At 32.3% G+C, this 72,089-nt stretch overlaps 3 protein-coding genes, 1 long non-coding RNA gene, 1 other non-coding gene and 3 pseudogenes across 7 annotated transcripts; 5 read left to right on the top strand and 3 right to left on the bottom strand.

The window, feature by feature from the left end:
* The first annotated feature begins 4,659 nt into the window (after nucleotides 1-4,659).
* Nucleotides 4,660-8,415, top strand: LOC146900902 (uncharacterized). The gene is made up of 6 exons (XR_015023833.1): nucleotides 4,660-4,897; nucleotides 5,130-5,172; nucleotides 5,837-5,865; nucleotides 5,978-6,039; nucleotides 7,735-7,789; nucleotides 7,960-8,415. It is a non-coding gene; the product is annotated as an uncharacterized LOC146900902 (long non-coding RNA).
* Nucleotides 8,416-14,656: 6,241 nt separating this feature from the next.
* Nucleotides 14,657-14,728, bottom strand: TRNAR-UCU (transfer RNA arginine (anticodon UCU)). Its single transcript has one exon. It is a non-coding gene; the product is annotated as a tRNA-Arg (tRNA).
* Nucleotides 14,729-25,409: 10,681 nt separating this feature from the next.
* On the top strand, nucleotides 25,410-29,704 carry LOC146900900 (protein DA1-related 1-like). 2 transcript variants are annotated; one of them, XM_085738423.1, is made up of 12 exons: nucleotides 25,410-25,602; nucleotides 26,098-26,270; nucleotides 26,367-26,478; nucleotides 26,730-26,994; nucleotides 27,259-27,379; nucleotides 27,536-27,619; nucleotides 27,765-27,884; nucleotides 28,009-28,221; nucleotides 28,348-28,413; nucleotides 28,505-28,623; nucleotides 28,896-28,954; nucleotides 29,044-29,704. In XM_085738423.1, the coding sequence occupies exons 2-12, from the start codon at nucleotides 26,160-26,162 to the stop codon at nucleotides 29,379-29,381; spliced, it is 1,608 nt and encodes a 535-aa protein (XP_085594549.1). In that variant the 5' UTR covers nucleotides 25,410-25,602; nucleotides 26,098-26,159; the 3' UTR covers nucleotides 29,382-29,704. The 2 variants fall into 2 exon arrangements, with proteins under 2 accessions (XP_085594549.1, XP_085594550.1); XM_085738424.1 differs by having other exon boundaries at nucleotides 25,507-25,977.
* A 4,685-nt stretch (nucleotides 29,705-34,389) lies between these two features.
* Nucleotides 34,390-36,962, bottom strand: LOC146900899 (putative pectate lyase 4; annotated as a pseudogene).
* A 3,069-nt stretch (nucleotides 36,963-40,031) lies between these two features.
* On the bottom strand, nucleotides 40,032-42,587 carry LOC146900898 (uncharacterized; annotated as a pseudogene).
* A 2,243-nt stretch (nucleotides 42,588-44,830) lies between these two features.
* Nucleotides 44,831-50,733, top strand: LOC146900897 (vacuolar ATP synthase subunit H family protein). Its single transcript, XM_085735536.1, has 11 exons — nucleotides 44,831-44,980; nucleotides 45,137-45,262; nucleotides 45,392-45,494; nucleotides 45,591-45,663; nucleotides 46,656-46,721; nucleotides 46,838-46,955; nucleotides 47,935-48,096; nucleotides 48,336-48,461; nucleotides 48,641-48,766; nucleotides 49,526-49,705; nucleotides 50,131-50,733. Exons 1-11 carry the CDS (start codon nucleotides 44,951-44,953, stop codon nucleotides 50,377-50,379), a joined length of 1,359 nt encoding a protein of 452 aa, XP_085591662.1. The 5' UTR covers nucleotides 44,831-44,950; the 3' UTR covers nucleotides 50,380-50,733.
* Nucleotides 50,734-56,483: 5,750 nt separating this feature from the next.
* LOC146900896 (serine/threonine receptor-like kinase NFP) lies at nucleotides 56,484-57,169 on the top strand (annotated as a pseudogene).
* A 4,312-nt stretch (nucleotides 57,170-61,481) lies between these two features.
* Nucleotides 61,482-65,639, top strand: LOC146900895 (uncharacterized). 2 transcript variants are annotated; one of them, XM_085734820.1, is made up of 8 exons: nucleotides 61,482-61,683; nucleotides 62,889-63,071; nucleotides 63,699-64,002; nucleotides 64,093-64,268; nucleotides 64,350-64,454; nucleotides 64,964-65,027; nucleotides 65,130-65,225; nucleotides 65,326-65,639. In XM_085734820.1, exons 5-8 carry the CDS (start codon nucleotides 64,411-64,413, stop codon nucleotides 65,383-65,385), a joined length of 264 nt encoding a protein of 87 aa, XP_085590946.1. In that variant the 5' UTR covers nucleotides 61,482-61,683; nucleotides 62,889-63,071; nucleotides 63,699-64,002; nucleotides 64,093-64,268; nucleotides 64,350-64,410; the 3' UTR covers nucleotides 65,386-65,639. The 2 variants fall into 2 exon arrangements, with proteins under 2 accessions (XP_085590946.1, XP_085590947.1); XM_085734821.1 differs by lacking the exons at nucleotides 63,699-64,002; nucleotides 64,093-64,268.
* The last annotated feature ends 6,450 nt before the right edge of the window (nucleotides 65,640-72,089 follow it).

The following is a 72,089-nucleotide window of genomic DNA, read 5'->3' as shown; positions in this document are numbered from 1 at the left end:
GATCTTGAAAGTAAAATTCTATTTAAAGAATTAAAAATAACTAGACATATTTTAAAAGTTGAATCAAAATACCTTTTTATATTGGGACCCTTCGGATCCAAAAGCGTACATTGACCGGAACCTTGAATAGATTGTGTTTTTTCAACGTTGTAGTAAACTGCGGCTAACTTGGTGTTCATATATACTGTATAAGTGTAATGGTTCTTTTGAGTTTGTCTACATCTAACTAATAATAATCTACACAATATAAGAAATGAAAAAACAATTAATGAAAAATTCATTCAAATATTTCATCAAACATAAACGATCTTGTTTTGGATCCCCTTCTATTGGCTAGTTTTCAGAGTTTCAAGATGTGGGTTTCTAGGTGGATTTGTTTAGAATATTGGGCATGTTTCTCTGTTTACTACGGAGTTATAAGTGCAGCTATGTATGCGATTGAGAAAGCCTCAATATTAAAGGTCCATAATTTGGATTGAGAGTGACATATATGGTGAGGGTCTTCAACTCAAATTTCGTTGTTCATTTGTCTCTTCGTAATTGATCGAAATAGTGTAAATTTGTTGGCTAAAGTGTACACATATACACCGAGAGAAATTTGGTTGCTAATTCAATAGCAAAAAATGGTCAGAACGTTCGTAGTTTTGCCTTCGGTGGTGGAACGGTTGTTATTTCTTGTATTCTTTACTATACAGAGAGATAACACAACACAACACAAGTATGCTTGTTTTTTAGTGTTTCTAATGTGTGTGTAACTTGAAAACGGGTGCAAACCCTTTCCTATCTTTTAATAATAAAAAACTTTAACGTAGTCTAAAAAACATTTATAATGCAAACATGAAAATATTTAGTCATTTACTATAAAAATAAATCAAAATTGACATAAAACCTAAACACTAAAAGATTACTAATTTAATAAAAAATGTATATAAAATATAAAATGTGAATACTAAAGGGATTATGAAAATTTACTTGTTATTAGAGTGATGAGTGATTTGAATTTGAATAAATTTGTTCTTTTTTTATTTGAGAGAGTTTTGACTTTGTTTGTTTATGTTTTGAAAGTAATGCGAGTAATGAGTGTTGTTGTGTTTATAAAACAAGAACGCGACGACATTAACTGTTTGTTGGGGACATTAAGATAATTTTGGGGTTTTAAAGAGCAAAATTGTAAGTGAGAAGAGCAAAATCCCAAACACAAAATTAGATTGGGCTTGGCTACATGAAGTCATTGTAGAACTTGGATCACGAATTCAATACAAACGAATATCATTGGCTACTGTTACTAACACCTCATGTTTGAATAATCCCCACCCCCACATCCCAAAAAAATATTCAAAACATTCCTTATTTCTATTTTATAAAAACAAACTTTTGATAAAGCACATTAGCTAAGTGGGTCAAACTCCATAATTTTTCTATCAAACTTGAATCAACCCAACTTAGTGATGAGTGAGTTAGTTTTGAATGGATTTATTATTTTGTTACGTTTTGAATGGATTTATAAGTGCAAAAAAAATAAAATAATTTAAAACTTCAAAAAATTAAAATATAAATAAGTGTTATTATATTTTAAAACTTAAATTTGAAATTCCATAATTTAAAATTTCAGCACTTGATTTATTTATTTTTCTGGTTACAGTACTTGATTTATTTTAAAACACTTAAACATATGAGAGTTTTTTTTTTTTTTTTTGTTATTAAAAACATATGAAAGTTTACAACCATAAATATGTTTTCAGTTTTTGTTATTAAAAACATATGAAAGTTTACAACCATAAATATGTTTTCAGATCCAGATCACTTAGAGTGCATTTGTACATGAGAATGTTATGAGCTAATGCAATTTTTTGAGGGAAATCATATTCTTTTAGATAAATTTCATTGTTTGGATGATAATTTGGAGATATTTTAAAACGGTGAAAATTTATGAAGTATTTTGTCCAAGTTAAAATTAGAGAATTTTCAAATGATACCTAAAAGATAAGAATTTCAATATTCTTCCTTATGATTTTTTCAAATTTTTTATTTTGATCCTCAAAATTTTCAAATTGACCCCAAAAATTGCAAATTAAACCCTCAATTTATTCAAAAATTACAAATTGATCCCTCAAAATTTCTGAAATTTTCAAATTGACCCCTATTTGCCAATTTTCAAAGTTGTCCCAAAAATTTCAAAATTTATAAAAGTAGGCCAAACAAAAATATTTGAATAATTTGAATTGCTTCGAGTTTCAATTTTTCTAAAATTTACAATTACATCGTCCAAACACACTCTTAATGCTTAACAAATTGATTTGGGTTCGACCCAAACTAAAAAAGAAAACAAAAAACTCAAACTAAATGCTTCATATTAGTTTGGGTCATCAAACTGAGTATGTCAACCCAAACCCATGGATATCCCTAGATACAATAAATAAAATGCATATTGGGTACTAGACAGGAAATAATGGCCAATCTCCTATTGGTTAGTTGTTTCAAAGAAGAAACAGCATGTGATAATCCTTGCTCCATTTATTTTGATTCATTTGATTACCTTTTATGGAAGAGATAGACACAATTGATAGATTAGTGGATCCCATTAATATGGTCCACTTATTATAATGGGCCAAAATAATCTATCGCTTTTGTTTACCTCTCTCATAAATGGAAAGTGAATGTTACAAAGTAAATTGTGAAAACTCAGACTATATATATAACATATCAGAGTCATTTATAACATAATAGAGCCAATTACAATTGTTGATAAAGCAAGAGTTTAGCCAAGGTTTGCCTAATTGTTCTAAACTGTGATTACTGATTCCCCTTGCTTCAAGTGATTGATGATAAGGAATGAACTGTATCCCTCGGCTATGGGTTATTCCTTAAATTCTCTAGTGGGTGGTTAGGTACGATTGTGTTTTGTTTTTTTAGTTACTCTAAGAAATTCATAAAGTAAAGATAAAGGAAGAAAGGTATATGGATAAAAATATGAAATAAACTTGTTTGTTTGACTCAATGTGTAAATTGCAGTGCCTGAACTCGGTATTTATAAAAAAAATATACTTATTAACCAAATGATGTTGCCTACAGTGATGATCCTTTTCTTGGCTAATTTCGTGGGTAGTGCATGATTTTCCCTTGCTCTTGGGATCAAGGTGCCCCATGTTTGATATTGGTTTACTTTTTTACATCATGATCAGTTGACAGCATCCTTGGTGCACAACTCCACGATGAGCGTGCCTCTTCCCTCATCCATCTTTGCGGTTAGTGGTGCTACAAACATGGAATTTGTGTTTTGTGCATTATTATCCAATCCCACTACATTTTAACTCAGTTTGAGGTCTTCACAACCTACATAATGTGTTAGTGGCCTTCAAAAAGAATCAACTTTCCTAACTCTATTGTCTAAGCATCACCTAACTTCCATTGGCTGGGAGATCTCATCGCCTAAAAATTCATCCCCCTATACGTCGAGATTGGCTAGCAGGATAATTATTTTTAGGTGTAAACAAATGTCCATTAACGTTGTATTATCGATTGGTCCTCGAGTAATGAGATGATATGACACAAATGTCATAGTTGCGTGTGAACAGTGTAACCATAATATCATAGTCAAAAACAAAATGTTTACGAAATCCTGCCTCGGCCAGCCAATTGTAATCATTAACCTTCTTTCAATCCGGATTTGGATCCTCTCCATTGAAAATTTTCTCAAGTTTTCTCCATTTTTAATCTTCACCATTAAAACCCACTAACCACTTTTCTTTATAATTTAACACTCATTTTCTCTCTCATATTTGATGGTTGAGATTTCAATGGAGAAAACTTCAGAAAAATTTCAATGGAGAGAATCCAAATCCTTTCAATCCTGTCAATTTTTCTTCCAAATAAACTTCATCACGTTTCTCTTATCTACCTTGGAAGACTTGACGCCTAATATTCAAACACCTTCGCCTTTAAATCAGCCGATTCAACAGCGTGTACTCAATAATATTCTTTAGATTAAACTTGAGTCTTGCCACCCCTTCTTACTATGTAATTTATAGCTGATATAACTAACCTCCCATGGCTGAAAACTAATTTCCAATAGCCACTAATGACATGAAATTATATAGAATTTCTAGTCATCTTTTATAGTCAATTTAAAGTAGAAGTAGTTATTTTATAGCAATTTAGTCAAGAATTCAAAAGAAATTTATGAAAATACAAGAACAAAGAAACGCAAAAGGAAGAAAGGACCAAGGTTAGCCTCACACTAGCTTGTATTCTGAGCTGTCTAGCTGCGTCGCAAGCACCTGAACAAATGACCAGGTTTGGTCTCACACAGGATCGCATCTTAATCTTAATAATATACAAGCATGGAACAACAAATAGCAAAAAATTTTGCATCAATCCAATGTGTCACATCCTCAAGCCACTACATGTCACATCATCATTAAAAAATAATTTTACTTTTGCCATTTTAAGCATTTACACAATACAAACAATAAAATATCATTATCACACATTTTCCCTCTTCAATTCAAAATTCAAATTTCAAAATTTTTCAAATCATTCATTCCCTCCTACTTTTTCTCTTATCCCAACAAACCTCACTTTCTATATATATCCTTTATCTCTCATCCACTCTAAACTTCTTTCCTTTTTTTCCTCACTTTCTATCTCACACACAAACTCAACATAACTTTCTCTTTCTTCCTCACACTCACTCACGTTTCTCTCACCCTCCCTCCATGAAACCCTTTTCTCTCAACCTTCTTTCTTCATTTCCAATCAACTTCGGCCGCATCACATAAAAATAAAACCACCATCATCTTTCTCTCCTCATCCTCTACAAAACCCACTCATTTATTCCTTGATCAGAGCAACAAATCCACCGTACCGGAATGGCTACGTAACATGACAGGCGGCGAAAGTAAGAATTCCAAATCCATTTTTTCGTTTTTTTGATTCCTGATCTAATGTTATGTTAAGATTATATAACTACTCTGTCTCTCTGGTTTATCTTTGTTACAGTTCGAAAATATCAATTTTTTATTTTTGATCTGGAATTTTCATCATTGGTAGTGAGTTTTGAGTTGATTTTAAATTTCAATATCAATGTTTGCGTACCAAATTTTAATATCATTGTTTGCGTTTTGTGACAGGAAGGCAATAACATTGATTTCTCAACATTTGTAGTAGTTTGAGGTACATTTTTTTTTTCAGACAAATGCTCTCTGTTCTAACATTTTTAATTTTGTGAATACAAACTGTTTGTATAATTGTCTGACACAAGGTGAATGATTATTAAACGTTAATTTTATGATTTTAAATTATGATTTTGTTTCAAGTCAGGTTAAGTCAATTAGCTTTCATGCTTAATACACACAAGACTTTGAGAAGTAATTTGCTAATTTTTGGTCAATTATTTATTAGACTAGATTTGTCAATTTCTTTTTTGATCAATGAAGTCAATTATATTTGAGACTAGATAATTCTTTCTTTGGTAAAGGATTAGTTTTCTCACCCTATTAGCTTCTTTTGTGAAGTGTGCTAAGGACATAATCAACTTCTTATAAGCACTATGAGTTTTTGCTGCATGATTTGTTTTTTGAAAATTTGTGAGTTGTTAGTTTCATTTTGTTTTCTTTTATTTATGAGAATTTTTTATGAAGTTTTTCCTTTCATTCATTTTGTTTCAATTTTTATGTTTTACCATTATATTTTGTATCAATTTTTCAATTGAAGTATCAATTATCCAAAAGTTTATTTTCTCTTAAATTGTTTAATGTAGGTTTCACTTTAAGTTATTTAGAATTCTAATTTTCTTATCAATGAACTAACACTTCATTTATATATATTTTTGTTACAGGTTCAATTCTTTTCAGTTGTGATGGAAAGGTAATATATTTTGTATTCTTTTCAGTCTTGATGCAGCTTATTTGAAGTTTAATTAAATGGTTTTATGATGTGGAGGTTTTTTCACTCATAACAAGTGCTGCCTTTGTTGCAGGATCAATTTATTAGAAAACTACTAGCTTATGCATATGAGGTTCAGTAATATACAAATTTCAGGTTAGGTTCCTTTGTCTTTTGGTTCATTTCTTTGCATTTTTTTTCATTGTAGTTGATCAAAGGTGTGCATTTTTTTGGCATTAGCTTTTTGTGATTTGCCTTGCTGGTTTTATGCTTAATCCATGATGCTATATCAAAGATTTTGTAGAAGGCCATTTTCTAAATTTTCTTCGCTCTGGTAACCGTTTTGTCTATTTTTTTTACTTGAAATAAGAATTTATTTACTTTCTTATATGATTGATTCATCTCTATTAATAATGGCAACTATCGTTTATGTAGTTGATGCTGAAATTTAGTGCATCAATTTATCAATAAAATTTAAGGTTGTTTAAGGCACACAGAATTTTCAAGTTGAATCATTGATGATTGCTAACATGACGATGACATAATTGTATCTACTTTTTGTTTCTTTAATTAAATGAAGTATATAAGAAATGTTCAGTTAACCATAAATTAGAAATGAAAAGAATTTTATCTTGAGAGGAATATAATTAAAATCTACATTAGATAGAAGTACTGCTTGATGTTTGGTGATGTGAATTAGCTACCAGATGGTCACACTGGCTTTAACTTTTTAGTAATTGTCTTATTTTAATTTTGGATTTTCTTTGATGTGCTTTAAAACGAGTATGTCTGTGATGCCCTTGGTTATTAATTAATAGTGATGAACAAGACATGTCAATTGATAATCATGAGTGATTGAGTATATCCACATGTTGAATAATTTTATTTGTCTCTCTTTACTATAGGGTCTAATATGATATTGTGCGGGAAACTTAAGATAAAATGAGACTTTACTATTTTTCATTTGGGCTTTTCTTTTTTGCAAGAGAGGACTTCATTTGATAAGCTTCTTTTTCAGTTTAACAATAATCCTATTTTCTAACCATATTTGTGGATCTGATCTATTTTCATTTAGTATAGTCAGCTAAATGATATAATTTTTGCCGGACTATGATAATATTCATTTGCAACTATTAGATTATCTGCATTAACACTAATCACAGTTTAATAGTGTTCATACTATTAGTCAGTAGTGTGTCAACATATGGAGATACATGTTTTTTTTACTTTTGATTGGAAGTATTGACACATTACGATACTATTTATTAGATAGTTTAAAAAGTATTGACATTTTACACATTACGATACTATTTATTAGATAGTTTAAAAAGTATTGACATTCTGGAAGTATGACTGAATTTGTTTCTTACTTTTGACACATTACGATACTATTTATTAGATAGTTTAAAAAGTATTGACATTTTACATTTCTAAGAACGGCCCTTATTATCATTAATAGTTAGTTAGTTTTTTGACCCACTCATTACATATTCTGGAGTATGGTGTAATGTCAAAGTAGTTTTCTTTGTTGATAGTCACTATTTATTTTCTTAATCTGACATGATCTGCTGTTTTTAGTTTAAGTTGTTGGTGTCAGTCCCTATTTGTTAGAGTTATGGTATCCAATTCAGTAAATGAGGTCCTCTTCTCTCTTAATATGATTCTTCGAAGGACATTTGTTTTGTATTGTTGATTGTTGAAGATCATCTTTTGTATCTCTTTTATTAGACACTAGCAGATATACCACTAAAGAAATTGTCCATGAAGAATTTTAGTGTTGCCTTCAAGTTACCTTATGGCCGAAATTGACATTGCCTTTTATTGTCTGATTCTTCTTTTCCATTTTTGCAGATTTTGAAGCTTTGTCTAAGAGATAAATATTTTTATTCAAGATATAGACCATAAGGTAACTTTGTTTTATACTCGAGATAAATACCATGACATAATAACATTGGAGATAATTAGTGGGAATAAGATTAAGGGGTTTTACAACCCATAACACTCTCTCAACCTTTTTGGACATTTAAGTATAATTGTTATATAGTTTTACCTATTTGAATTGTGTCACGGCTTTAGGATTGGAGACTCTGGACTGAAAACATGCCATTGCAACTACTAGATACACATTTATTCGAGGCGTGCCTTTCTTCTCAAGTCATACGATGCATACATGTGGGGTTATTTGTGTGGAGGCTCCACGATTTATACTGGAAAAGGGTTCAACTGAAGCTACCTCTTTATCCTCAAATCAAATGTCACTTGCAAATTTTGAGGCAGAATAACTGAAGAATCAAACCAATAAAATGTGTACACTGATATAGCTCTCAAATTTAATACTTATAAGTAATTTAAAAGAAAGTAAACCTGTGAATATCGTTTTAGCTTCCATATCAACATCTATATATAAAGACCAAATGTTCGTTTCTCATGTATACGCCTTAACTAGAGCCTTTCCTTTGGATATTAATAGTTCATATCTCTTGCAAGTATCATTATTATAATAGAATTTTGCAGGACTCATTTTTGAATGCATCTCATATTTCCTTTCTTACTTTGTCGGTTTATATTTTGAGGCAATGTCAACTACCTTTCCTCTGTAATTTTTGTATTTTTCTTCTATTTCTGCTTTGTAATGATTATTTGAATATGAACTTTCCTAATGCTCGGTTTCTTTTCAATTTCATGAGTGAAAGATGCAAATCAACACGGTATCTAAATAGCCGGATTTTGTGTTATAAAACTCGCCATCGTTTTAATAAGTTGTAAAATCAAACAGTTTGTGCAATATCACTTGCAATGTTATCATCTATCATTCATTAGGAACCACACCCATTTAAGTCCACTTGCAATATCTCAGAGTTTAATTTATAAGGATTATGTTTTTTGGATTAATTGTTCTTCAAAGTATTGACTACTTTTTTGTGTCTTTATAACATAAGTAGTCATTAATTATTATTGGTCAGGGATATTTAATTACTTTAAATTAAATTGAACTATATGTCAAACGAAGACGTCTTTAATTTTATGATGACAACATACTCCGATTTGTCTAATAACTAAATTATATGTTTGTATTTTAGTGGTACGTTCATAGTAATAAGTTGTTAACTCCACAAAAAATCAGTTTGCCCGTGCGTTGCACGGGTAGAAATACTAGTCATTGGAAATACAAGTAACATGACAAGAACTGATGGGAAGAACAATAGAACCAACCTTGTCAAGGCTTGCCTTGCGAGATATTTTCTCCCGTCGCAGGTCGACTTTTCCTAATATGTTGGGAAACAGGGCTCCTATATAAACCTGACCCATATGTTAACGAGAGGATACCTTTTGACAATCATAAAATGACAAAAATGAAAATTATGGCTATTCAGAGCAATCTGAAACACTTCTGGAGTGATTATTTTCTTATGTTTGTTTATTCATATGTATTAATATGTGCTTCGACATCATGCGTAGCTAAACCTCTCTAGATCATAGGATGAGCTTTCTGTAATTTTTTGATCCATGTAACTTTAAATCATTTTGTGGCTTCAATTGATTGCTTTTATTGTTTTATTCAATTTTACTTGTGTTATTTATGTTTATATATTACTCATAAATTTATTTTGAACTCAAGGACTACTAACCCTAGCCTTGATGGGAGAAGTAGTATAAATTGTTCACTTAATGTTTAGCATAAACATATTCTAAGAATAACAGTATACTTATTTTGACGTACTTAAACCTTTAACGCTTGTAGATTCACTTAATATATTAGGTAGTGACGTATGTTGAAGGTTAGAGAGATCAAGACATTGCCTCACTGTTTTCTATCAACAGTCTTAAAACAAAGCAATCAGTTAAACACTTTAGCCATAATTTGGAGTTACAAAAATAATTCAGGAAGAAAATATGAAATGACCTAGGCCCCGTTTGGATTGGCTTATTTTAAGCTTATGTGAGCTTATCTACTCTTATAAGCCTTTTTAAAGGCGTTTGGGTAAATCAATAAAAATAGCTTATTGTAACTTCATACGCTGCTTATGCCATATTTTAATAAGCCCAATTTTTTAGCTTAACACAAGGCTTATCACGGAGCTTATGGAATTCAAGTGACCTCCTTCGATTCTCCCCCATTCCACTTCTTTACCTATTTTTTAATTTTTTTTTTTTTTTGAACGAAAGAAAACTATCTGTTGGCACTTGGCAGGCACCGCTTATCTTTTGCCATGATGAATTGAGAAAGATAGGTATATACACTTATCTTTTTTAGTAACACACCTAACAACATCATTAAAGATAAAAATAACAAACATAATTTGTTCTCTTTTTTTTTTTTTAAACAAACTGTACATAATTTTTATATATATGTTAAACCCCTTCAAGTTCTACATCATAATTTCTTCTCAAGATTATTTACAGTGTTTACAAACTGCAGCGCACAAATAGAATAACCAGTTAACTTTTTCATGGTTGTTTTGCTTCTTCTTCCTTGCATGTTTTTTTATAATTTTTTCTTCCTTTTCTTCATACTGTCATCTTCCAATTTGTTCCTCATCTTTTCACTAGCCATTAATAATTTCATCTTCAACTTGTCTTGCTTCCATCTTTAATTCATAATTATTTATTTTTACTCCTGTTGTTCCATTAATTAATGGTTTTTTGTTTGTTTTTCTCTCCCATAATCTTTGGATTTATCGTCATCTTGTTAGCATATTAATTTTTTACTCTTTCAGTCTAGTTATTTAGGGAACTCTTTGAACCTAATTATTTTTTCTGTTCAATTTTTAATTATTATTCACAATAGGAGTTAAAATTGAATTTTCATTTGGTATTAGGCTGATGAAATCTAAGGCAAATAGAGAGACATTTCTTGCATTGGATGACCCAATCCTTCGCCTTGATTGGATTAAAAGCCACACCTTAGCTGTCGTCATTAATTGATTTGGTTGCATTTAGTTTTAATTTGTTTATTCTTCTAGTTTTAATTGCAATAGTTTTTTTTCTTCAAGATGACCTATCAATTTAGTAATTTTTGTGTTCATCTTTTTTTTTTTTTTAATGTTATTTGACAATATTAAAGTTTTATTTTTCTTATGAAAGTAAATAATATGATTTCCATATTAAATAATTCCACAGGATGTCTACTTCCAGTTCTAATGATAATACCTCAGGGTCAGATGGCGATAGTTCATGTGATAACATTCATTTGTCTCGATGTAAAAGGAAAAGAAAAGTATTGTTGTTGATGACAATGCAAGCAGCAGATTATTTTTTAAAGCGTGTAGTGAAGAATCCATGCAGAACTTCTGCATTGTCAGGACATGATTGGATTTAAGAGATTCTTCATGGAAATGATAATCGTTGCTTTGAGCAGTTGAGAATGATAAAACCAGTCTTCCTAAAGTTGTGCAGTGTTTTGGAACGAAATTATGGACTAAAAAAAACAAAGGGCATGATTGTTCATGAACAGGTCGATCTTTTCTTATATATGTTAGGTCAACCAGCTTCAGTTCGTAACACACAAGAGAGACTTCAACATTCTGGAGAAACCATTTCTAGACAATTCCATAGTGTCCTAAAAGCAATAATTGCCCTTTCTAGAGATATCATATCGCCTGTTGATCCAACATTTAAAGATGTTCCTCATCAAATTAAGAATGATGACCGATACTATCCCTATTTTAAAGATTGTATTGGTGCTATAGATGGCACACATGTGAAAATAATTGTACCAAGTGAACATCAAATTCCTTACACTTGTCGAAAAGGTTTTATATCAACTAATGTCATGGATGTTTGTGATTTCAATATGTGTTTCACATTTGTGCTTACAGGATGGGAGGGTTCTGCACACGATACTAGGATCTTCATGGATGCATTACGCACACCTAGATTGCATTTTCCGCATCCTCCTTCAGGTAATTAGTGACTTGTATTTTTTTTAAATGTTACAATAACGTGACTCGTCGGGATATAAATATTTTTTATATTGTCTTTACAGGAAAATATTACCTTGTTGATGCTGGTTATCCTATCTTTATGGGATACATGGGTCCCTACAAAACCACTAGGTATCATCTCCCCGGAAATGCTGAATACAGCGAAGTTTTATTTCGCGAATGCATAGCGAATACTCCTGATTGGCTGCTTATCACCCTCTGACCCACGTTTTAGCCACAAAACCAGGAATTGCAACCGCTCTCCTGTTTTCCAAATCAAACACGTAAGCTTCTTGAAATTTCACGACAGGGAATTCGCTTTAAATAGCATCATCCCTCATTTCAGATTGGGGCCTAGAGCTAGAGGAAGAAATGAAGTGTTTAATTATATGCACTCTAGTCTCTGAAGCACAATTGAACGATCATTTGGATGTTGCAAAGCTAAGTGGAAAATTTTGGGAAGATGCCTCCTTTTTCATTGGATACTACAAATAAAATAATTGTTGCTTGTATGACATTGCACAACTTCATAAGAAGGAACGACAAATATGATGCAGAATTTCATATGTTTGATGAACATGTTGTGTTAGAGGATAGTGTTGAAGCACAAGATAGTATAGCTCAAGATATCACTTGGGAAGAACCAAATCAAGGGAGCATTAAACAAATGGAGCGAGTAAGAAATATCATTAGAGATCGGATGCCTAGAAATATGTAGGTTTATTTTATTTTATTTTTGTTTTTAACTATTATTTATAAAGATTTTTTCAACAATGGTGTAAGACTATTAAACTTTTACATAGGTTTAATTATTTCTTACTTTTATATTATATTATTATACTTTTTTTTTTAAAGAAATTTTATATTATACTATTATACTTGTGTATGGTGATGTTTAGACTATTTATTTACACCTCTATGTTAATTTTGTCTTAAACGAATATTGATAGTGTTTTTTTTAAGGACGAATATTATTTATAATTAATATATTATAATATTGTTTTTTACATCACTGTCAAAAAAATCTTGATAATTGTGGTTTGATTCTTTGATTTTTTTTATGTTAGATTAAAAATATTTAAAAATTCTATAATTGCTTATGTAATGTCACATCCAAACACTTCAATTTATGTAAGTACTTTTTAGTGTACATATCCAAACATAAATAGCTTATCGAGTATAAGAGCTTATGGTGTAAGCTCTAATGTTATAAGCTCTAATGCTATAAGCATCTATATAAGCTGTTTATCCAAACGGGGCCCTAGTCGCTTTTCTCTCTTTCTTAAGAAAAAAATAATTAATCAACTTGCCACATGCAAAACCCCCCAATCAGTAAACTAATTGTAATCACCATCACGGTAGTTTAGTTGAAATAACGTGATCCTTGTGGACATGAACTGTATAAATTTTAGTACTCGTTCATGTCGAGGTAAATTATTATTCCCGTCAGTCTTGTTTTTTTCATATATTGACTCTATCAACTTAACTATACACCCTCTGGTCACTATTATAAGCAAAAATCAATATTTTAGATTCATTCAATTAATAATGTATAAGGTCTTTATTATAGATCACATACATCATTTAATGACTGAATCTAAAATATTGATTTTTGCTTATAATAGTGACCGGAGGGTGTACTTTATTTTATTTCCTCAAGCTAAGATGAAAAGTCCTTTGATGTGGAATATGGAGAGATATTTGGCAGGAAGAGCAAGTTTGAGCTCGGGAATATTTTGCCTAGAAGCTTCCTTTAGGGCAAACATGTTGATCTCAGGATCTTCATTTTGAGGTTCCTTCGCCCTAGTCTAGCCCTAGCAAGGATGTATTATGATTAGGAAACGTTCCTTTTTGCAGCTTTCCAAAGAGAGATTCTTATGAGATTTATTTTTGTTATTAGGTTGTAGAATCGACAAGATAGTTTGGCCTTGTGGATACTCTTTTTGTGAATAGTAATGAAATTTTATTTTGGCATCCATGCCTTAGCATAATCATGATTGTTTGTAATGTATCGACGAATGACTTGTTCCTTGCTATAAGTGAAAACATCGTCGAGACGTGTCAACCGACTTTGTAGCTTTGACTTATTCCAATGGTTATTGTGATCTTTCCAATTTCCATAGGGAGGATTTTTCCTTATGTTTGAAACATTATTCCATATAAGTGAATTCATTTCCATAACCATCTATTCATTCTACATCATGGTACCTCCTTCAACCCCAATACCTAACTTCAAGACCCCATATAAGTGGTGTAATTCATTTTCCCTATTTTGTTAACCTTATTTTCTTATAACTCATGTTATTTCTAGGTAAGAAGGTTACCGATCTGGAGAAGGATAATTAAATTTTGTTAACCTTATTTTCTTATAACTCATGTTCTTCCTCTCACTGTGGAAGAACAGATAATAACTATTTATACTGGAACGAATGGTTATCTTGATTCATTAGAAATTGATCAGGTACGTAAATTTCTCGTTGAGTTAAGGGCTTATTTAAAAACGAATAAACCTAAATTTAACGAAATCATATCTTCTACCAAGACATTCACTGGGGAAGCAGAAGCCCTTTTGAAGGAAGCTATTCAGGAACAGATGGAACTCTTTTTACTTCAGGAACAAGTAGAAAAAAATTGATTCAAAATTGATTCAAAATTTCATACCTTTATTATATTCATAATTAGTATCTTTTACTATCTTTTCTTTAAATATTTAATTTAAAATTAAAATATTTATAAAGAATTTTAGAATAATAAAATAATAAAGATAATAAATTCAGAATATATTTTTAGAAAGATACGAATATAATTAATATATAGGCAATTGCAATAAAATTGATATGGAAAAAATTTGCGTCCAATAGGATTTGAACCTATACCAAAGGTTTAGAAGACCTCTGTCCTATCCATTAGACAATGGACGCTTTTCTTTTTTCTTTTCCTTTTCACGAAATTTTCGTGAAAAGGAAAATAAAGGAGAAACATTCAACTCCAAATTTTCTTGGATTTCTTATGTGAATGCAGTTTCATTTAGCTGATATTCTTAAGTATCCATTGTATTCTGTCTTTTTTTTTTTCTGAACAACTCTTCACGTATTTCAGGCTGTATAATGCTTTTTCACTCATTCTTTGGCGGTGTTCCTAATTGAAACATCAAGATGTCTCACTTCTCTATATCCATCACTTTCTCCCTTAGTTTGTGTCCCTAAAGGAGATATGAAGAGACATTTTTACCGACATTGGTATGTCTTTAGCAGCCTCCTTATATTTTCAAGAATATTTGACTAAATGGAACACAATGTTGCAATATGATCTCCCTTCAGAAGCCAACAAGATAACTTCTTTAGAGTTTAAATATCTCGATTAATGGCATCCGATAAGATATCCTTTCAATATTTAATACCTTAAATAGGGAATGTTTTAAGGGACTACCTTGGTTTCTAACCTAACATGCTTAGGTTTTTGGCATTCTTTACAAAATATGCATGCTGGAAGAAGACATGCTAGACTAATTCATAACTGATTTTTCTGTGATTGAGTTGGAGAAGTAGGCACTGCTCTATCGTCGTTAGGTAGTGAGCACTAGGATGAATCTCTTGATGCATTGACATGCGGCTATAAGGCCCAAAATGGATCAACTAATTCCACTATCCTATATGTTGAGAGAATAGATGAAAATGACTATCAATCGATAAATGAAGTTCTACGTTGATATCGATAAAAAAATATTGCTTCCTTAGAAAGCAATCATGGAATCTGGTCTTGTTGTATTTTCCCTTCTTAAATCGGCTAGGTATTCAACCATGTGGCTACCAAATATTCTCTTTGAACATAATGGAATTTTTGTTATGATGCACAATGTTTATTTTTCATTTATGTTCTTTTCTACGGTAATTAGTTGATAGGTTCTTTTATTGCAAACAACTTGTTATAAAGGTGATCCAATGAGACAGGGAATTCTATATAGTTGTTTAGAATTGTATATACCCTTAACTTATCCTATAAACAAGTATAATGAACATATTATTGATCCCATGCTCTTAGGTGTAATACTAAGCCTAATTAGCTCATAAAATTGTATAATCAAACATGTACGTACTCATTATATTAAATATTTATAACTAGCATGAGATAAGTAATAATTATTAAGAATTGAGATGTTACGATGACGGTTGAAGTGTGACGCATCTCTGTTATGATTCAAATATAAACAAAGCCAAGTCATCAAAGTGGAATCAACAATTGGTTAGAGAAAAGGGACATGTGTCACTTGATCCAACAATTAAGGGATAATATTCTCTTAAACTTCTATAAAATGGAGCAAATGGTTAACAAAAAGGTTGTGCAGAATTTGATGAAAGTCTCTACTTCCTCCCGTTGGCATTCTTCGGAATGATTTCTTCTTCTTAGACTTGTTCTTAAATCCAAGTTACTTTTTGTACTTTCACTTTAACAAATTGTTCCCATTATCAACACCTGTGTTCTCAATCAATTGTTCCTTTGTACTCATTGTTTACTAATGAAAATTGTTTGAGATTCATTATTTTACTTGTGCTAAATTTGAGATCATTACAATCTCACAAAGAATTTGACATTTCATTCAAGAACAAATAACATTAATCTTCGTTATCACTTAATCAGATCTCTGCTTGAGGATGAAGTTCTAACATTAAAGAAGATCAAAAGGAAATAGGAACCCAATACATATGTTGACAAAAGTGGTAATCATCGACAAATTGAAGTTGTGCTCAATTTAAGTTGGCTTGCTAGTTACTACAGTAACAAACACGATGAAGGTTGATGTGTGGTCGAGGTGTGAATACCGGTTGAAATTAGCATTCAAGTGAGAAATTATTAGTCAAGAATATTTAGCCAAGAAGCAAAGAGAATAAAGTTGCTCCCATGGAGCAAGATTAATTACTTAGCCATGTAGTAAATTTGTTCATAAATTATTTTTAGGGGTTAATAGATATACAATTTAACCGTGCAGGTAAACTTCAAACCCTCCTATAAAATATATCATTGAATCACATCCGAATACCTCACCTACTAACCTAAGATACATGTGATCCTTCACAAGCCACTAACCGAAAGGTGATTCGCAAAAGTCTAAGGATCTCTTTTGCTGATGACATCAAAAGGTATCCAAATCCAAAATGCAAACTTCTTTTTTGTAAAATAAATTAATTATTACACTCCTATATTCGCTATTAGAATGGCTCATTGGCTACAACGTCATCCAAACACAAAATCCTTTACACTGATATTACGCATCTCTAAAGTAAATAGTCATACATGTGGTTTAGTTTAACTTTTTACGAAAAATATATGTGGTTTGGTTTTTTTGGAGGATATATGTGGTTTAGTTAGTTTCTAAATAAAATACCTATATGCATAAATATAAAATCAAGCATGTGGCCAGCTCTGGACCATCTTGACTTAATATAAATCTATAGGGGTGTGTTGGATTTTAATTGTATATGACTCTAACTCTAATATATGGCTTTGTCCACATTGTTTTGCCAATCATGAAATCGGAGTAAAAAAATTATGATTGCCCTTCATTTTGGCAAAAATTTAAGGTACTTTTGTCTTTACAACATACTAAAAAAAAAATGACAAGGTTATGCTTAATGCAGGAAGGTCAAATGTATAAAAAAATCCAAATTCCATGAAATCCGTTGATTAACAAATCTTCGATGATTCGTTGTTAGACACTTTGGTTCTTTATGTCTGGTGTCTATTGTCTAATGTCTATACGTACTTATCAAATCAGTTTTACAGTCTATTCCAACATACTTTATGAGCATTTTTACCCTTCCTATAACTCTGTGTGATGAAATAGAAAAAATGCTTAATTCATTTTGGTGGGGCCATTCTGGTGCTCAAAATAAAGGTATTCACTGGCTTTCTTGGGATAATTTATCTACACAAAAAATTGATGGTGGAATGAGCTTCAAAAGCTTGCCTGTTTTTAATCTAGCAATGTTGGGAAAGCAAGGTTGGCGTATCATGACTAATCCAAATACTCTCATTGCTCGTATATATAAAGCGAGATATTTCCCTCGCTGTGATTTTCTTCGTTCAACACTTGGGCATAAGCCTAGTTATGTGTGGCGGAGTCTCTGCAATTCAAAATTTATTCTAAAGGCTGGAAGTAGATGGAGGATAGGCGAAGGTGATGACATTTCAGTTTGGTATAATAAATGGATTGCAGGAGATGTTACTTTAATCCCACCATCTCAAGGTGATTTTCATCTCTCTAACTTAAGGGTGTCACATTGTATGCTGCATAATCATAAGAGTTGGGATGTTCCTTTTTTGGAATCTATTTTTGCTCAACAAACTGTCAATCATATCACCGAAACACCATTGTTTACGTCAGTGAAAGAAGATAGACTTATTTGGAGTAAAGAAAATAATGGAGATTATACAGTTCGTAGTGCCTATCGTCTTTGTATGCAAGAACTGCTCGACGTTTCTGCTTTTAAAATTCCTGGAAATTGGGCAAAGATTTGGAAGTTAAAAGCACCTCCCAAGGTCAAAAACTACATGTGGAGAATTGTTAGGATTGTGTTACCAACAAGAATGCGGCTCAAAGATAAGAGAGTGAATTGTCCGGACAATTGTGTTCTTTGTGATTCTGGTGTAGAAAATAACTTTCATCTATTCTTTTCCTGTCCAAATAGCATCAATGTATGGAATTTGTCTACTGTATCCACTGCTGTCATGTCTGTTGCAAGTGAAGAGGTAGACTGCAAGGCTTGTATTTTTCACATTTTGCAGGACTTTTCAAGTGGAGATGCATCGTTGTTTGCTTGTATCCTTTGGAGTATTTGAAAGCAACGCAACAACAAGGTGTGGAATAACGTTACAGATGCGCGAGCCTTTGTTTTAGAGAGAGCCGAGTCCTTACTTTATGAATGGACAGCTGCCAGAAATGTTAAAACCAGAACAGATTCAGGTGGAACTAGAATGTTACAACAGCAGCAGCAAAACCAAAGGTTTAAGTGGCAGAAACCATGCACAGGTAGATTCAAATGTAACATAGATGCTTCCTTTCCAAACAACGACAACCGAGTGGGTATTGGCATATGTATTAGAGACGAGGAAGGCATGTTTGTGATTGCAAAAACGGAATGGTTTGAGCACAAGCATGAGGTGCATATTGGAGAAGCGTTGGGTTTGTTATCAGCTCTTCAATGGGTTCATGAATTGAGGTTAGGACCAATAGACTTTGAACTTGACTCAAAGACGGTTGTCGACAGCTTTGCCTCAAACAAGCAAGATTATACAGAATATGGTGCTATTATCAATGAATGTAAATCCGTATTTAGTCAGTATTATGAAAACTCTAGTGTTGAGTTTGTACGGAGACAAGCAAATGAGGTTGCCCATAAGTTAGCAAAGGTAGCCCTATTGTCAGCTAGTTTCCAGCTCCTAGTGGAGCCACTTGATTGTATTGAACACATTTTGACTAGTGAAATGATATAAGATCTCTTCTTTCAAAGAAAAAAAATACCTTTAAAAAACAAAATGTCTAACGTATCTTAAAAGATCAAAAAGTCTAACATTTATAACTTAAGAGATCAACATAAATGAAAGAAAAAAAAATTAAGACACCAAAGTATCTAAAATTGATAACTTAAGAAATCTAATTAAATAGAAGGACAAAAACTTCTTTTTTTTTTTAAGGAAGAATGATAAAAACTTAAAAGTATATATATCATTGAAGATGCAATATTTATTTTTGGCAAACACTTATATATTTAAAAGATCACTTAGTGGGGCAATCACTTAACTTAGTGGAGACAATATCTTATTTTGCTGTGAAGATAAAATTACTTATTCAATAACTACTACATACAAAATCAAGCAAGTGGGGCACTTACCCCATCCATATATATGTACTATTGCATAAGTTACAAAAGGATCAATAATTTTTTCCCTTTCTCTTTGATTAAAAATAGGTGAACAAAATGGATCTTCCGAAGTTTGATTTGGTGTGTATATATCGATCATCAAATTGTGCAATGTCATCTCATATTTTTTATTTTTGGTACAAAATGTCATCTATTTTATTATTAATTTATCTAAAAATTAATAATTCTCCTAATATATATATAGGTTCCTTACCTTATCGATCTTGCACACGCTAGAGAAAGCAACAACTTGGTAGCACCAAAATATGGAAAAAGGACTTCTCACCTTCCAATAACACAAGCAGAAGTGACCAATCACGTGTCATATTCCTTTAATGTTGGTAATTTCCAAAATAATGGAATCACTTTAGAACCAAAAGTTGTAACTCTTCATGGGAATCATTCATATACATTGGAACCTTTGGCAAAGAGATGTTTAATGAACATTTGCATTGATTCAAATGTATATGGTTATAACATTTGGCAAAAGGGTGCTTAATGAACCTTTGCATTGATTCAATTGTATATGATTATAACCTTTGAGAAAGGGATGTTTAATGAACCATAACATTGTTTCAAATCAAAGGGGTGTTTTCTCTCATATGAAGGGTTATATAATGCATTATAAATGCTTGGCATTTGGGCATTAGTTTGACACAAGAGAAAGAACAACAACACACAACTTTGGACAGAATTTTGTTGCATTAACAACATAGTTCTCCCTCATTCTCTTACTCTAAATCATCCATCAATTCTCTAATTCATGAGTGAATTGCTGGAACCATAAATCTGTAAAATACTGTTAGGAGATACGCTTGGTGTGGTTGTGCAATACACGTCAAGGAACTCATAGTATCCTGAAGGGGATTCGCCGGTCATTCCTTATTGCATCCAATATACAGTTATTGGTGGGGGCGAATCGAACCTAAAGGTTAGTATGGCAACCCCATACGCTTTGAGTTTACATGCATAACAATTAAACTTTTCAGGTTTCAAGTGCGGCAGCCTCTTCCCAAACAATCAAGATATACAACAATCTTTGGAATTTATGTGCACACTTCATCATAGTCATCTTCATCATCTTCTTGGTCAAGTTATTGCAGCAGACCCCCAACACAAGTTCCAACATTTAATCCACAACAGAAACAAAATGGGCATGCTAATTGTGAAGTCATCTTCACAATGATTTTGAGCTTGCGTCAATAATATTAAGGATGGTTATAATTCGGATGTATAGTATAATCGATGCCATTATTATAGTTTGGTTGTTGGCAAAACAGACAAATCAGAATGGAACAACTTTTTAGTGATAAGCTTTTATTTTAAAAAAATTAATCTTGTTGGCAATGAATTTAAACTTTAAATCTAATTTTTTTTAAGCAAAATGATATATTTTAAAAAATAAAAAGTAGAAAAATACATAATCATGAGGGACAAGAACCAAAACTCATGCAAAAAATTAAGCTTATATGAAGTTACACGTACTATTTAATCTCATTTCGTACTCTCGATCTTTAGATCTAATCGAAGTAAATTTATAATCACAATTTATTTCATAGTAGATGCCATTACATGGAGGTGTGATCGATTTTTTTGATGAATATCAATCATATTAGTCATGTAATCCTCTAAAGATGAGCGATGTACTAGTTATGTTGTTTGGTGGTGAGTGGTGTTGTTAAGGCATGATTGATCCTCCGAATTAGTCGGTCATTAGGCCAGATATCGAGTTTAAAAAAGTCAGTTTTGGTTGAAACAATGGTTCAAAAGAGTGGAAAATCCACTCCTAACTTTGCGAATTCTTTTGTTGTCAGTTCTGACCCCACTCAATTAGAGCATGTGTCGCCTTAAAAAATAATGCCTTTTTTAATCAATTATTAAAACAAAACAACAAAATCGACAAAGAATGGAACGAGCATACAAATCTTGCAAGCCTTCACCATGATACATTTTTTCAACAACATTTTTGTAGTTTTTTTACTGCCTATTTTTTTATTTTTTTAAGTTTAAAAGATGAGTAAATCGCAAATATGGTCCATGAAATAGTAAAGGTCGCTCATTTTGGTCCCTAAAATTTAGGGACCGAAATCAATCAATGTGGTCCTTATGATAAATCATTTCATTAGGAGCATGATGCGGAGTATGATATGGACTAAAATGATCAAAGTTATTTTGGATATTGTGTTCTTTTATTGTTATTTTTTCACAATATATTTCTCATCCGTTAAAAGTGTAATTCAGTTTGTTAGAGTAGTTTAGTTAGTTAACAAAGTTGTTGTGTTGTTGTGAGATAGCTTGAATATGAAGTAATTTGTGTAACAAATTTTGTTGTATAAATAACATAGCCTTTCACATGCCCAATGTAACAAACAATTAGAGATTTCAAAAGGAATATACAACTCTAATTTTCTCTCTAATCTCTTCTCTTTTCTTTCTCTCTCTCTCTTCTCTCAATTTGCACAAAATCTGAACCTTTGTTTCAACATCCTCACTCATAAAAGAAGAAGGAAATATCTTCTTTTTGCTTTGATTTGTCTGTCCTTTAGAGGTGGAGATAACTCACTCATTATATTCCCTTATCGATTTTGGATTTTAGCTTCAATCCCATTAGAAAAAACATGAGGCCTAGAAATTCAAGAAAAGTAGTTACCAATTTTTTCCTATAGCTTTACATTTCCTGCGAGGCTTTGAAGAGGAAGACAAATATCCTTATATATTAATTTTGTTAAGTCTGCAACAATTTAACCTAATATTTTTCCGCTCATTTGCTGTATTAGGTTAGCAGTAATTTAATCTAACAAATTTCATCTAAAAAAATGCATCGAACCAATTTCATTCCTATCCTCTTGCCTTTTTTTTGACAATATTTTGTACACTTATTTAATACTAAAAAAATGCATCGCACCAATTTCATGCCCACCACCAATTTCATGTCTTTTGTTGACAATATTTTGTACACTTTTTTTTTAAGAAAATATTTTGTACACTTATTTAATACTAAAAAAAATGCATCGCACCAATTTCATTCCTATCATGTTGCCTTTTTTTTTTTTACAATATTTTCTACACTTATTTAATATGTTTACAAACAGAATACCCTAATTTCCATGCAAACTCGGCTACCCTAATTTCCATATAAACTTGGCTATATATACCAAGCTCTAAACCGTGTTTCTCTCCAAAAAAAAAACCTAAACCGTGGTAAATTTCACACACAGCACAAGAATCATATATTCTGATGTTTAGAGGTTTGCAAATGGAAGGATGTAATCTTACAACTTTCCTCTCATACCATTGCTTAACTGGTAACTTTGATTCAATTCTGATTTTTTTTCTCCATTTTTTGGATTGTTATTAGTAGTGTTTTTTGAAGCATATAGCATACTAAAGCATATATAAGTAGTATATGAGGAAGTATTTCGCAAAGTGTGATGAAACTACATGCCAATGTACTAAAATTTTCATATTTCTTTTATAATATTTTCAGATTTCATACATTTTATGAAGTGTTTTATTTTGTCTGCTATGGATTATCACGTGCTATTTTTTTCACCGTTACCAATTATATATTGCATTTTATTATTCGTATGTCAATCCCTTTACAATAAACATGTGCGGAGCACGGGTCAAAAATCTAGTATTGGAGACAAATCAATCGTTGAAGAGCACAACATACAAACAATTCGGTCATTTAGTCCCTTAGATATGACGGTTAATCCCCTTAGGTTTTGTTTGCGAGTTTGGAAGGGAAGGGAAGGAAGGACTTTGGGGGGAGAGAAATAGAGGGGAAAATAACCCCCCCCCCCCCCCCCCCCCCAAAGTCCCTCCTCCTCCTCCTCCTCCTCCTCCTAATGTCCTCTATTTCTTCCACTTACTCCTTTTTTTTTTCAAATCCTACTCTCCCTTCTCCTCCAAATTCTCAAACAAAACCTAATAATAACTTAACAAAATGACTAATTTCATTTACTTCGCAAGACTCGTAACATTTAAGGGTTTTTCTTTTTTTACCTATTTACGCATTTGATGAACCAAAATAACCACCAACCTTCTTTAAAAAAATAAAATAACCAACCTTACAATCATAAGGACAATGATTATTTTTTATTAAAAAGTAAATACTTCATATATCTCTCTATCTCTATCTCTATCTCTATCTATAGTGCACCCCTTTATCATCATTTTCTAACCATCTCTTTCAATCTCTCCACCTCTACTCCATTCTCTTCCTACTATGTTCAAAAGAGATTGATGCTTACCCTTCAATTCAAGTAACCAATTTCTCAATAAGATGTCTATATGTCTATATGTATGATGTGTTTCATTTATATCGTCTGATCAAATGTTAATCATTGAGCACCAATAATAAAGTCACCTACGAGATATATGTATATTTATATACGTTATTAGTTTTGGTAGTAGTTTAGTGATTAGAAATTCACCTCTTAAAATAAATAAATGGGTGTGTGGGGTTCGAACTCTGACCCTTTACATATATTATGCAATAACCCTGTCAAGGTATTACTCAATGTGATTCTATCTGACTCAAGGTATTACTCTGCAGTTACGTGCGGAGGATATCCGTTCATAAAAAAAAATCTTTCCTTTTGTGTTCCTAATTAAATTCTATACATAAATATATTGATATAGTAATAGTAATAAATTTCTTATAAAAATTCATAACTTTTGCATTCTGCCTTTTCACTTCAAAAAAGTACTATTTTTCTTATGAATGCCAAAAGAATAATAAGAACTTTGTCAAAAAAAAAGAAAGAATAATAAGAACAAAATATACAAAGTTTTGTCAAATTAAGAAACAATTACAACACAAGAGTATGGCAGCATCGAAAACAGTTGATTATAGGCTTAGTCACCACTGCTAGGGCAGAACACAAAATCAAACATAAGCCGTATCTTTCACCTTCCCACTCTCAAGAGCTATTTCAACCGCAAAAGTGTTTTTCCTATTATTTTATGGTGTCAATTACGTTTGGTAGAATGTGGTAGGAAAACAAACAAATACAAATGGACCCACATGACAGCACTAGAACACAGTGTCGTTGAATTAAAACTACCCATATGCTGCTTCTTCTTATTATTAATATTATTCTATCTCACACTTTAGGTGTAGAAAAATAGAGATAAAAAAAGTGCAATGTAATATAAAATAAGACCAATATTTTAAATCACAAATTGAACATCCAATGACAAAATCTTCATATTATGATTCAACTGCTTTTAATTTCTAAACTTTTTCATCCACATATATACACGAGTATGGTTGCTCAAAGTTCAATATGATAATCAATAAAGACTCCGTTGAGACCTAACACGATTAAATCGTTTAAATAACCAAACTGCATAAAATGTCAATCAACAATTCAACAAGCTCAATCGACCAATTTAATTCGGTTTTTAAAACATTGAATAAAACACTACTTAAAAGATTACACCGATGATGTCTCGTAATTACGTCAATGTGATAAACGACAGAGAAGATATTTAATATCTATAACGTAAGTTTGAAACCGTAATACTTATCTTCTTTATCGTTAATGTTAGTGCGTATGAGTTTCGCTATAAAACAAATAGAAAATGAAAAAAAAGTTTACACTGTTGTCATTTTTATTTTATTGTCTTACTTTTAGATTTGCCTATATTTGCGTAGGATCCAAGTACTTCCTTCAACTTTTCACTCTTTACACTCATAAAAAGCTAATTCTGGAACACACACACACTCTGACATGACACATATATAGAGAGAGAAAGAGAAAGTTCTAACCATATACTATGTGGTTGACTATGTCTTAATGAGAATCATATATTGCATTTTCATATTCAAAACACTAAAGATTCATCTGATTCCTAATCTTTTCCTGGTAATGTTTTCTTGTGACACAAAAAGTTTCTTGTGACTTTTCTTTCTTTTGTTATCTTGTATAACAAATTTTCAATCATGGGTTGTTTTTGTTTATGCTTGCTGTGTTTTCAATCAATATTGATGGTGGGGTTGGTGAAATATTTTTTTTTCTTTATCCTTTTTTCTAGGCATGTGCAATTTGAATTTCTTTGAAGCAATTCAATTAAAGTTTATTAATTATCCAGCTATATTTGGTTGTTGCTTTGCATAATGGAAAAAGAAAAAAAAAAGTAGTTTTTATTAATTATCAAGCTATATTTGTGTTTTGCTTTGAGTAGTAGTTATCTACTATCAAGTGTGTTTGATTGAATTTGGATTTGGATTTGGAATTCAGGTTTTTTTTTCTTGCTTTCTGAAGAGTGATTCTAGTTTTTCCTTTTGAATTATACATTTAGATTAAGGTTTCTCTTTCATTTAATTTTTTGGCATACTTAACTAATCTGTGCAATTTCAGTTTATGTGAATTGTAGGTGAATTTTGAGACGAGGTTTGCCGACCTACAGAAAATAAGATTGTATGGGCTGGCTTACCAAGTTTCTAAAGGGTTCGAACCATAAACATTCAGGACGAGGATACACCGGGAAATATGGACACGACAGAGATTCGGATAATCATGATAATTCCGCGGTAATAACAGTTTATGCTTATGTAGTAAAAAAAAGTAGTTATTTTCTTGCTTATAAAAGAGACTGAAGTTGCAATAGTGGTAAATTCTGAGTGTAGGATGATTTGAATGATTTTGAGAGAGAAGAAATTGATCGTGCAATTGCGATCTCTCTTTCAGAGGTTACAGAGGAGGTTACAGAGGAAGATCATAAAGGGAAAAAAGTTATCGGTAAGATTTATGCTTTTGCAAGACGGTGGTTAAAATGCTGCTTTGTGTAACATTGTTTGAATGGAATTTCATATCTAAAATATATGTTCTAAGCAAATGCATATTGACATATCTTTTGTATAGTTATAGTCCATTGAACAAATATGAAATTCCATTTTATAAATATTTGATTAGAAAAGGTTACCTCTTTTTTGGGCCGGTGAAGTGTTTAAAAACGTCTCATTTTTTTTTTTTTATTGTATTGCCTTCAGAAGAAGATTCTGAATCTGAAGATGAGGAGTTGTGTCCACTTGATGACGAGGAAGATGAGCATGTTGCTGATGTTGAACAAAATGAAGGGGACCATGTTGCTAAAATTCAACAGGAAGAAGACGAAAATGTTGACGAAGTTCAACTTGAGGAAGATGAACAACTTGCCAGGGCAATTCAAGAAAGTTTGAGCGTTGGTTCACCTCCTCCATCTCAAACTGATTCTATATTTCAACCTTTTACAAACCTCTTTTCGCCTGTATACAGGTAACTATGCGAAAGATGACATTCTCTATCTGTAGTTGTAAGTCTAAATACCATATATCGAATTTGCTAAAGATCACTGCATATGATAAAAAGGGAAAATGATTGGCCTAATATGTAAAATCGTAGAAAAACTGAAATAGCCACCTCTGTGTTGACAACATAGATCCAGATAGTACACATCGAAAAAGTTTGCTTTTCATAGGTTCTTGAACCTTATATATAAAAGCATAGACTAAAACCGGTTACTGCAAAATGTGCTTGCAGAACCTGCGCTGGCTGCAATGCCGAGATTGGTCATGGAAGGTTTTTGAGTTGCATGGGAGCTGTATGGCATCCAGAATGTTTTTGTTGCCATGCTTGCAAACTTCCAATCACTGATTACGAGGTTCGAGTCTTGTTTTTATTATTGAACGCTAACATGACTTTATTTTATATCTATTTATTTAAACTTTCTTTAGGAATGATGATGTTTAAATTATATTCCTTGATTTTTTGTTGTCAATATGATTGTAAATAATACTTGGATCTTTATTCATGACAGTATTCCATGTCTGGGAATCGTCCCTACCATAAATCATGCTATAAGGAGCTGCATCACCCAAGGTGTGATGTTTGCAAGATCTTTGTAAGTAGCATTTGATTTGATTTTTTGCTTACAATTATTCTTTTTTGTCAATTCTGTTGTGATTGGTTTTGATAAAAAGTTTAGCTAAATTTTGTTGCGCGTTAGAAATTTCACTACACTATATCAATTGATTCTTTCTTTACAGATCCCACAAAATTCAGCTGGCCTCATTGAGTATAGAGCACATCCTTTCTGGCTACAAAAATACTGTCCATCACACGAGCGCGATGGTACTCCTCGTTGTTGTAGCTGTCAGAGAATGGAGGTCAGTTACATCATCTCACAAAATATTTTATCATGTGTTGTTGCCAACAAGGAGACACTCACTATCGTTGTTTTTTCGTCTTTTTCCTTTCATTTATTGATATGAAATTTTCCAATCAGTGCAGTCAACGGACACAAAGTATCTGTTGCTTGATGACGGTCGAAAGCTGTGTCTTGAGTGTCTCGATTCGGCTATTATGGATACTCATGAATGCCAACCTCTCTATCTTGAAATACAAGAATTTTATGAAGGTTTGCATATGAAAATAGAGCAGCAAATTCCTATGCTTTTGGTTGAGAGACAAGCACTGAATGAAGCCATGGAGGGCGAAAAGAATGTAATAGTTTATGTTTTGAACTTTTACACATGAAATGTGCCTTTTATTTCTCTTCTCTGTATCACATATTCTTTCTACTGTCCTGATTTTGGATTGTCCTTCGGATTTTTTCAATGTTGATTGTAGGGTCATAATCACCATTTACCTGAAACCAGAGGACTTTGCTTGTCAGAAGAGCAAACTGTCCCCACTGTAAGGACGTTTTACTTGCGAATTTGTATCTATATCGATAAAAATATCTATTTATCAAGCAGAAGTTAACATTTTCTTTTTGTAATTCCAGATTTTAAGGAGACCAAGTATAGGAGCAGGCTACCGTGTCATAGATATGATAACTGAGCCTTTTAGGCTGATACGTCGATGTGAAGTGACAGCCATACTTGTTTTGTATGGCCTTCCTAGGTAATCTTCTGATACCATCTATTTTTTTTCTCGTCTTAACCCTCTGATTCAGGAGAATGATCCTTGTAATTTGGAGTCGGTCGGAAAGTAAGTGAAGTGACCAATGATTATTGCAATCATGTTTCAAATTTGTGTTCTCTCAAACAATTTGTTCTTAACTGGAGCTCGATAACTACTAGAGCCAAATCACTTGAGCTACTATCTACTTTTATGCTCAACAATACTTGCATATGAAATCTGCAGTACATAATTCAAGGATTTTATATTTATAGGTTACTGACAGGATCAATCCTAGCTCATGAAATGATGCATGCTTGGCTTAGACTTAAAGGTACAGTCGTCTTTCCAATGATCAAAGCAATGTTGAAAATTTATATTTCGGTATTAAGTAGGACAATCTCTTCTGTTTATTTTCGACAGGCTATGGTAATCTGAGGCCTGAAGTTGAAGAAGGAATATGCCAAGTCTTGGCTCATATGTGGTTAGATTCAGAGATCTATTCCGGCTCCGGAAGTGAAGAAGCATCATCATCTTCGTCTTCATCTTCGTCGTCTTCATCATCACCTTCCTCTACATCTTCAAAGAAGGGTAAACGGTCCGATTTTGAGAAGGAACTTGGTAAATTTTTTAAACACCAGATTGAGACAGACAGCTCACCAGCCTATGGAGATGGATTTAGAGAGGGTAACCAGGCAGTGCTCAAGTATGGGCTTAGACGGACTCTTGACCATATCCGAATGACCGGAAGTTTTCCATAATGAAATGGTGATATAAATATAATTTTCTTACCTTTACATCAACCAATATATTTGAGCTTTGTCATATAAATTATATAGAAACCAAATATTCCAAAATTGTATAATTACACCAGACTCTACACAAAATAAGGATTGAAAATGTGAGTGATAGTGTAAAGTTGCTGCAATTGTTTAGGGGGTCAAATGTGCAGTTCTTGTAATCTATATTTGAATATTGGCAGTTTGGAACCTCATGGAACCTCATGCTCCATATGTATCACAAAATACCTTATAGCAGTTACTGATGCAATTACAGATATACAATAAAGTATCAATTTTGTATATTTTGAGTTTGTAATAAGTGATGCACATCACTGTCTGAGTGAAAATTGGCATAAAGAGTCTTCATTGCAATTCATTATTTCCCCAACTGCAAAATGAAGCAGAAAATATGGCTAGAAGAAACCATTTTCACCTATGACAATAAAGTCAAAAGAAATATCTTCCACTTTTCTTTAGATACACTCCAATACACATGTGGACATGCACACAATTTTCTTTCCATAAGGAAAAGTGATAAAATAATCAATGTCTCAAGATCTAGTGAAAATATGAGGGAAAAAGTTAAGTGTTAGTAAGAAAATATGAAGCTTCCTTTTATTGGAATGAACGTGGAAGGTGGTGATAATACTTTATACAATAAATAATAAATAAATAAATAAAGACAGAAAAGCAAGATGTGATAATACTCTATCTTGTATGAGCTCTACTTTAGAGAAGATTTTTGTTTAAGGTTTATCTCATTATTTTCTTGAATTTTCATGTTGATGGTCCACTTGCAGTTGTCTTGGAGTAGAATTATTAGTCATTAAGAGGTTACTAAAGGGAGGGAGATAGACATTAAAATTATGAATGTTTAAATTCAAATCGATCTAAATTAAAACCAAAATTTGATCTAAAAAAGCATAAAATTACACAAAAATGAATATTATTGAATGTGTTTAGATGTTTTTTTATGAAAATTGCATGAAATGGATTGGATTTCAAATTCATTTTTTAAAATGATATCAAACTGCATACTTATATTTTAATACTTATTTTTTCATTAGCATGATATTTTATATTATTCTATTATTTGTTGATTTAATTTTTTTTAATCATACTTATTAGTTTAATTCAATTATTATTTTTTAATATTTCATATATTTATGGACAGGGGCGGATCTAGACATTTGATACATATGGGGCTAAAATAGTCCCTCAATGTATCAAAATTTTAAATTTTCTCTGATTGTACACGTCGTTAATCAAAATAGTCCCTAACATTAAAATACTTCATTAATATTGTTATATTAGCCCTTCAATATACTTACTTATTGTCACTTCAGGGACTATTATGACTAACAAAATACAAAATCAGAAACTATTTTAAAATTTTAATACATTAAAAGACTATTATAACTACTTATTACACATTCAAAGTTCAAAATGACTATTATCGTTTTTATAATATATAAAAAAAAAATAGGGAAGTGGCATGTGGGGCTTTAGCCCCACATAGCCATCAAATAGATCCGCCCCTGTTTATGGAGACTTTATTCGAGGATACTACGGAAATAATGGTGTCTTACATCATGCATGCTGAGATTGTAGCCTTGATGCAAGGTGTTTGCATGTACACCATTGTTAATTTCACAAATGTTCTTAGATATGTCAATTTTCATATCTAAGAATTATGTCATAAATTAGTTGTTAGATTTGGATTTCTAAAATGTTGTATTTGTATTTTCAAATTTTATTTTGAAAGATAATATCTATTGAAGTTGTTACTAGGTTGAATCATGATCAGATAGCTCTTTTACAACGTTTCGTGGCACTGTCAAAATTGTGCAAGTCAGACTATCAACCAAGTTGCCTCAAGGATAAAACAAGTTCAGCTACAACTGTGTGGTTAACTACGGTACCGTAGGAAATCGTTTTACACCTCCAATATTGTATTAAGATCACTCTTTAATACTTAAATCACTCTAATATGGTATCTTGACCACTCTGTTATGGTGCTAAGACCACTCAAATATGGTGTTGTCACCATTCTAACATTTGAGTTCTCCAAAATATCAATATGGTACTACGACCTCTCAAATATGGTGATACTGCCATTTTGAATTTTTAACTTCTCTAAAAGTAGAAAACTATCGAAAGAATATTTATAAATTGTTAAGATCATTTTTTATTCTGACGGGACATTATTATTCCAAAAGGGACTATGATCTTAAAAGTACTCTTTATTCTGAATGGACATAAATTATCGAATGAAAGACTATGCTCTTAAGATCATTCTTAATTTTGAAGGGACGTTATACCAAATAGGGACTAAGATCTTAAGAACACTCTTACTTTCGAATAGGGACATTATGCTCTTAACACTCTTATATCTTATAAGTTTTTGTATATGTTACACATTTGAAAATTTATTTTTTCTTTACAAAATTTTATTTTTAAACATGGTCTCCCATAAGCTTAATTTCAAACTCCATCCCTTTGTGGCTAGTTTTTTTTTCCCTCATTTCTCATGTAACAGAAAAAACATAATTGATTATTGTCATTCCGCAATGTTAATTTTTAATATATTATATGTTATATTTTTGCATCAAACATATTACTTCATCATGTATTTTTAATATATATATATATATATATTAATAGAATTTTTTCAATTAATCATCCAAACCAAACCGCGTATCATTTTATTTTTGGATCATATGGTTTTTTTTAATTTAAAAATAGTTTCAATCATTCCCATGAGCTTAATTTAGTTGGTAGAGATATTGCATATTATATGCATGGGTCGGGGTTCAAACCCCGGAGACCTCACTTCTCCACATTTAATTGTGTGAGCTCTAACCACTAGACTACTTACTTGAACCAAAAAGAAAAAAAAAAAAAAAAACAGGTTCAACCCACGTCGCGAACATCCTGATTAGACTTGTGAAATTAATAGTTCAACAGACAATGAATATAAGGGGGAATAATTTGTCATGAAGTGTGAGGGAGAAATTGCTATGTACGTTGGATCCATAATGAGGAATGAAGGCAATTAGGTGAGAATTTAAATAGCAATTATTTTAAATGGAGACAATGAAATTATTCTACCATAAGTGCATAGTAAGAAAATCAGATTAGAAAAAGGAGTGTATTACTAGAATTACTAGCTAGTCTTTAATAGTCATGAAGGAAATTGATGGCAATGGACTTCTTTTGATTACATAGTTAATGTGGACTGATCATGAGAAATGGAAGAAAGTTAGCCATCTATTTCTGAATATAAGTTGCCTCCTATGTAGAAGGAGGTTAACCATGAATGAATGTACTAAGGTTAAAAGAAGGTGCAAAAAAATTATAAATTTTTTTTGAATTGGAAATTCCTAGGCTAAGTTGTTTAGAGTTCTATAAATTAAGATTTGATACAAGTCTTGCATGTATTGTGTGTGTGGATATGGCAAACCCTAATCAAACTACCTTAAAATTCTCATTAGTGTTAATTGTAATACTTTCTTTTGAGGCTAGAGAGACAATTGCTTCTCTTTTTGGTAAAGTATCGGTTACAATAATCAATGATATGAGGCAAAATCACATCCCTACAAATATCACTTTTCATTGCAAATCGAAAAACGATGATCTTGGATTTCACACACTCGAGTTTGGAGGGAGATACATCTTTTCATTCAGGCCACAGTTGTTTGGAGCAACGTTATTCTTTTGCAGATTTACATGGCAAGGAAGCTTACACCCTTATTACTTTGATATTTTTGATTTCCAACGAGATGATTGCAAGACTTGCAAATGGAAAATAAGTAAATTTGGTGGTTGTAAGTATCGTACAGAAACAATGTCGTTTGATGTATGTTTGCCTTGGAACAATAGATCCCAAATTTAACTTTTGTGTTCTTGCAATTGAAATAATACAAATCCAATTTATCAATCTACATCTTTATATTTTTTAACTGAATATTATTTTTTATTTTGTCTTTATAGAATTACTACTCTTATAACTATTATTTGAAGAAAATCCTCTGATTCACACACTCATAGGCTCGTAGCAGGTCGGAACTAACTATTATTGATCCTTTTGATAGTGATAATGATACTAGTGAAGGGATGGAAAATGTTGACTTTGTGATTGATTCTAAAACAACCGTTGACATTTTTCACTCCAACAAATTGATGTCTTAGATTTTGGTCATATCATATTCAGATGTTGGGTAGAGTTCAACAGGTGACGATCAGATGTGGTGGCTCATGCTTTAACTAGAGAAGTCGTGTTATTAGTCAGTCTCATCATTTATTTTGATATCCCTCATTATATTAATGATATTATTATTAATGAAATGTTATAAGTACGTTTCCTTCGCAACTTAATTGTTTGACTCTGAAAAAAAAAAACTTGTGGTTTGATTTTGAAGATATTTTTTGTAAATCTCGGGTCGAGACGAGATCACCATAATTATTGTGCCCATTGGGCCAATAATTAAATAAAAATAGATATTTATAAAAATATTTTATAAAAAATATTATTATATATGTAAATGTTAGAGATGATCAAATCTCTCCTAAAAAAGATATGATCAAATCATTTTTATAGCGTCATTGAATACAAATTATAATCCTATTATATTTCCTCATTGGTTTTGAAATTACTGTAATTTCTATGCATCGTTAAAAATTTACAATCATTTATATGTGTGATAAGATTATTTGTCCCCGAACTTAACTCAGTTGGTAAGGACAATGCATATATTATGCATGGTTTGGAAATCGAACCCCGGACACCACCAACAAAAGATTATTTAAAGTTGTTAATGTTTCTCAGAGTCAAATATTTTTAAATGTCAGATAATGTTTTTTTGAATAATAAATAAATAAAAATAATATTTAAATGTGAGATAATGTTTTTTTGAATTTAAAGTTGTTAATATTTCACAGAGTCAGATATTGTTTAATAAGAATGAATGTGATTGCAAATTTTAACTCAACATATTGAGGTTTTACTACATTGTAATACACCAGATGATCTTGTTAATGATCTTACAGATTTGGCATCAGCAACTTCAAAACTTTGCTCAGGGTTATAATTTGGTTTTGTCACTTCTCCACCTTTTGTTTCCATGAAGGATGCTCCATTTTCAAAAGCGTCCCCAACTGAATAAAATTCCCATGTATCTCCAACTTCGTTACTACTTTTTCTCCATGTAACCTACACCAATTATATAATTAATTAATATAACATACTATATCCTTTTATAAGCAAAACAATCATAAAAGCTAGGTGTATTAATTGCTTGTAATAATTACCTCTTTTTTTTTCCTACGGTTGGTGCTATGAAGAGGTTTGATTGACTTTTAAGGCTTGGTTCCATACTTCCGCCTATTGCATATTGCACCCATCCCATATACAAATTATTCACAACATGTGCATATCCATGACGAATTCTGTAATATTTTTAATTAACGATAAAATTTATGAATAAATACGGTGATTTTTTTAATTTCTAATTTCGTATATTGTATAATAAAACTAATAATTTTGCAATTATTGATTACCTCGGCATGCGTTGGTGGCAATTAGGTCCAAAATAGTTGTATACAACTGTGACTTTCATGTTTTTGTCTCTCACAAATCCATCATCGTGACCAAGAAGCATAACTTTATTTTGCTCTCTAAACCAATTATTGGATATTGTTATATTCGTGGAACCTCGTGAAACATCTAGAAGACCATCTTGACAATCAAAAAGTGTGTTGTGATCAATCCAAATTTTTGAAGCAGAAACCAATCTGATTGCATCTCCATCAACTTGACCTAATGGCATTATGCTTCCATCGGGACCCATCACCATTCCAGGAGCTTGAGGTCGACAATGATGAATCCTAATTCCATGGATGATAATGTTGGTTGCCTAATAACAAATAACAAACATGTCATTCTAAGTTAGGAAGTAGTAGATATATGTTTGAAATAATAAAAGAAGAAATTTAAAGTAACGATAATAATGATTGTACAAACTTGAATGAAGAAAAAAATTGGACGAAAGGTAGAGAAAACCGTTACGGTTTATATCTGATTTTAATGTGATATATGTTTTAGAGATGATAAATTAAAGATGAATTGAATTTGTTAAAAATTTCGGATAATCTGCTAGTATTAAAGGTATGTCATTTTTTTCTAACAATGGTAACATTGATATCACTTTTTGACATGCATTTGTTTTGCTACAAAGCTGCACTGTGGGAGAGATTTCAATTGTCTATTTTTTTCATGAAAATTTTTCATTTAAAATTGAATACTTGTTAGTAATTTTGACATTATTATTAGTAATTACCTTATATATCATCAAACACGCATGTTGCGGATTCGATGAGAAAACACACCAATAACAAACTTGATGTGTGGAGCAAGGGATAATTAAGCAACCAATATCAAAGTGAATTGCAATTAAACAAGCAAAAGTAGAAAAACAGCGAGAGAAAAGCAGAGAGAACACAAAAGAATCTGTTTACCCAGTTCGGTCCAAATTGACCTAGTCTGGGGGAGAGAGCAGCCCTCCGTTCCACTATATGATGAGTAACGTTACAAAAGAGATTTCAATGGGTTACAAGAATAAGTCTCCCGCCTAATTCTACCCAAATCCCAGCTTCTTCCCGTAACCAAGAGACTCAATCCTAATAGTGTTTCCCAAGGTGAATCAACCTTCAAACCCTAGTTTGTTGCCAAGAGACAAACTCTATACAAACCCTAGTTTGATTTCTAAACCCTTGTTTCAGCCCCCTCTATCTCTCTCAAAATAGTCTGATACAAGGCCTATATTTATAGTAAAAGAAACTCCCATAAAATTGTAACAAATCTGGCCCAAAAATACGTTTCTGAAAAATAACAGCACGCGAAATCGGCCACCGATTTTTCCCAATCGGCCACCGATTTTTCCCGAACAGAAAGCCTCCCAAAAGGCAGCCAAAATCGGCCACCGATTTTCCAAATCGGCCACCGATTTGTACTTTCAGCAAACATCAATTTTGGCCTCCAAACTCCAATTTTGAGTCACTTTCACAACAACGCATTATCTGCTACGTGGACATCGACACCTCGACCGTCAATGGTAGTAAAACTGCTAATGAGAAGTGGTCTCACAAGTTTAATGTTCATATCCCTTTGGAATGTGATCCAAACTTTACCTTGGATCTTAGAAGCTCCATATCTCAATGTTCTAGGTCTTGGGTTTAAAGGGTCGTCACTATGATCGGTAACTTTATAATGGATTAGGTCTTTACCAATGTTGTTTGTCATTTTCCCTGCATATCCCACTGAGCAAAGAGCAAGTTGTTGTCGATGTTTCCTCCATTCAGGATTGAATCTCCAGCATTGATCAATCACATTCATTTCCATGCCTTCTATCTCAGATTGCTTGGAAGAACTAACTTTTGTAGTAAAAAATGTGTCCAAAACTACAAGTAAAATAAAGCACCAAATGACGGAGTTGATTACTTGGTGACAAACCATGATTCAATATATACCTGTTTTTGAATTGATTAGAATACTAATTGTGTTATTGAGAAGAAAGGGATAGTAAGGAGGAAGAGGTTTTCTTAGTTTTATATTGGAGAGTAATCGTGTAGAAAGTGGTAATATAGGTTAAAGTTGTTAAGGATTGTTTGAGGTTTGGAAGTTTGTTTAAGTTGTTGTGATATGCTTTGGCCAAATGACTCATATTTAAGAGGGAAACTAAAAATAGGAGGAAGAGTTTCTTAGTTTGTTATAAATTATTAACTTAAGTTGTTAGAATACAACAATTAGTTAAATTTAGACAATAACTATAGAAAGAGGTGATGGGAAGCGATAAATATATATATACAAATTTGTTTAGGTAAACAAAATATTGTTATCCTTCTTATTGTTAGTACTTTTGTAAATATATGCATGTTTGTTTTGTTTATGATTGATGGAGTTTTTTTTTTTTTTTTGTAATTTAAACGTTATTGATTTCAATCTATTACGTAATATACCATTGAACTATTTAATTTAACTATGTCTTTTAACAAATGCTCATAGAATAACTTGCTAAAAGACACCTTCATAAAATGTGTCTTCTAGCAAAACCCTATATATATAAAGACCTCACCAAATATGCATGTCAAACATATCTTACCAGTAATGTGTAATGCTACATATATACAACTATCATGGCCTCCTAATAAACATAAACCAAATGAACACTCCACTTTGAAGCAAGCGATTAAATTTAACTCTGGACCTGTAATTTAACTTCGGTTTATTGGTTTATTAATTAATTTTATAGACCTCACTAAATATGCATGTTAAAAATACCTTACTAGGAATACTATATATCTACAATCCTCATGGCTTCCCAATCAACAACACCTGCACGATATTGGCTCCCTTGCATACCTTGTGGATTGTTGGTGATAGAATTGTCACGAGGATTGGCTCACACAACCTCGAAATCCTTGGTTTGTTGAATCTTATTTTGAACCACGAGTTTCACAATGTAAACAAGTTGTTTAGAGGCTTGATACACGATGTCATGTATCCCGTTGACTAATAAATACACTATCATTACTACTGGAGTCTCAGGTGTTTCAATCAACTATATATGAGAAACGCTAGAAAGAGTTAGTTGGCATTCCCAACGTTTGTGAAGGTTCATTCAGTCGACGATGTCATGACCTTTTGGTTGTTGAAGATGACATTTGCTCCATACTTTTGAGGCTCTTTTCATACCTTAGTTGCATATGTCAAATATAATCCTGACATGGGAAACTCAAATTTTCAGTGGTAAATGTCATATTGTCCCACTGGACGTGTCAAATTTGTTGATGGAAGATGAATTTAGCCGAGGTTGACGGAGATTCCTCAATTGTGATTCCCCTATTTCAAGTGATTAATATTGAGGAAAGATATCTACCGCCCCAGTTGTGGGTTCCTTAACTACTCTACTCGAGCGTTAGGTACAATTGTTTTTGGATTTTTGAGCTACATTAAGAAATGTATAAATAAAAGTAGAAAAATAAAGAGATGAATTGCGAAAATAGTTTGTTTAATTGATTGGATGTCTTAATTACAATGAAAGATAAAAAAAATACCAAAATTATAATGTATAATTAGAGTAATTATAGTGAAACTATTACCTATTAGCGAAACAACATGACATATAGTTAGTAGCCCCTATTCGGCTAATTTTTGTGAGTGTGCGTGATAATTCCCATGTTAGTAGGATCGTGCCACCCCCACATTCGTCTTTATTCTCCTCTCCTTGGCATGATGAAGTTCAGATTGTAACCTAAGAGGAGGGGTGAATTAGGTTTCTAGGAATATTGGTAAATTTTTAAGAGTTTCAAGTTGTTGATTATTTTTCTGGTAAATAATGATGAAGCTATGAATGCGGAAAAATAAAAGAGTAAGGGAAGAAGAAATGACACAAGGGAGTTTATAGTGGTTCCCCTCTAAATCTTAGGGTCAGTCCACTCCCTTCACCTCCCGCGAAGGAATTCACTATGTTAGAATCTTTGTTACAAGCAATCTCACCCCAAGACCCCCTAACAATCTTTCTAACATAAACACAAGAAAGAAACCCTCTCTCTTGATTACAACACAAACACCAAACACTTTTGGTGGACTTTGAATCTTCCCGAATCAAAGAACCTTTTACAACAATCACAAGATAGCACCCCCACTATCTTAAACAATAATTCTCACCAACAATGGCAAGAAACTTTACAACAAAGTAATTGAAGAATAACAAATGTATGGCTGTATATCTTTATCAATATCACTCTAACAAATGGATTTAGTGCTCAGAAAACTTTTTAATAAATGTTAAAGTGTAAGCAAAGTTTTCCAAACAATTTGAATGAAAGTTTGAAAGCAAGTGATATTGAAAATGTCAATTGAGATAATGAAAGTTGTTGTCTTAAACTAGTTTTGATTCTCAATTGAATTTATAGAGGCTAAAAAGATGTTTATGAAACAATGCTATTTTTCAAAAAGTTTTTTACCAATGAATAGACACATATTTCAAATAGCACCTATTCATAAAAATGTATTTAAGAAAAAAAATTAGCCGTTGACATTTTTAATATAAAAAATAGCCGTTAGTTCAATAACAAGTTTTGCATTCAATAATATAATTAGATGCAAACAAATATGTTACGGCAACTCATTATTAATAATAGATAAATATTAGTATGATATTATTCAACAAGTAAATCAACTCATTGCATGCTAAAATTATTTCAAAAGCCAAAATAATAATTATCGAATTTTCGAAAATCAATTATGGTTTTTCATGCAAAAACATTTTAATGCAAAATCACATTTATATGAAAATCATTATGAGTGTGTGATTTATTTTCTGAGCATTCTAAGTTGTTCCATAACTTAAGAATGATAAATCAAAGATAAGAACCATACTTACAAAAATATAACTTTGAAGTCTAAGTCTTATTATCTTCATTCTTCAATTTGAGCCTCCATAGTTTTTCTTCTTTTGTGATGTGAGTTTGTAATCATCAAAACCCAGTCAAGTCTAAGAAGGAAATCTTCTTCACAATCTCCCCCTTTTTGATGATGACAAACCATATCCTTTTGACAATGTTTGCTCAACGAAAACTCCCCCTATCTTGTATATCTCCCCCTTTGTTTTGCAATTGGATAACCTGAAACAATTTAAGCACAAAACACAAACAAACACTTTCTCCCCCTTTTGACATCATCAAAAAGAAGAAAAAGGGTAAAATTCAAAGGGTCGTAATATAAGGGAAATAATAAATTTTATGTAAAAATAACTTATCTTCTTCACAATGAATATTCAATCATTCACATAGATTTTTAATTCAAAATTAAGAAATTAACAATTACTTTGATACTATCAAGCACATATAATTGAGATCATAATTTGTAGGCGTTGTAATTTCTTACACAAAGCAACAATGTCATCAAAATTTACATTTGATATTGCACTACTTACTTTCAATTTAAAGTAAAATAGATATATAGACATGCTTGATAATCAAATCCATTCATTTAATGCTTATTAAAATTCACGTATCATCCTCTCCGGAAAATAATAATAATTCACGTATCATGAATATATCAATCCAATATCACATGTTAAACTTAACATACACAAATATGGTTTTTGAGACACAACACATGAATTTAGAAAATCAAACATGTCATATATTCATTTAACACAAAAATAATTTATGTACCTTTCACCATAGCCATGATAAATAAAAATATGAATATTTGTCTCTTCATCAAAGTTGCATGCTTTCACTAGGATAGAAACTTGTTATCATCGATGCTCTTTTTTCACAATTCCAGCCATTCGATAATCAAACAAATTATAAATTGAATCATATCATATGGTCTTGTACTTAAAAAACCCAATCTAAATATGACTATTTTAGCATACGGTCTTCAAGTACCTACAAAACAATTAATAATACTTTTTAGGTACCCATTGTGATTTGGGTCCTTGTGGGTTAATACCTTTCTTTACCCAAATAAATTCACCATAAGGAACACCAAAGTTTCTTATGTAGCAAGTATTTGGAGTAAGGCCTTTTATGTTACAATAAAAACATGTGAAATTATGAACATAATATGAACCAAAATTATTTCCTTTAGAGAAATTATTCTTAACATTTGAATTATTTATTTTAAAAGAATTGTTAGAATAATTTATTCTTTTAGAATTAATTCTTTGATTCACATTCTTGGAAGAATTAACAACATGCATTTTCTTAGTTTCTATGTTGTTGGGATTTGTGCTTGCTTTAACAAAAACTGTTTTATTGGTGTTTGGTTTATCAAATTTAGAAAAACCAAGCCCGGATTTGTTGTTTGAATATCTTTGTTTACTAAGCACTTCTTCCAAACCATTGTGACCTTTTTCAAAATTTTTGATCACTTGATTTAATTCAACAATTTTTGTTTCATTTTCTTTACATTTATTACATGAAGAACTTTTAACCTTTTCTAATTATACTTCTGCATCAAAAGCTTTTCTTTCAAGAGATACAATTTGTTTCTTTTGCTTTGCACAAGTTTTAGAAAGATTAATGCATTCTTCATACAATTCATTAAATGCATTTTGCAATTCTTCATAAGAATGTTTATCATTAATTTCAGAGTCACTAACCTCATTTTCTTCATCATTAGAATGATGAGACGCCATTAGTGTCATGTTTGCACTTTCTTCATTTTCTGATTCTGAAGACGAACTTATATCGTTTTCCTCCCATGCAATGTAGGCCCTTCTTGGCTTGAATTCTTTCTTTCCTTTGTGGTTGTTCTTCTTTGCAAGGATTGGGCAATCTGCCTTTATGTGACCTTCATTTCCACATTCGAAACATGTGAAATTCTGTTTTGATGTAGAAGCATCATTATTCTTGTGAAATTTTCTTTTATTAATTTTAATTTCTTTATCTTTTAGTAGAAATTTTCCAATTTTTTTTTAAAAGAATAGTGATGTCTTCATCTTCATCGGTACTATCATCTTGTTGAACAGCATTGGACTCCGCCTTCAAGGAAATGTTCTTATGTTTCTTTACTACTTCTTCATGTTGTTCTAGTCTTGCAAGTTCAATTTCATGCTCTTGTAATTTCCCAAAAAGTGCTGCCAACGACATGTTTGAAAGACTTTTCTTTTCAGATATGGCTGTAACTTTTGGTTGCCATTCCCTTGACAGTGACCTGAGAATCTTCAAGTTTATTTCATTGTTGGACAAAGTTTTTCCAAGGGCTGCAAGATGGTTGATAAGATGTGAAAATCTCTTCTGCATGTCTAGAATGTTTTCTCCTAGTTGCATTCTAAACATCTCGTACTCTTGAGAGAGGGTATTCAATCTGGAACGTTTTACTTCTTCCGTTCCTTCATGTGTTGTTTCCAAAGTGTCCCAGATTTCTTTGGCCGTTTTGCAGTTAGAAATTCTGAAAAACTCATCCATCCCAAGAGAGGATTGAAGAATGTTCTTTACCTTTTTGTCAAATAACACTTTTTTTCGGTCATCATCATCCCATGATGTTTGTGGTTTGATACTAGTCACACCATTCACAGTTGTAGTGGGAACATAAGGACCATTCTGGACAGCATCCCAAATTTCTTCACCTTGGGCTTCTAGATACGTTGTCATCCTAATTTTCCACATCACAAAAGAAGATTTCCTTCTTAGACTTGACTGGGTTTTGATGATTACAAACTCACATCACAAAAGAAGAAAAACTATGGAGGCTCAAATTGAAGAATGAAGATAATAAGACTTAGACTTCAAAGTTATATTTTTGTAAGTATGGTTCTTATCTTTGATTTATCATTCTTAAGTTATGGAACAACTTAGAATGCTCAGAAAATAAATCACACACTCATAATGATTTTCATATAAATGTGATTTTGCATTAAAATGTTTTTGCATGAAAAACCATAATTGATTTTCGAAAATTCGATAATTATTATTTTGGCTTTTGAAATAATTTTAGCATGCAATGAGTTGATTTACTTGTTGAATAATATCATACTAATATTTATCTATTATTAATAATGAGTTGCCGTAACATATTTGTTTGCATCTAATTATATTATTGAATGCAAAACTTGTTATTGAACTAACGGCTATTTTTTATATTAAAAATGTCAACGGCTAATTTTTTTTCTTAAATACATTTTTATGAATAGGTGCTATTTGAAATATGTGTCTATTCATTGGTAAAAAACTTTTTGAAAAATAGCATTGTTTCATAAACATCTTTTTAGCCTCTATAAATTCAATTGAGAATCAAAACTAGTTTAAGACAACAACTTTCATTATCTCAATTGACATTTTCAATATCACTTGCTTTCAAACTTTCATTCAAATTGTTTGGAAAACTTTGCTTACACTTTAACATTTATTAAAAAGTTTTCTGAGCACTAAATCCATTTGTTAGAGTGATATTGATAAAGATATACAGCCATACATTTGTTATTCTTCAATTACTTTGTTGTAAAGTTTCTTGCCATTGTTGGTGAGAATTATTGTTTAAGATAGTGGGGGTGCTATCTTGTGATTGTTGTAAAAGGTTCTTTGATTCGGGAAGATTCAAAGTCCACCAAAAGTGTTTGGTGTTTGTGTTGTAATCAAGAGAGAGGGTTTCTTTCTTGTGTTTATGTTAGAAAGATTGTTAGGGGGTCTTGGGGTGAGATTGCTTGTAACAAAGATTCTAACATAGTGAATTCCTTCGCGGGAGGTGAAGGGAGTGGACTGACCCTAAGATTTAGAGGGGAACCACTATAAACTCCCTTGTGTCATTTCTTCTTCCCTTACTCTTTTATTTTTCCGCATTCATAGCTTCATCATTATTTACCAGAAAAATAATCAACAACTTGAAACTCTTAAAAATTTACCAATATTCCTAGAAACCTAATTCACCCCTCCTCTTAGGTTACAATCTGAACTTCAATTGGTATCAGAGCAAGAGTAAAGATAACTTGCTTCTTTGATCCAGAAAATGGCTTCCGCTAAAACATTTTTAGGAGAAGGTTCCAATGTCAACCGTCCACTAAGTTTCACCGGTGAACATTATGATTTCCGGAAAAATTATCAAGAACGCTAAACTCTGAAAAATTACCCAATATTCCTAGAAACCTAATTCACCCCCCCTCTTAGGTTACAATCTGAACTTACACATGATACATTGGCACAATCATTTTATGCGAATCCCCATTATTGATACATTGGCACAGTCATTTTATGCGAATCCCCATTATCGATCATGTTCAGTTCATTACTCATAGCAGTTATTGGCGTTGATAGGAGCAAACCATGAGTTATTCACCATTATCAAAATCTCAATGTGTCTTTGACTCAACTTTGAGTCTTTAATGACCCACATTTTGAGTTAGTGGTTTTGAGAAAGAGTTAACTTTCTCGCTTAACTGTTATAGTATCTCATATCATTCACTCGATCGTCATTTGACTAATTCGACTGACAATACGATTATTTTTGCACCCGACTCCTCTAAAGTGAACAATTCACTTTATAATGCAAAGTGAAGTATATCCACAATTAATTAACAAATTAAAGATAAATATCATAGGTACAACATAACTTTTCACGAGTTTGTTACAATAACAATCTTTACTTTTCTCACTTTATTTCTAGAAGTTCGTTTTAGAAAATCTTTGCCCTTTATTTTTATGTGTAAATAGTTAGCAAAATTATACATTAACATATGTGAAACCGTCGTTATTATAATTTTAATTTCTTTTCTCCATTGACTAGAAGAACGAGAAAAAAAAATGATGGGAGAAAGATAATGTTTTTTTTTTTTTAATAAAAATATTAAGTGATGGAGAACTACGTGTAACAAGGATTAACATGATTGTAAAAATGTTGATGGAGGGAGAACAACGACACTCATGTTTTTCTTCTAAAAACTGATCTATCTCACTTCTCTGTTTTTCTCTCATCACTTCAAATCAAATAAAAAACCACCAAATCACAAACTCTTCAATTTCCAGGGTTCATCACTCTCATGGACCAAGCCGAATTAACCACCGATCAGGTTCGTTCCGATCCGATTCTTCTCACTTCTTCGATCTGATCCGATTATGCTCGATTTCGAACCTTTTCCCTTTCAATTTTTTCGATTTTATTACTTGTTTTGATTACAATGTCTTCGATCTTGTTCAATTGATATTGTGTAATTGTTTTCTGGAAGGTTCTAAGTAGGGATATCCCATGGGAAACCTACATGTCCACCAAGCTCATCTCCGGAACAAGCCTTCAACTCTTACGCCGTTACGATCATCGATCAGAAAGCCAGAGAGCACAGTTACTTGATGATGTAATTCTTTAATTTTGTTTGAATTTTGATTCGAAGTAGATTTGGTTTTCGATATTAGATAGTATTACATCTAATCTAACTAATTATTGTAACTAATTTTGATTAGATTTGAATTTGATTGTGTGGCAGGATGGTCCGGCTTATGTTCGCGTGTTTGTGCATGTTTTGCGCGATATTTTCAAGGAAGATACTGTGGAGTATGTTTTGGCTATGATAGATGAAATGCTGACAGGTAATTTGTTGGATAAAAAGGGGGTTTGTTTTTTGTATGATTTGTTTGTTGTTTGTGGTGTAACAAGATGAATTTTTGAATTATTGTCTTTGGCAGCGAACCCGAAAAGAGCAAGGCTGTTTCATGACAATGCTCTTGCAGATGATGATACTTATGAGCCTTTCCTAAGTTAAGTATTTATTCTGAATTTGTTTTTGTTTTGTATATTAATTATTTACTTTTTCTTTGGATATAATAGAAGCTCAGATAGACTAAAATTTAGTGATATCCATACAATTGGATGTGCTTCTTCAAAAAACTTGTTGTGTCTCAGTTGTGATTTGGTACTAGTTGTCTCAGTTTAGCTTTGGTATTTGTTCTGACTTAGTTGGATTTTGGCATTGTTCCTGTCTCAGTTACAGTTTGGCTGATGTTTTTTGTCCCACTTACGGTCTAATGCTAGTTTTTGTTCCCACGGAAATTCGGTCTCGAATATTGTTCCAAATGTAATATGGCCTACTGATTTTCAATATCAACTTATATTATTTGGTTGTTGCTCTCTTTCTTTCAAAGATTAAATTTTTAATGACAAACTTAAGCTTAGTAAGCTTTGACCTGAGCAGTGTTGTCAATCGTGGAGTGCGAAAAATAGTGATTTGTTCAAATTCCACTACACTACAGTGCTATAGCTGCTAAACGTATATAACCACAATTTGATGACACTTTGTACCAAATTATTTTTAAAATTCAGCTACACTATAGCACTGCTATAGTCGCTGTTTGACAACACTAGGCTTGAGGGAGAGCGTTTGAAGATATTAAAATCTCTTATAGTGCCTTGTTATTATATTAAGAGTATATTAGATTATCTCACAGGATTAGTTTCTTACGATGAAATATCTTAGAATCTCTTTGAAGATTATATTTTATATTTATTTGTTAGTATAATAGGACTTAGCATATTGTATTGGTATATATAAGGGTCAGTGTTTAGTCTTCTTACATCAAATCATAATCATCAAGATTATCAAACCATATTCACAATTCAAAGTTTTTATTCATTTTCATCCCCCTTCATATTAACATCAACTATATGATTATTGTGAATTTTGTCTATTTTCTTTGTACTCCAAAGTTATGAAATATAAACAATTAAAAGTAACAATACTGTCCGTCTTTCAGACTGCTTCGGAAAGGAAACTGGTTCGTACAAGAGAAAAGTTGTAAGATCCTTGCCTTAATAGTTAGGTAATACAAACACGAGTCATTCTGACATTTTAGTTTCAAATGGTTCTCGAATTATATCAACTTTATCTAAGTTACTTTTTCGGATATTGCAAAATGTCACCCCTTTCTGATTGCAGTGTCAGGCCAAAAACTCAGAGTGGCGTTGCTTCAAACGGAGAAGCTTCAAATGAAAAGAAACCATTTACCAGTATTGATGATGTTTTGATTGGATTGGTAAAATGGCTTTGTGAGCAGGTATGTAATACTAGAATTCTTCCCTTTCACTAACCCAAATTCAGTTCATCAGCTGATAATTTTGGTGTTGTAATTGGTAATATCAATTTGAGAATTGAGATATGTAAATGTCTTTGATAGGTAAAGATGTTAACCTCTGAAAGAAATATTTTGAGCTTGTTATGTGAAATATATGCTTGCTTGTTATATGAAGATCAGGCTTGTTTGATTTAGTTTTTAAAAACAGTTTTCAATTTTTGAAAATTGAAAAAGTTGAAAGCTTGCTTGATTATGATATTTTGTAGAATTGTTTTTGGAAACTGTTCTTAATTTCATTGTTTTTAAAAGTTAAAAACCAAAACACCTGAAACCTGTTTCCAGTTTCAGTTTTCTCTTTTTTGCATTTGATTTTGTGAATCGGAAAAACACGGAGAATTGGCAATTTTCATTAATGGCATAAATGTAATAATGTAGAACTTTGTTATTTTCTGAACAACACGAGAATGCTAGGCACATAAGCTTTCAACAATTATTTTTCTTTGTAAATTGTGTTGTCTTGCGTGTATGTTCCTTTGAAGTGGTAGAACTATCATCAAACAAGTTTTTTTATTTTATATTTTCCGAAACTGTTTTCTGATTGAGAATGCCAAACAAGTTTTTTTTTTTTTTTTTTAAACTGTTGTTTAAAATTGATTTCAAAAATAGAATTTAAAAACTAAAAACCAAAACTCATCCAAACAGGCCCCAATTATGCAGTATAAGAGTCACATTTGATCTACCAACGGGGTGTTGGGTCTTGCAAAAGAGGCTCGTCCCCCCCAGCTGTGGTGATCCACGATATGAATCCTCATTGGGACAAGTGTCCATATTTAGTTCATAAGATTTTGTTTGACGTGAGTAAAAATAAATGCATGTTAAATCAAACTATGTGAACAGAGTCAGTTCTATATTTTTGCATAAAAAAAAGTAATACATGCTCATCTAATTATTGTATCTGTAGTTGAAGAAACCTTCTCATCCAAGTCGTGGAGTTCCAACTGCTATCAATTGCCTTTCAACTCTACTTAAGGAACCTGTGGTCAGGTCGTACTTTGTTCAAACTGATGGGGTCAAGTTGCTTGTGCCATTGATTTGTCCAGCATCCACTCAACAATCTATTCAGGTAAGTTTACCGGTTTTTACCCTGAAAATATGAAAATTCTGAATAAGTAGATTTGTCCATAGTTGAACCGTATGAATTCTGCCTATAGGTGCCTGTGTAAGCTTGGTATGTCTAGCTATGCTTTTATTGCATGCAGTAATAGATGGCTCAGCTAATTTCTATTTGAAGAACACTGACGGAATGGCACCTGAGCATTTATGATTTGTTGGGAATTTACTTGAGAATTTCTTTTGTAACAGCTTCTTTATGAAACATGTCTCTGCATTTGGCTCTTATCATATTATGAGCCTGCAATTGAATATTTGGCTACTTCAAGGACCCTTCCAAGACTGATTGATGTTGTTAAGAGTTCTACAAAAGAAAAGGTATAGCTAACATCTTCCATTTATGTTCGTCTCATTTTTTTACTAACATATGTTGTTCAGGTTTCTTTTTTCCTTTTTTCCCGGCAATAGTTATAATTTTATGATGGCTAGGATGAGAAGGTTTCTTTGTTCAGTCATAGAAATCTAATTTCACACCATTCTTTTGCCAATTTTGTTAGGTTGTTAGAGTTGTTGTCTTGACACTTAAAAACTTGATGTCAAAAGGGACATTGGGTGCTCAGATGGTTGATCTTCAGCTGCCACAAGTTGTTCAAAGTTTGAAAGCACAAGCATGGAGTGATGAGGTGAATCATCATGACCTTTTCCTGCTGAAAATTTACTTGTTGAAATGTCATAAAACTATAATAGGTGTTGTGCAGAGTTCAATCATTGGAAATGACTCTTGTTGCACATCTCGCCATTGTTGATTTATCTGCAGTCAGAGCTAAAATAGTTCTCGACTGTGATCATATTGTGTGATTTAGTTGTGACTTTTGATCATTGTGTTAGCATTTTAATAGAAAAAGGAAAATCAAAGTGTTTGTTTTTCTCAGAACTCTTTGGAATGACTGGATCCCCATCCCCCTCGAATGCTTGCTTACTAGCCACAGCATATATGATGATTTGAAAATGTGGTTTGATGAAATTGGATTAATAGTGATACTTGCTACCTTAGCACCATGTATTATCTTGCTTGTTTTCCATAGCCACAATTTGTTTCCTTCTATTGTTTTGATATGCATTTTTTTTTGAACAAGTTGATATGCATTTTCTGCACAACCATGCATAGACATTCAGACAACAGTGTGTTAGTAACATGAATACACATTTATAGTACTGATCACCCCTTTTTTCATTTACGAGGAATTCTTTCTGGTTGCTCTTATTTTTGCTGGATGTGGCACTATTTTGAACATTATATAACTTTGCTCTATTCTTCTCCCATTATGAAGAATGGAATTTCTGGATGTTTATCTCTATTCTATCATCTGGCTGTATTTCTTGAAAGATTCTATTTCATGTAGCTTTCCCGAATTTTCTATTAATTAGAAAAGTTTTCATAGGATTTGTTGGAGGCACTGAACTCTCTGGAAGAAGGGCTTAAGGATAACATCAAGAAACTAAGTTCTTTTGATAAGTACAAGCAAGAAGTTCTTCTCGGCAATCTGGATTGGTCTCCCATGCACAAAGATCCCATCTTTTGGCGAGAAAATATAACCAATTTTGAAGAGCATGATTTCCAGGTATCTGTGCATTATCTCTGGCATACTTGTGATTCCATTTTTCTTTGTAATTTCATAAGAGTAAGAAAAGTAAGTTGTAACTCTGGGACTCAAAAGTCAAAACATGTTTTCCATGTAGAAAACCCACATATGCGTTGTTCCCTCTTGCTTATGAAATCTATCAGATGTTTAACATGAATGTTTCTTTGCCCCTCAACTGTGATGTAAACATTTGTATAGCAAGTACAGATATTATGTATAAGAAGAGCCATTTGGCAATGAAATTAACAAATTTTTGAAATTAAATATTGTTGTATTATAATCCCCACTTAGTGGGATAAGGCTTGGTTGTTGTTGTATTGTTGTATTATAATCTTATTGTGCGCTCTTTATGTTCTCATAAACACTCATCTACAATCTATTCATACTCTCCTCATGTGTTGCAGATTCTAAGGGTCCTATTAACAATTTTGGACTCGTCCAATGATCCAAGGACTCTAGCTGTTGCTTGCTTTGACATTTCGCAGTTCATCCAGTGCCATCCGGCTGGGCGGATCATTGTGACTGACCTTAAAGCCAAGGAACGGGTGATGAAACTAATGAATCATGAGAGTGCCGAGGTTACTAAAAATGCACTGCTCTGCATCCAACGACTTTTCTTGGGTGCAAAGTATGCAAGCTTCTTGCAGGTCTAGTTCAATTTCTGTGGGGTGGCCTATTGTATGCACTTAATTCCATGAACTCCCTGCTATCTCACATATCGGATCAACTCTCCTCTGTACAAGGCTTATTCATTGTTTCAATAATTTATTGTCTGTGCCGATTAAGATTTCAGTTTGAAGCCTTAGAAAAAGTTTGATATGAGAAATAAGTATCCTTGATATTCTACTATTGAATAAATCAAGTTTTGTAATTTATACTCCGTTGTGCTCTGTGGGCATGTTGAATACAGGTTTTAGAATTCAAAATTTATCTTTAGCATGGATATGTAATTTCTTGACAATTATTGAGTTGAGGAATGAGAAAATTATTGACATTTTTTGCCACAACACAGACCTTTTGCTTTGCCTTGTAGCGAAGTGAAATACTCTAGCACCTTGGCAACATTATGTTTGAATTTACTGTGATACTTCTTTGGAAAAAAAAAACTCAGGTGCATTTCTTTAGGTGTTCATCGTATGATTCTTAACTAAATTACTCACGATTTTCTCAAACCCACAATTTCTCAAAGTTCAGCTATAGCCACGAAAAGTGTATTTTTGGTTAAGAGCCATACGAAAAGCAGGTAAAGAAATGTACCCAAGTTTAGTCCTCTTACTTTTGGTTGAGGAGCATGGAAGATTGATCTGAGAAAGGATATACTATTCATTTGAGGTGGGAAGTTTTGTCAGCTGTAATTTTTTGTTTAGGTTTGGTCTGTGGCCTTGCTAGCTGTCGTGATCCCTAAGTAAAAGTGGTAGTAAAGACAACTAGCCGCCCTAAGATGGATTTGGCACTAGACTACTCAAGCAAATTACACAATCTTGGCTGAAACATTAAAAGTAAATTCCAGTATAGAATTTTCACTGCAATTCCATTAGTGTGAATGAATCACATACTGTCAACATAAATGACAAATGTCCAATGTGTCTGTTATGAAACTCAAAGAATGGAAAAGAAAAAGTATCAATTCTCATTACTTGGAAATGAAGTTACAAGGAGTATTTATAGAGAAAAGAGTGTAGTACAATTGTAAAAGAGTGTAGTACAATTGTACTATCAACTTCCACCAGTGGATCATACTCTTCCACCAGTGGATCCAAGTAACCTATTATTGCTCTTCCTATTTTCTTCTTCTTTCTCTAATAGCCCCCCACAAGCTGGAGAATGGTAAATGTCTAACATTCCCAGCTTGAATAAGAGAGTGTTGAAAGGTTGGGGAAGCAATGGCTTAGTGAAAAAGTCTGCCAACTGATCAGAAGAAGAAACAGGGAGCAGTTTCATGATGCCTGCTTGCAACTTCTCTCTCACCAAATGGCAATCAATCTCAAGATGCTTGGTTCTTTCATGAAAAACTGGATTGGCTGCAATATGGAGGGCGCTTTGGTTGTCACAATAGAGCACAGGGTCTTTAGCAAGAGTAACATGCAAATCCTGAAGCAGGTAAAGAAGCCATTGCAGCTCACAAGTTGCTGCACCCAAAGCACGATACTCAGCTTCTGAAGAAGATCTTGAGACAGTCAATTGCTTCTTAGTTCTCCAAGAGATCATGGATTGGCCAAGAAAGAAGCACTGGCCTGAAATGGATCTTCTGGAGTCTAAACATCCAGCCCAGTCAGCATCTGAATATCCAGTCAAGCATAGAGATGAATCTCTAGGAAAGAACAAACCTTGGCCAGGACATTTCTTGAGGTATCTTAAGATTCTAGTGGCTGCATGAAAATGTTGTTCAGTTGGAGATGTGAGGAACTGGCTCAATTGTTGAGTGGCAAAAGTGATATCTGGCCTTGTATTAGTCAGATAAATGAGTCTACCAATCAATCTCCTATATGAAGGTACATCACTATAGGGTGCACTAGAATCATTATGAAGCTTGCAAGAGGGGTCAGAAGGAGTAGAAGCAGGCTTGCAAGCAAGATGGCATGTGTCAGTCAGTAAATCAATGCAGTATTTTCTCTGACAAAGAGAGATACCTGAAGAGGAATGTGCAACCTCTAAGCCAAGGAAATATTTCAATTGACCAAGATCCTTGATTTTGAAGGAAGCATGCAGAATGGCCTTGATGGATTGAATTTCAGTAAGAGAATCACCAGCAACAATCACATCATCCACATAAACAAGTAACACTGTGAATGAATTATCAGTCTTTTTGGTGAACAATGAATGGTCAGAAGTGGATTGAGTAAACTTATGATGAATAAGAAGGGATGTGAGTTTCTCATACCACTTTCTACTGGCTTGTTTCAATCCATAAAGTGACTTAACCAATTTACACACTTGATTAGGTTTGGATGGAGTGATGCCTTGAGGAACAAGCATGTAGACATCTTCCTGCAAATCTCCATGAAGAAAAGCATTGTTGACATCTAATTGATGAATGTGCCAGTGATTAATTGATGCCAAAGCAATGACAGTTCTAACAGTTGTTAATTTTGCAACAGGAGAATATGTGTCAAAATAGTCCAAACCCTCTATTTGATTATAACCTTTAGCAACCAAACGTGCTTTGTACCTTTCTATAGAGCCATCTGCATCCAAACGTGCTTTGTACCTTTCTATAGAGCCATCTGCATGATACTTGATTTTGTAGATCCATTTACAACCAATAGGCTTCACATTTGGTGGTAAATCAACCAGTTTCCATGTCCCAGTATTCTCAAGAGCAGTCAGTTCAGTTTGCATAGCTTGATTCCAACAACTGAATTTGCTTGCCTCAGCATATGTGGTAGGTTCAGTATGGGAGTCAAGGGATAAAGAATAAGCACAATGTGAAGGTGACAAATTTGAAAAAGACATGTAATGGTGAAGAGGATATGAAACATTATTAACATGTGAAGCTGAAGAGTGGTCAAGACTGCAGACATAGTCTTGTAAATGAGATGGTGGATTGACATTTCTAGATGACCTTCTCAGAGCAGGAGGTGGTGGGAGGGATGGTGGAGAAGGAGTGTCATCATGAGGAGAAGGATCAATGTCAATAAATGTGGGTGTAGGTGGTGATGAGGATGGGTTACTTGCAGTGGAAGCATCTGATGGGAAATAATCCCAATCAGTGGTGACAGAAGAGGAAGAAGGAGGGTAAGGAAGAATATGTTCATGGAAACTGACATGTCTAGAGATATGAATCTCTCTAGTGTGAATATCTAATAGGACAAAACCCGTAAAACCAACAGAGTAACCTAGAAACACAGATTTTCTGGCTCTAGCATCTAGTTTTGTTCTATGAGAGTGAAGAGAAGTAGAGTAACACAATGAGCCAAAGACCTTGAAAGTATCAATATCAGGAACTTTATTGTGAAGTAACTGATAAGGAGAAAGATTGTTTAGAGTTGGAGAAGTGACTCTGTTGATTATAAAGGTTGCATGTAGGAGAGCATATGACCAATAGGAAGCAGGTAACTTTGACTGATAAAGAAGGGCTCTACCTACATTGAGTATGTGTTGATGTTTCCTTTCAACCCTACCATTTTGTTGAGGGGTCTCAACACAAGATTTGTGATGAAAAATACCTTTAGAGGCATAGAATGAATTTAAAAGAAACTCAGGACCATTGTCACTTCTAATGGTTTTAGGAGTAATATGGTATTGGTTTTCTATAAGAGTGATAAAGTTTTTGACATGTTGGGACACTTCAGACTTGTGTTTTAACAAAACAATCCAGACAAATCTACTATAGTCATCAAGAATGGTGAGAAAATATCTGTGATTATGTACAGAAGGAATGGATAAAGGGCCCCAAATATCAAAGTGCAACAATTCAAATTTACTGGAAGCAACAGACAAACTATTGGAGAAAGGCAATTGTTTTTGTTTAGCAAAATGGCATATATCACAAGTGGCTTTGTGATCAAAGGTTAATGAAGGATAAAGGGAAACCATATGAGACAATCTTTTATGGGAAACATGTCCCAATCTGAAATGCCATAAGGCAGAATGAGGAATGGTAAAGGTTTTATTGGTGGAAATGTGATTAACAGATACACTATTATGTAAAGGAAATGCATTGGAATCTAAAACTAATCTATAAAGACCAGCAAAAGGTTCACCCAAACCAATCATCCTCTTGGAATGAAGATCCTGTAACAAACACTTATTGTCATGAAAAATGGCACAACAATTGAGAGATGAACAAAGCTTAGAAATTGAAATAAGATTGAAATTGAATGAAGGTGAAAAAAGAACATCAGCAAGATAAAGGTGAGGTGTGAAGTGGATAGTGCCAGAATATTCAACTAACACAGAAGAACCATTAGGTAAATTGACAGGTTTTGGTGCAATTTTGTGGAAAGAAGTGAACCAATGTGAAGATGAAACTATATGCTCATTGGCTCCAGAATCCAATAACCAAATATCTGATTTAGAGGATATAGAACAAGAAAATATGGAAGCAGAGATACCTGACTCAAGTTTGGAGATAGAAGTGGAATTGGAAGGAGTGTGAATATGATTGGCACTTGAAGAAGGAGTGGAAACTGTTGGTGCAGGAAGCAAATTCACTTGTTGTAGCAAACTAAGCAACTGATCATATTTCTCTTGAGAGATACTAGTGGTGGAAGATGAAGAAGCATCATTGCAACTTCCTGATTGAGCCTCATTATCATCAAAACTGCTTGAGGCATTGACAGAAGCATTGGACTTCTGAGAATTTGGATTAGGAAATCCATGTTTCTGATAACAATATTCAATGGTATGATTATTCTTGCCACAAAAGGTACAATGTCTAGGTGGCTTTGATCCAGAGTAATAGCCCCTCCCTCTGCCTAAGGGTTTGCGTGCATCAGAGGCATTGATAACAGATAAAGGTTCATCAATGGAGGAATGCAATGAACTATTGTTACTTTCCTCTTGTATGACCAATGAATAAACTTTGTTAATGGAGGGAAGTGGATCAAGCATGAGCACCTGAGTCTTAACAACATTGAATTGATCATTTAAACCAGTCAAAAACTGTATCACTTGATCTTCAAGCCTGAAATTGCGAGCTTCACGCATGGCAGCACAACGACATGGATGAGGACAGGTGCAATGTGGCATGGGACGATGTGAATTCAACTCTTCCCAAAGAGTCTTCATCTCAGTGAAGTAATCTAACACTGATTTTGAACCTTGCTTCAAATTATTGATCTTGGAACGAAGAGTAGCAATACGAATACGATCAACTTTGGAGAAACGTTCTTTGAGATCTAACCACGCATCAATGGCGTTTTCATGAAATACTAGGGTTTGTGCAATTTGAGGAGTAACAGAATTGATTATCCAAGATTGAATAAGATGATTACACCGTTCCCAAGCAGCGCGATTCAAATCATCATCATCTGGAATCTCCATAGATCCATCAATAAACTTCAGCTTATTTTTCGCGCCAAAAGCACGAATCATGGAACGGCTCCATGCAAGATAATTTGATCCATCCAATGGAGGAGCAACAATCACTGAATTTGGTCCTTCACTTGGATGAACATAGAACACTGATTCAGTATCAGGTTGGTTGTTACGAACCATGGTGAATTTGCGAAGAAAATTGCCAAAAAACAGAGTGCAAACGAAGTGCAACGAAGTGCAAAATCAACGATAGAATCAAATGCAGATAAGAAAACCGTGAAGGTTTCTGCAAAAATCAACGAGAATCAACGAAGAAGATGAGAAATTGGATCGTAACTAACTTCTGTAACTAACTTCCGCCATGGAAGAGAGAAAAAAAGCTCTAGATACCATGTTATGAAACTCAAAGAATGGAAAAAGTATCAATTCTCATTACTTGGAAATGAAGTTACAAGGAGTATTTATAGAGAAAAGAGTGTAGTACAATTGTAAAAGAGTGTAGTACAATTGTACTATCAACTTCCACCAGTGGACTTCCACCAGTGGATCATACTCTTCCACCAGTGGATCCAAGTAACCTATTATTGCTCTTCCTATTTTCTTCTTCTTTCTCTAATAGTGTCAACAAATAGGAATGCAACAAAAGAAATTTAGGTTAAAGCTATAGACAAAATTTCCAGCTGATTTTATTAATCCAACGAAGTATTTTATTAACAATTACAGGGTTCCTTTTCTCTCTCCTAGTATCTTTTCACTTGTTCACCAACTATGGACAACAATGGTTTCTTCCTTCCATCCATCTCACACTCTATTTCATGCACTCATATTCTTTTCTGCCACCCATATCCTACTTCAATTGCCACAAACCAATGGAACAAACTTCTCATGTCCTTTGAATTCTCCTCCTTCCTGTGACACATATGTTGCATACTTTGCTAACTCTCCAACCTTTTTATCCCTCACAGCCATATCTAATATATTTGACACCAGTCCTCAATCCATTGCAAGAGCAAGCAACATAAAAGATGAAAATATGAAACCTCATTGAAGACCAACTTTTGCTGATCCTATACTTGTGGTTGCAGTGGAAATGGAAACTACTGATACTTTGCCAATATCTCACACTTGATCAAACAAGGTGAAAGTTACTATTATCTTTCAACCGTTTCATATCAGAATCTCACTAATTGGCAGACAGTGGAAGATTCAAACCCAAACCTGAATCCATATATGTTGACAGTAGCAACCAAAATAGTCATTCCTTTGTTCTGTAACTGTCCTTCAAACTATCAGTTTGCAAAAGGGATAGAATTTCTGATTACTTATATGTGGCAGCCTAATGACAATCTCGCCGTTGTAGCTGCCAAGTTTGGTGCATCACCACATGACATAGCCACTGCAAATGCAAACAACTTTGATCATAACTTCACTACTGCAACCAACTTTCCAGCAGGGCCGGCCTAAGGGCCAAGCAACCCAAGCAAGGGCTTTAGGCCTCAAAATTGTGGGTGAAAAAAACGGCCTCTAGAAAACTAATTTGGTTATAAGTATATTATATGACAGATAAATTACAAACATTTGCATAGTTTAACTGATTACTAAAAAGAACTCAAAGTCATGGATTCAAATTTTGGTCTCAACAAAATTGATTTTATATAAATATTCTATTAAAAAGAAGGAGATGTTAAACAGTGCCCCCGGGCATTGGTTAAGCACCAAAAGAAGTAAGTTTTTGTTAAAAAGTAATGTAATTATTACTTGATGAAAACTGATAGTTTATAGTTCCAAGACAGAAAATTCTATTTTCGGATTCCTTAACCAGTGCCCCGGGGGCATTGGTTAACAAGACCCTAAAAAGAATATCTATAAAGGCCACATTAAAATTTTTGCTTTAGGCCTCTTAATCTGTTGGGACGGCACCATCTCGTTCTTAATCATACTCTTCACTTGAAAGAAAGAGACGCAGTCATTTTCACATTATCGTTTCCATTGGTATGGGTCTAAGACGCACTATTATGATTTCACTATCATTATTTCTGATTTTTCTCTATTGTTTGAGGAAAAGAAAGGTTTTTGAGAATTAGTGTGTGTGCCTCTGAAGCACGGACACTACACTGATAATAATTTGAGAAATGACATAATTCAATATAATCATATCTGTTGGTGTCGACACCGGAACACACCTAATCCGAAAAATGTCGGTGCTTCATAGGTGTGTGCCTTCTGTGGAGATTTCAGAGTCTATTAAATTTGAAGTTAAAGTCTAACCACACCCCTTACATTTAGAGATTTGGATCGCCTACCACTGTTACTTAGAAATTTGAGTGCTAAATTTATATACACTGATATCCAACAGCTGTGCAGCAACAACAATAGAGATTTCAGAGTTAATTAAATTTGGAGTTAAAGTCCAACTGCACCCCTTACATTTACTCCCTCCGTTTCAAAATGAGTGTCGTTTTAGCCAATTGCACACAGATTAATGAATGAAATGAAATAATCATTAGACATAACACTTTTAATAAACTGCCTTTACTTTATAAGAAAAAGACAAACTTAAAGTTGCATTGAAAATTGTGTGAGAGACAAGTTAGAGTATTTATTGAGGGTAAAATTGGAATAAAAAAAAATTAAAGTTGTATTGGAAATGTAAAGTGACATTCATTTTGAAACAAATTTTTTTGGCTAAAATGACACTCATTTTGAAACGGATGGAGTAGAAATTTGGATCACCTACCAATATTACTTCGAGAATTGAGGCTAAATTTATTTACACTGATATCCAACAGCTGTGCAGCAACAACAATAGAGATTTCAGAGTCAATTAAATTTGAAGTTAAAGTCCAACTGCACCCCTTACATTTAGAAATTGGATGGTCTACCAATATTACTTAGAGAATTGAGTCCTAAATTTATTTCCACTCATATCCAACGACTCTGCAGCAAATACAACAGAGATTTCAGAGTCTATTAAATTTGAAGTTAAAGTCCAACCACACTAGGGGTGTTCGCGGTGCGGTTTGGTTCGGTTTTGAGCAAAAAAGTCATCCAAACCGCGAGATAAAAAAGCATGCGGTTTGGGTTGGTTCGGTTGATTTTTAAAAAGTCATCCAAACCAAACCAAACCAAACCAATGCGGTTTGGATTGGTTCGGTTTGTGCGGTTTATCGCGGGATAAAAAAATATTACATTAACTCTAATATTGCCAACTTATTACAAAATAAACATAGGACATTTTATTTTGATGTTTATATGATAAAATATTAGGTAAAACTTATATCAAAATAGGTAAAATTAAGAAGAAACATAAGCATGAAACAAATTATTGGGAAGTAAAGAAAACAAATTCATCATTGGAAATGAATTGAAAGAGATGGAAAAGAATTATAATCGAACCTGATGGTGCAACGATAGAAAAATCGAATCAAAAGAGATTATTCTTGAGCTATGTAATTGGGTCAGTGCATATTTAAGTAATATTCATTATTCTTGCGGTTTGGTTTGGTTTGGGTCGGTTGCTGAGATGCAAACCGCAAACCGAACCGTGTTGAAACAAAAATCTTTTTGATGAATGTTTTAATGATAACAATCCTTATGGAATAAACACTAAGTTTTATGAATGGTGATCTACTGATGTTTGCACTTGAGTCTTTTCACAGAAGTTCACAAGAAAGAAGTCTCTTACAAGTGCACATATATACTCATTGGAAGAATACCAAAACAGTAGTATCACAAGCTCAAAGAAGATATAAAAAGAATATTGTTTGAATCAAATGAGTGTTAAGTGAAGATTCAACAAGAAGATGAACTTTCTTAGTAATTGATTCATCATTCTCATCACATGGTTTTTAACAAAGCCTTAAAGAATCAAGGAATAAAAGACATTCCTAAACTAAAACATCTCAAAGATACTCAATGGACAAGAAACATTGTGTGCAATCACCAAGAGAAATTATGAGATAAATCGCATCACAAACAAAATAATTCAAGGTTAATTAACCGAGAATATATTGTCATAGAAAAGAACATTATCAACTCCGATGAAATAATGTTCTCATGATGAGGATGCATATTACACTCGAAATCAGTCTCATCATTTCATCAAAATGATTAGAATCAACTTTGAAGAGAAATCAATTCATAAATAAATTATTTATTAATTCACTCATTAATGATATTGGTTGGAGAAATATCAAAGAAGAAAATTCATGATCATATGCTTGGAGATTCTATCATAAAAGACTTATGATGGTCCAAGAATATTCCATCACTATTCAAGATATCATTTGGGAGAATAGAAATCAATCAGATGAATTTTGACTTTGAGAAAGGTCTCTCATGTTCATACAAAGAACATTCTGGTCATACAAAGTGAAGGTGACATCCTCGTTTATTATTTTAAGGATTACAAACATATCTATTTTATTTTTTCTTGTTATTACTAATGATTTTTGTGAGAAATTGTTTCATAAGAATAATCTCAAGAATGATCTTGGCACATAACAAAAATCATCAAGATGACATCCACGCATAAGGACAAGAGTGGACTTTATGCTAAATGGTTTACGCATCCTTAAGATCAAGAAAGTTATTATGGAATAAATGACTCATCAAATAAGGAAAAGATCATGTAACTTAATTTGGTACAATAAATATTTATGGGCCTTAGTTTCTCTCGACCCATTAATGGAAAAAGAATCATTATCATGAAAGCATCAAATTGGTGACATATACATGATAGCATTTTGTGACATCATGAAGTCACTTCAAAGAAGCTGTCTTGCGCAAACAACAAGTGAAAGCTGGCAGAATGCACGTGGCTTTTAGTTTTGAGCAAGCTGAAGTTTCAAGGAATAGTCTTCAAGGGCAATTAACTCTAGCAACAATTTTGGAGCGCAAATCTTAATTCAAATAAAGCAAGGGCCAGCTGGTTTATTGATTGGGGAGCAAGTTCTCTAAGCTCTATAAATAGAGGAAGGCTTACAAGTATCAAACCAAGAACTTACAATACAAAGCAATCATCTCTTAAGTGCAAACATTATTCACTTACAAAGTTCTTCACAAACAAACAAGCTCTTGCTCTCTCAATATATCTTTGATCAACATCAAGAGTTTGTTCATCGAAATCTCAAACAAGAGTTGAGAAGCCTTTAAGGCTAAGAGATTGATTTTAACCATAATCCACTTTTTAAAGTGCAAATATCATAATCTCTTCATCTATAACACACTCCAGCTCATAACAGATTTGTGGATCACATATTGTGAGTGTGTTCTGATCATCATACCCTCAAACAAGAGTTGAGCGTAAATTCGATCCCAAACCAATCTCTCATACAAAGTGTATTGTAATTCTTAAGTCTATCCGTAACGATAGTTTGAGAAAAAATTGTAACAACATTTCTTGTGCGAAAGCAAAGAATTGTAGAAGTCTGCTGAGGTTGATAATACAGGCACTACTACAAAATATATATTTAACATCATGGGGGTTTTAGTTTTCACATCAGCAGGGAAAATATCTGATGGGAAAAATACACACCGTGTGTTTTTACATCAGTTGACATAAGCAAATGAGGGGAATTCCTAATAGCATTTAGCATTTACATCAGTGGATAGTTGAAATGAGGGGAAAAAAATGCGGTGGCATTTTTGCAATTTGGATGAAAACTTTGGCTAACTGTTTTCACATCAGTGGCGAGAAATGCATAAGGTAAAAACAAATTTTGTCACTATTACCTTATCCCTTCCTCTTTTGTAAAACGCACACCACATATCCCTTCCTCACTTTTTCACCGTCTAAGTTGTTCTCCCGTCTAAGCTCACCGCCCCTGTCACCGTCGAAATTCACCCTCTCGTACTCTCAATCTCACCCTTTCACCGTCCAAGCTCACCCTCTCCCGTCGAAGCTCAATCTCACCGTCGAAGCTCACTGTCGAAGCTCAACCTCTCTCCCGTCGAAGCTCAATCTCTGTTTTTCTCCGGTGAGTTCTCTCTCTCTCTCTCTCTCTCTCTCTCTCTCTCTTTCTCTCTTTCTCTCTCTCTCTCTATATGGCTTTTCAATCGTGAAACCCAAACCCCTTTTCAATCGTGAAACCCTAACCCTTTGTCAATGTCATCACCGATATTCTACCATATTTGAATTCCAAGTTTCAAGTTATAAAAGTTTCAAAGTTATACCACGTTTTGGTAGGTATATGCTCTGACCAGAAATGGTGATTTCATTTGGGGTTGTTTTGGAGGCCGATTTTGAGGATGAAAGCGTGGATTTGAGTTAGTTTTGGGATAGTTTGTTCTGTTAGTCTTGTTTTTGCAATTACTTTTTAATTTCTGTTGATTTTGAATGTATGTGTATCTTTGCTTTAGACACATTGAATTGCAATAAATCCATTTTGCTAGTTACCCAAGAGAAGATTATGGTCTCAGCTTCAGGGCAACTGTATTGGTATATGTCAGTCCCTAATGGACTACCAGTATCTGTATCACCATCATTCACTCTGGCTGCAAATGCTGAAGTGAGGTTGAGTATCACCAAACACAATAATATTACTAACTTCATAGTCATTTTTAGTGGACAGTAACTATTTCTAGTGATATTAATGTTAATGAATTGGATTGTTCTGCACTATTGTATTATATATATAGGATAGGAACCTACTGAATCAAACGGTTAAAAGACAGAGTCAAGGATAAGAACTAAGAAGTGGTTTTGTGAGTAGTTTGTGATCACGTAATGCCATGTGCCTTTTGGTTCATTGTGGATTCTTTCATCTGCTCCGTTTTGATATCAGAAGCAGCAGTGATACTGATAGTGATGCTTGATTACCGTTTTGATATCATAAGCAGCAGTGATACTGATAGTGATATTGACTTTTGTTCAATATTTTTGTGTTTTCTGTCTGATGTTCTTAATTCATCCTTCGTGTATTATGATGGCTAATACATTAAAGAAAAAAGTTAGAATAGAAATTTTACGATTGATGAATTGTACCAATATGTTGAGGTATATAGGCTGATTTTAACTCGTGCAGAAAATAGTTAATTAGAAGACTTGGTCATTTTGTGAACTATGTTTAATTGAAATCTGAATTTGTTTATTTTAACAGGTTGTTTCAATTTGATTTGACATGCAGAAGTTGTTTGTGTTATATTGTAACTGTGTTGTTGTTATGATGTTTTTGGTTTTCAGAAACAAGCTGTGACAAAGGATGTGTATCAGGTGTTTGCTGAGAAAGTGAGTTTTGAAACAGAGGACATTGCTAACATTTTACTTGAGAAAAATCTTTTAGTTTGCTGTGATCGTGTGGTAAAAACTCTTCGTCATGGGAAGAAAAAGTTGTCTACTTGGCCTACTCATTTAGAAATTTTCCCTGTAAGTAATTTTTCTTGCTGCAGTCGTTGTGTTGCAAAGTAATGAGTGCGTTAGAAGTTTATCATATATGTGTTTGCATGTGGATCTGTCAATGTTTCAGTATATTTCTTGCGTTTTGTGGTTATTCCTCTGTTCAAAGGTTAAGCAAATTAACATAGAAAATTTTCTATGTTCAAAATTTATGGTCACTACCATTGGTCTTTGTAATTATTCCTCTGCCTGACATGGGTCCATGTGCCATGGTGAGAAAGAATGACCTGCTGATCTAATGAACCACATTATTGGCCACTTTTTTTGCGTGTGGCTGTCTTATTCTTTTGGTTTTATCTTGTGTAGTTATGTTTGCATCAATGAGTTATTCACGTTTTCCAAGTCTTGCTACCATAATTATTCACGTTTTCCATCTTTCTTTTGACATAATTTATTATTTAGTGTTGTTCCATGTAAGTAGTTACGTAGCTGCTTATGTCATCTAAGAGATTTCTAGCTAGTAGTAATCTCGTACCTCCGCGTACGTAGTTACGTAGCTTAAGCACCAAGTTTTTTACTTGGTCAAACTCCAAGTCTTCTAAGTTCTAATAGTTATGTAGGCATCGCAATTCTTTGATTCAGTGTGTTCATTTTCAGTGCGTCATTATGGATCGTAGTTGGATGAGAGCTAATCGATTAAGTGAAGAGTTTGATAATGGAGTTGGAGAATTTCTACAGTTTGCTGAACAAAATCTTCCAAACAATGATGGACTTTTCTCGTGTCCTTGTGTTTCTTGTGCGAACCGGGAGCCAAACATTACTAAGGAAGAAATAAGGGGCCATGCATACCATTAGAACATGAGCCAAATACCGCAAGGTTTTTTATTCCAGCAAAGTGTATTAGACAGTTGTTGGTGGGTAATGCTTGGCTTGACTTTTCTATTCTACAACTTTGGTGCACGTAAGTACATTTTCTTTTTTACTATTATCAATATGGATTAGTAGTATATCCACAATTCAATATTTAAGTGTTAATTTTAAATTTGTCTAGGTGTATGCATCGTCTCTGTATCTCAAGAAATATATCGAAAGTGTTTGGGATTTTGGACCCAGTATGCTTGGATTTTAATCCAAAAGATCATAGTACTAAAACTAAAGTTCAGGAACACATACAAACTAGGTTGCGTGATTTGAATAAAGTGTGTTACTTGCACCATATCTATTTAAGTAAGTATATATTTAAATTAATATTTTTCTTATTTATCTTTGATAGCTTAAACCTTAATAATTGTACTTCTACGTGTGCAGAGGACACTGACAGTTAATAATTATTTGTCCCAAGGACAATAATTTAGTTGTCCTTTGTTCAATGCACCAAGATCTTAATGAAGCAATGATTAAGATTGTTTCAAAGTAAGTATATATTTTACGTTGTATTTGATATATGGGAACTTCTACGGTACACCCACAAATTAAGGTGTACCGGGACTCCCACTTCAAAATAATCTTTAAATTAACTATTATTTTTATAGAATAAAGTGCTATTAGTTGATATTTATATTTTAGAAAATGTAATTTTATAAGAAAAAACATCATTTCATTGTTTATAAAAATCATACTAATTTATTTTACATTTTATTATAAAAAATAATCGAAATTCTCTATTATGAGTACTAAAAATTCAGAAAAATTAAATTAAATTTCGTCGACGTTTTTGGTAAATAAGATTTAATTATTATAATTATAGGTGATTGAAAACAATTTTTCTCTTCAAAAAATAACACATTTAACTACTAATTTATTGATTTGGTGTACCAATACACTCAAATTTATGGGTGTACCATAGAATATGCCTTGATATATTACTTCCTACAACACTAAAATGTATAACTTTGATGATTTTTTTAATTTGGTTAACACAGAGCTTTAGAGGTTCATCAACTTGCTCAGGGCAATAGAAAGAAGGCTAAATGGTTTCGTCCCAAAGTAAGTATGGTGTAGATTCTGTCATTTTTTTACGTTAACAAATGAAATTTGTTTTTTTTTATATGAACTAATCACTATATAAAAATGGCCATTCATTTGTAGCCAAGAAAGCACCCTAATGGCAATGATTGTGGATACTATGTGATGAAGAATATGCTAGATATCATCTCTGCTAATATTACTAAGTCTTGGATGGAGGTATTTTAATTTTATGATAACATGTTTATACTATATGTATTGCCAAATATAAACATATCCTTATTAATATTAATTACTTATATTAACCTACACATTATAGGTATTCAATGATCCAACGGCATTAACTGAAGATGACTTGTATGATTTGCGAAACCAATAGGCAACTTGATTTGCGAAACCAATGTGGCTGAGATGGGACATTGCCGATGAGATGAGATGCTTTTTGCAGCTGAAGTTTAGCGTATTTACAATGATGATTCTGCTGTGGATTTTTTTTTTGTTTGATATTTCTGCCTAAAGTTGTTTTATTGGATTATTTCTAGCTATATTGTATTCATATGTCTCTTTTATAGATTGGAATATTGACGTGAAAAATTGAGGATTGATTATGTAATATCCAATTAGATAATATAACTTTTTTTTTGCATTAAAATTATACATAATTTGTTTTCATTTTATTACTATAAAAAACAAAAGAGCAGGGGTCAAGCTTATTTGATAAGCCATTTAAAAAAATATTTAAAAAAAAAATTATTTCACTACAGTGATATTGAAAACTGATGTGAAATATATATATTTCACTTCAGTGTCCATTGTATAACTGATGTGAAAAATGAAGGGTTAAATTTCAAAGTGCGTCTATTACATCAGTGCAAGTGAACCTGATGTAGAAATTCAAGATTTCACATCAGTCGCAACCTGATGTGAAAGGATGTGGACTTACCACATCATATCAGTTTACATCGGTTACAAACTGATGTAAAAAGTCATTTCCAACTGATGTAAAAAATAATTTCTGTAGTAGTGAGGGTGTAATGGATTGATTTGGTGTGATCAAGACCTTATAGTGTTGGTTAGAAGTTTCTGCCAACTGTATACTATAGTGGATAATCTCACACGAGGTGTGGGGACTGGAAGTAGCCGGGTTTGGTGAACCAGGATAATTCTCCTCTGTTATTCTTCTTCCCTTTCTCTTTTATTTAAAGCTACACAATATACACACACTATCACACTCATATTAATATTTATTAATCTCCAGAATATTCTGGTCCTAATTAATGACAATCAAATTAATCCAGAGTTCTCTGGTCCAAAATTAATCATTAATATTGTTATATTATTTTATTCAATATTAACTGCCTCAAGAACATTCTGGTCCAAGATAAAACAACTGCATAAATATTTAACTAAAGTTTAAATTCAGCTTATAATATTGTTTTATCATTCTCTCTTATATTAATTATTCTCTAGAACATTCTGGTCCGTGTTAAAATAACTTTATATTTTAAGTTAATATTGTTTTATCATTCTGCTTTTATATTAATCATTCTCCAGAACATTCTGGTCCTTGATAAAATAGTTTTCACATTTTATCTTAATATCATTTTTCTCATTCGACTTATATAATCATTCTCCAGAACATTTTGGTCCTTGACAAAACTATTTAATCATTTAAGGTTTATTTAATCCAGAACATTCTGGTCGTGTATAAATCAATTGTTATATATCTAATACTCTAATCTTGTTAGACTAACATTTACCAAGAATCTTCTTGAGTATATATACTTATTTAAGTTGCAGGACTAAATTTTAAAAGGGTCACAATATTTCTTCCACTTCAATTGGCATCAGAGCCTGCCTCTAAGGTTTGAGCACTTCACAGTGTAAGAGGAAAAGATTCGGGAAGAAGTGATGTTAAAACTTTCAAATCAAAGTTCATGTAGTAAATGGAACGCGCTCGTCCATTTTAAAACTAAAGAACAAAGAAGATTTTTTTTTTCTAAAAAGAAATCTATGATGGCAACTCGAGTTAACGTTGATAACTCAAAAATAAAAGAAGAAACCAACATGTTTCTAATAGCACACCAGGAAAATGAAAAGGTAACAACTTTTGAACCTTGTCATTTATGCACAAAAATGGAAGATGATTTTGATAATCTTCTATATGATTCAAACATTCTATCTGAGAAATGTATTTTATTAAAAGAACACATTTCTGAGATAAATAAAGAAAAAGAGGAACTACAAATCTTGAATGATAAATATCTTCAAACTATTCAAGAATTGCAGAAATCTCATTTTAGAATGTCTGAACAACAAAAGATTCTCAATGAGAAAAATCTCGAAAATTATCCTTCAGAACGTTCTGGAACTCAGGACGAAAATTTAATTATAAAAATAGAAGTTGATAAATTGGAAAATGGTTTAACCAAGTTTGTAAAATCTACTAAAGCCTCTCAAAAGATCATTGGATCTGAAATGGGGATATTTCACAAAGTTGATTTAAACTTCAAAACTTCTCCAAATCAAAAACTTTATGAAAACCTTTTTGAATCAAAAAGGAAGGATGATAAAATCAAAAAAGGATGTTCATACTGTAATAAATATGGACACCTTCATTCAAATTGTTATCATAAGAAAATTTTTGAGAAAGTTAAAAAAGAAGGTTCTTATAAATTTAATCATCCTAGATCGAAACGTTCTTGTATGGAAAAGGTTGAGATGGTTAGAACAAAATGTTTTTATTGCAACAAAAATGGTCATCTTGAATCATTTTGTTATCATAAGAAAAAACTTGAAAATATTATATTTGAAAAGTCTTTTCATAAAAGATTTGAATCATCTTTTCACATTAAATCACAATGGTCTCAAAAGGTTGAGATTGGTAGAAAAATATGTTCTTCTTACAACAAATCTGATCATCTTAAATCAGAATGTGATCGTAAGAAAAATTCTCTTGAAAAGATAAACACTAACCTCCAAGGACCCAAATCACTATGGGTACCAAAATCATTACCAATTTGTGATGCAGGAATATCTTCTAAACTTCTAGGGAAAGCCTTGATTCTTGGAAAATTGATGCTCAAGAAATTAGTTTGGAGATCAAAATAATGATGATTCTCAAAACTAAATACTAAGTGACAAAGATCATTAACTTGGTTATTTGCAACATTTTATGTTCACACACTCACAATTTCACCTATGATCTTTCACTTATAATTTTATTTGCTTATTACCTTATTTGTATTTTTAACTTTATAACTTAATGGTAATTTAATTAAGTAAAAATTAAATAAAATCTGTTATATACATGTTTGAAATATAACAACAATTAGTGTCATAGTTTCATACAATTGGTTGTGATATTATAAAATGTAATTGACATGAGTTGTTAGGAATATGTGTGTCTATTTTGTATTTTTATAAAACATGGTTTAATTTGTTTTAAAAAAAAAGAACGTAAAAACTAAAATAAAAATTCTATATACATTTTCTTAAGGCTAATGGAATTTATTTGTTGTATGTCATGTATTCAAGTTTATTTTGAGACAGCTAAAAAGTATCTTAAAATCAAATTACACATGAGAAAACCAATGTATTTTCAAATCTATGTCATTCTTTTAAAAATAATCAATGATAGAGTTTTTGTATTATATGTGTACTTTTTAAACCACCAAGTAATATTTGACAATGCATTCACCCTCTAGAGTTTTTCAAAAACAAATCCTATGTGTGATAGAATGTAATTAGAATATCTTTGTATTTCTTTTGTACAAGTATAGTATATTTATGTCACTAACCATGCAGCTTAACTACATTCATTTGTGCACATTGTAAGTACAAGCACAATCCTCACCACACACATAAATTTCACTCAAAAGAATTTGCAAGATTAGGCTATACCTTTGATCCGAAAATCATCTCTATGATCTTTACTTCTTCTATGTCAAAGAATTTCTATTTGATATAAGAAAATGTCTCTCAAGATTTTGTTTTAAAAATAACTAAATATGTGAAGTTTGTGTTCTAGGAAAATTAGTCAAGAGTAGTTCTCTTTTCAAAGAAATTAATTAAAAATCTCTTGAATTTCTTCACGTAGATTTATTTGGGATCTTATCAAAACTACAAGTCTTATGGCTTTGTAATAGATAAGTATTATCCAAAAATCATTTGAGTTTAATTTTAAAAGCTTAAGGATGATTACTTAAAATCATTTCAAATTCTTTTATTTCAAAGTTCCAAATGAAAAACCTCAAATTTCATTTATGTAAGGAATGATCATAAAATTATCTTTGACATGAGTTATCTTGTTCAAGAAAACTTTCAATCAAAATTAGAGTTTTTGAAAAGTATTATAAATACTTTTGGAGAAAAACCATGAACAATGCATCTTTGTGTGTTTCACTTTATTTTATCCAAAACTTATCAAGGTTGATCCTAAGTCATGATTAAATAACCAAGTCCTCAAAAATATATCTAAAAAAGCTTACATGAGAAAGAGTAAAATAAAAATTATGCTTATGACACGAGAAAGATGATCATTCTAAAGAAGGAGAAGAAGATAAAGCTACTAATGTTCAACCTGCTTCAAAAGGTTATGCTTATTGATGCTCGAAACTCTCCATCCAAAAAGGAAAAGGTATGAGAAAGAGAAACATGTCATTCTCATTGAATTAATCTCAAAGAAAAGTCATCCAAAAAGGTACACTCATTTATAAACATAATAATACTTGCAAATTGATATGCAATGTTATGTTATGAATGATCGGATGCTCTAGATATGCACGATAAAATTACTTCAAAATAGGTGTGACTTCAAACCTTAATTGCATGAATTATTTTTTGTGATGTCTAATATATGCATAAGTCTAATTCCTAGCATAAATGTAATAAATCTTTCATTATTGTTTCTAGTCCTTTCATAAAGATATGATATCCATAAAAATCTTTATAAATCATATTTGATGATTTAAATTGTTGCATTATATTTTATGTTTTTGATGAAGACATGTTAAGAATGCATTTAATATGAATTTGTGCGTTCTAAATTGGACAAGGAGTTGGTGTTGTGTCAAGATCAGCTTTTGCATAATACTCTTTATTTTCACACTCATCTCTTATGGAATATCTTGATGAATATTAAATGTTTCAATATCATTTTGACGAAATTCATCTCGTGACATTCTTAAATGAAATTATTTTGATGTTTTTAAAACACATTTCTAAATAAGTTATTGTCATAAAATCCAACTTGAATCATTTTCATTTTTAATGGTTCATCTAAAAATTGGTTCCTAAATGACATGTGATGACAGACCTTAGAATTGGATCATAAAAATATTTTAATTGTATATTTCATAATGGTCTGAAATTTGATGGTGTTTATGAAATTCATTCTAGTTTATTCATCAATATATTCATTTCTTGATTCTCAAGTGATATATGTTGAATATGAACTTTACAAATATTTTAATATGAATTATTAAAATTTCATTCTCCAATCATGTTTTTAAATGGATCCTAGTTTAGGATTTATCTCTGAAATATTTTCAAAAGAAACATACCAATTGTTCATATGTTCTTGAACTTTTTAAAGTATCGAGAATGTTCTCGTCACAATGTTCAATTAAAATTTTGCATGAAAAAGCCAAAAGAATTAACACTTGTGTAACTTCAGTTTGGCAATGTTTTAAATATATATATTGATTGCATTATTGATCAATATCTTTCTATGTCAATGTCTTGTTGTATGCTTATTCTTGATCATGACATGAATACTCTAAAAGTAAATGAGTTAGTCTCTCAATCATAATGCATAATAGACTTGAGATTCAATACAAGAAAAATATCAAAATATCATGCTTTTGATAATTAAAATACAAATCATATGTTGTTCTTACACAAGTATGATATTTAAATATGTATATTCATGAATTGATTTATGATATTTGTCTAAAAATCATGCTTCAATTTCTTTTGAAATGAATATTCTAATTTAAGATTTATTGTTGAAAGAATTTCATCAAAGAAGTCTATAATTGTTTTATATGAGAATGTTTTATGTGATTCAAAATTGTTTTAAGAAAGAAAAGATTTGCATATTTTGTACCTAAACTAATATTGAACATGTCCATGACATGAAAATTTAGTTTAAGCATTGTTGAATGTCTATCTTGCTGCACTTGCAAAACATTGAAGACATAAATAGAGATGTATACATCAATGGTGTATCACTATATGTTTGTGCATAAATATGTTGCATAAATACTTCTCTTCAAACTCATCTCATGTGTTTAGAATCCTTTTATGCATGATAACTTGAAAGATAAGTATCTAAGAGAACTCACACTTGCACACATACAAATAAATTTAATCATATACTTGATTGAGAACTTGTGTGTCTTTCAAATTATTGTGAATTACATGTGATAGATTTCCATCACAATTAGCAAAGACTCTTCTATAGATTTATCATTTAAAGAACTCAATATTTTAAGAGAGAATTTTTTTTGACATTGTGTCAAATGACTCTGATTTTATCGCTTCCACCGAATGAATTATTTTCTCTCGTTTTTAAAAAAAAATTGATGAAAATGATCAATTGATCATAATTGTCATTATTCATGAAATGATAAACTGAAATGCATATTAATCATGACATGAGCTTGATTAAAGTTTGATAGGAGAATATGTCTTCAGAATAAAATTCTTATGTGCAATATCTTTTTGTTGTTTTTTCCCACATATAAACTTCATTTTTTTTATATCATACCCAATACTTTTTGATAGACGCCAAAAGGGGAGAGATATATGTGATGAGAGAGTAACATGGGATGTGATGAGAGAGTAACATAGGATGGGGAGAAAACTCCAAGATGAATTTAATCAATGAAGAATGTAAAAAATTAACCTCTTGCATATGTTTAGGGGGAGTTTAATTAGAATGATAAGAATTAAACTCTTGCACGTGTTTAGGGGGAGCTTAATTTCATATCTATGAACATTCTTACATTTCTTATAATACACATCCATAAAACTTAAGACTTATTCAAAAGAGGTTTGTCGTCATCAAAAAGGGGGAGA

Source organism: Medicago sativa, chromosome 8, assembly GCF_051527215.1.
Source record: "Medicago sativa cultivar Bolivia chromosome 8, Bolivia_mono, whole genome shotgun sequence".
In the NCBI taxonomy this organism is placed as follows: domain Eukaryota; kingdom Viridiplantae; phylum Streptophyta; class Magnoliopsida; order Fabales; family Fabaceae; genus Medicago; species Medicago sativa.
The sequence above is the reverse complement of the archived record's forward strand: the minus strand, read 5'-3'. Positions and strand labels throughout refer to the sequence as shown.

Excerpts from the sequence above, each read along its gene's own strand:
- LOC146900900 (XM_085738423.1), top strand. The coding sequence starts at position 26,160 with ATGGGCTGGCTTACCAAGTTTCTAAAGGGTTCGAACCATAAACATTCA. Across the intron at positions 26,995-27,258 it reads CTCTTTTCGCCTGTATACAG|AACCTGCGCTGGCTGCAATG; the intron begins GTAACTATGCGA and ends ATGTGCTTGCAG. Across the intron at positions 27,885-28,008 it reads GTAGCTGTCAGAGAATGGAG|TCAACGGACACAAAGTATCT; the intron begins GTCAGTTACATC and ends CAATCAGTGCAG.
- LOC146900897 (XM_085735536.1), top strand. The coding sequence starts at position 44,951 with ATGGACCAAGCCGAATTAACCACCGATCAG. Across the intron at positions 45,495-45,590 it reads GATAGATGAAATGCTGACAG|CGAACCCGAAAAGAGCAAGG; the intron begins GTAATTTGTTGG and ends TGTCTTTGGCAG. Across the intron at positions 45,664-46,655 it reads ACTTATGAGCCTTTCCTAAG|ACTGCTTCGGAAAGGAAACT; the intron begins TTAAGTATTTAT and ends TCCGTCTTTCAG.
- LOC146900895 (XM_085734821.1), top strand. The coding sequence starts at position 64,411 with ATGCACCAAGATCTTAATGAAGCAATGATTAAGATTGTTTCAAA. Across the intron at positions 65,028-65,129 it reads CTAAATGGTTTCGTCCCAAA|CCAAGAAAGCACCCTAATGG; the intron begins GTAAGTATGGTG and ends ATTCATTTGTAG. Across the intron at positions 65,226-65,325 it reads TTACTAAGTCTTGGATGGAG|GTATTCAATGATCCAACGGC; the intron begins GTATTTTAATTT and ends TACACATTATAG.